The 72,089-nt window shown below is 43.3% G+C and overlaps 1 protein-coding gene and 1 long non-coding RNA gene across 7 annotated transcripts; both read right to left on the minus strand.

Moving 5' to 3' along the window:
• Positions 1–3,288: 3,288 nt before the first annotated feature.
• Positions 3,289–58,886, minus strand: SNX19 (sorting nexin 19). Of its 6 annotated transcripts, XM_008518445.2 has the most exons (11): positions 55,894–58,886; positions 54,043–54,181; positions 52,829–52,929; positions 52,593–52,712; positions 49,910–50,040; positions 48,569–48,665; positions 47,634–47,814; positions 45,049–45,178; positions 23,815–23,999; positions 22,858–22,945; positions 19,987–21,556 (listed from the first exon to the last, which is right to left on the minus strand). In XM_008518445.2, the coding sequence occupies exons 1-11, from the start codon at positions 57,583–57,585 to the stop codon at positions 21,424–21,426; spliced, it is 2,997 nt and encodes a 998-aa protein (XP_008516667.2). In that variant the 5' UTR covers positions 57,586–58,886; the 3' UTR covers positions 19,987–21,423. The 6 variants fall into 6 exon arrangements, with proteins under 6 accessions (XP_070479573.1, XP_008516667.2, XP_070479571.1 ...); XM_070623470.1 differs by lacking the exon at positions 23,815–23,999; XM_070623474.1 differs by lacking the exon at positions 55,894–58,886 and having other exon boundaries at positions 49,865–50,040.
• LOC139083898 (uncharacterized) lies at positions 11,628–15,550 on the minus strand. The gene is made up of 2 exons (XR_011540971.1): positions 15,356–15,550; positions 11,628–12,698 (listed from the first exon to the last, which is right to left on the minus strand). It is a non-coding gene; the product is annotated as an uncharacterized lncRNA (long non-coding RNA).
• Positions 58,887–72,089: the final 13,203 nt, after the last annotated feature.

Here is a 72,089-nt window from a genome sequence, read left to right on the forward strand (position 1 = left end):
AATCTTAGTGTTGGTGGAAATACATTTATACCCTCCCTCTTTTAAGAACTAAGTATGGAGTCAATGAAACAGAGGGTCTCTTTAGTCCCAACCCCCCATTTTCATATTTACAAAAACACGTCTCTCTATTGTATTTTCAGATGAACTTTTCCATCTTTTCACCTATCAAACCACATAAACAATAGAGTTTTGGGCAGATGAAGAATGCAGCCACTCAGAAGTTTCAAAAGTTGTGCCAAAGCATATAACGAGTCTATGGTGGAGCTCAGCTTTGGCCTCCAATAACTCTCACAGCAAACAGCTGACCCATTATCCTCGGCAGGAGTGACTATTTCCTATTGAGAAACAGAAGGGCGTGGGATCAGCTGGGCTGCCTGTAGGTCCTTGAGAGCAGAGGCTTGAGGGCTGGATTCATGGGGGCCTCGAGCACAGGCCTGGCACGAATGAGTCCTCACCAAGTAACTGTTGACGTACTGATGAGTCTGCAAGGAGAAAGAGTCAAACTAAAGACCAAGGTTTCTAACTCTTCAACAAGCAAACCATGAGCAGGGAGAATGCTGTCAACAGAGCTTCCCTTTTTAGACCAACAGTTTTTATAACAATTTTCCCAGGATCCCGGTGCCTTCTTGACTCCGCAACACTGTGGTGCCCTCACGAAGCTTCCGTTTTCCAGGAAACAGCAGGTATTCCCATTTTCCTATTCCTTATTTATTCAGTAAAGATTTGGGGAGAGAGTAGATAAAAGTTATGAGTTCTAGCATCAAATACACTTCGGTTCCACTCCTGGCTCTGTCACTTACTAGCTGTGTAATCTTGGGAAAATTGTTTAATAACTAACTCAGAGCCTCTTCTTTATCTGTAAAATAATGACAACACGGACTACCTCAAAAGAGTACTACACAGAAACTGGGGGCTTGGGGGGTCCTCTGTTCATCACAGCCACTCAGGAACCAGGCGGAGGGAGCAGCTACCACCTCCAAGGTTGCCAGTTGGCTGAGCCAAAAGGAAAAGAGAGCTCTGAAGGGTCTCTCATTAGCACTTTAAATGGGCAACAGGCCCACTTACATCTGACTGGCTAGAACTGGTCACATAGTGCCACCCACAACAAAGGGTCTGGGAAGTATAATTCCCATGGATGACAGGAAGGCAGGGAGCTGGAAATATCTGGCAATTAGTGCAATGGATAAAGCACCAAGCACTAGGTACCTAGCATGTCCTAAGTGCTTCATCCATGTTACTTGGATTTTGGATCTGTTATATATAAAATATTGTACATGTATTGTTTTAGTATATTCAGAAGTGTTAATGGCTGATAGTTAATGTATTATGTTTTCCTTTTTGGAAGTAACTACAGTTTAATAGAAGATTCTCGGAGACATGATGTTAAATCTCAAGGAAGGAATCTTGCCAGTAACTCATGGTAGAAAGATTCCGAAGGTTTCCCGGAGGAGGCAGGCTCTGGCCTGGCTCTGGACATTGGGGAGGAGCTCAGTAACATGCAGGCACGGTGATGGCTTTCGGCACATGGCAGAGAGCACTGCGCTCTTTCCTTCGGGCCTGGGAATTTATTTACCATTTGCTCATTTATTGATTTATTCATTTACTTATTCATCAAACGTTTACTGAATGCTTATATGTGCCAGGTAATGGCGAGGTGTCATTGAAGAAAGCAAAGACGCTGCCTTCGTGGACTTGGCATTTTAGTAGAGCAGACACTAAACCACCACAACCAGAATGAGCACATGTATAGCAAGGAGACGGTGGCAACTGTCATCTGTGCATGAAGCAGAGGGAGGGGCTGCCGAGCGGGGAGGGTGTTGCTACTTTATTTGGGTGTCAGAAAAGGAACTGAGGGAACAGGCTCTGTGGACATCTAGGAGAAAACATTCCAGACAGAGGGGCCAGCAAGGGCCCAGGCTCTGAGGGGAGAACCTTCCGGGCCTCCATGAGGAAAGAGCAAGATGGTGGGGGGAATGGGCGCTAGGAACTGGGTATCGGGGCTTCAGTTCTGGTTCTGGCACTGATTTGTGCTGACTCTTGGAGCTGGCAAGACAGCAACATGGTTGTGAGGATGGGTTGGAGCTAGACTGCCTGGGTTTGAGCCCTAGCTCTACCCCTTAGTAACTAGATGAGCTGGGCAAACTACTTGACCTCTCGAAGCTTCCATGCCCCCCTCTGAAAATCCCTCTTTGGGAGATTAAATGAGTTTGGAGCACCAAAGTGAGGCCCTGACACGCTGTGAGCCCAATTTGATGTTAGCTATTTCTATTAAAGCAAGTTGTTTCCCTCTGTGGGGTTCAGTACCATCATCCACAGATTGTGAACTTCGGAGAGATGGTCTCTAGGCTCTCAACTCAAAGATTCTTTGGAAATCTGATGCTAATTTACATGTTATTCTGCGGACCATTTGCATGTCCTTGGTTCCATTCTCAGGAACTGCTAATTTTTTTTAATAGCCTGCCTCCGTCACAGTCCTCTTGCTGCATTTAGCTTCTTTCCAGAGATGTCAAGTATGAGGTCCTTCATTTGTCTTTGCTAGACTTCCACTTCTCCCTGCTCCACTGGTGGCTTTATTCTTTCCGGGAACTTTGCGCAGCACTTCAGGACACTTAGTTGATTAAAAACATTCTCTCCATAAGCTTCAGTACTCTGGCGAGGGATCTCTGCAGCAGGAACTTTAAAAAATGAAACTTCAGGCTTTTTTCTGTTTGGAGACCAAGTCTCTGGGAAGGATGCCATTTTAACTAAGGGTACACCAAGTCACAGACACTCACAGATGGCCCTCCCTGCAACATCACCCCGGATGCCAACAAAGCATCGTATGGCCCACCGAATTACTGCCCTGGCCATGCTGCCCCGTACAGTAGGACATGTGAAAACCTCTGATTTCTCTAGAACTCATGGCGTACTGTATGCTCCATCAATGTCAATGCCAGTGACCAACTGGCACTCATATTGGAAGGTCAGGGGGTTTTAGAACAAAAATTGAAACCAGCAATTGGGTGTCTCTCTTTCTGTCAATGACCGCCTTGTGTGTGAGACATTCACCCCTATCTTTAGGCCTTCCAGGTCACCGAGTGGGTGAACGCACTGAGTACCAACGATGCTGGACTTGCCTTCCAAGCCCAGCGGCCAGGCCCGTAAGGACCCAGAGTGAAGCCGCCTGGTGAGGAGGAGAGATCAGAAAGCCCAGACGGGAGTGCCAGTGTCACTGCTTATGAACCGTGTGACCTGTCTCATGTTTCTCACCTATAAAATGTGATGTTTTGATGAATAAATGACAATACACACTTTTATAAATCCATTATTAGTTATCTTACATAAATAATGTGCATAAATATCTCGCTAAATATATGGTTGTTCTTCAATTTTAGATCTTAACAAGTCCATATCCTAATGAGTTTATTGTATTTCTTGCTTAGGGAGGAAACGAGAGAACAACAGTGCCTGGGGACCGCTCCTTGTCAAGGCGAAGCACAGCCTAGGGTGGATATCGTTCCAGCATCTCCCCAGTTCTTCTTCGCCCTCGCAGACTACTTTATTTAGCTCCAAGTGAGTGCAGATTTATGTACCTATAAATAAATACACACGTTAAGGACACCAGTGTTTTTGTAATGCTCCCTTTTTTAGAGCATGTTGACTACAAAGCCTGGAGAGGGACATCTGGACAAGGTCTGCAATCCCCACCCATTGGGCCCCTGTGTCTTCATCCAGGTCTGTTCTTACTACTGCACCCTCACAGGAGAGCCTCACTCACCCACCACGCTGTGTCTTACCTCGCTGCGCTTCTGCCTAGACTGCCCTTTCCCAAGCTTCTTTACCAACGTGACTCCTCCTCAGTTCTGAGACTCTGCCTAGACTCACCAAAAACCCCCATCAGACTGGGGGAAATCTCCTCGCGTGTGCATCTGAATGTGCCTGTCTCTACATATCCCTCTTCACTGTGACTTTCTGATCGTGCGTCTGCCCCTCCCTATCCTGCAGACAATGAGTTTGTCCAGGACTGAAGTTTTGTCTTTTTTATTCCTGAGTCCTAAGCCCACCTAGCACTACAAAATATGTTCTTAATTTATGTCGGTTGAGCACATGGAAGGTCAAAGAAGCTGTGGGGTAGAAAGAATAAGTGATTTCCTTGCAAAGTAGCAGTCCCAGAAAGAGAACTCAGGAATTCTGGTTCCTCACCTAGAGTTTTTCCATAGAAGAAGGCTAGCTGGAGCTTGATTTTGCTTCTCGGGGTGGGGATGCGATGTTTGGCTGGGACAGCGAAGCATCCTCTCCAGCGATCACCCTCTGCACGCAGCGGCGCTATCTGCCGCCCAGCGGGATGGTCACAGCCCACCCTAAGCCGGAGCCACTACCTTCTTGATAGTTAAGGCAACAGCGCCACCTCCTGGCCTCGATGCCACCTGTTGTGGCTTGACTTGGGAGGTCTTGGGCGCCCTCTTGTGGACTTTCAAAAGACCCAGCGCAAAAGCGACTTGGTTATAGCAATGTCACAGCTAACAATGATGCCCCCAGGGACATTTCCACCTTTGATGTTTGAGTCATATTGTGGACCTGTGCACTGGAACCAAATCTAGGCTTTATAACAACTTAGGATGCAGATGATCAGAGGCATATGATGTAATAAGTTGCCAGGCATAGGTGACATGGCATGCTCCCTGGTGACAAAAATGCCCAGAGAGCCCCTCTAAGTGGCACATACAGCAGTGAAAACGGTGGTAGGTGGTGAAGAAAGAATTGTGGAGAACGATGGAAAGGAATTGGGTAGCGAAAAGAAGTGGAAGGAAAGGAGGGGGATGCTCTTCTGACCCACACGCCCCTCCTCCAGAACTGAAGTCAACAACAAGGCCATTTAGGAACAGCAGGCAGGAGTGTAAAAAGCCCTTCCCCCAAAGGAGTCCTATGGCATTTCCAGTTACCCCTGTTTGAACTGTTCAGCGACATACCAGGCTCCTGAATCTTCCCTCGGCTCTGTCGTGTTATCGACAGTCATTGACAGCCCTCCAGGGCGCTCGCCCTCGGCTCCTGTGTCAGCCGTACAAGAATCTCAGTGTCTTGGGAATGCGAGAGCCCAACTTGAAATACACTTCCCTGAAAGGCTTATTTTGTTTGGGAAAAGTCTCATGCCAATCTGTCCTGCCAAGAAATTATTGCTGTTGAACTATTGGTTTTCATGGCTGTCAAACACAATCTTACAAAGAGAGCAAGGGGGCAGTCACTCTCAAGGGCCAACTCATAGAGAAGACTGTGACTGGGTGGGGTGGGACTTTCTTAGAACTCTCTGGAGAATTTTTTTAAAAAGAGGATCATCTAGAATGGCTGTTTGATGAACACTGACATCCACAGTGCAGCTGACCCATTCGCAGCAGCACTGAGTGGGGTCCACCCCATTTTCAATGACCCACAGTCAGTATTTCACAGGTACCCAGGGAGAAGGCCAAGTGAAGACCTGGAGCCCTGGCTACAGCTTAGTTTTGGGCATATGTTTGGATTTCCTCTTTATTCCAAATGCAGACAGTCCTGCTGGGTCCTGCCTAACACACAAAGGTTGGGAAGAATGAAGAAACAATGTCCCAATATTTGTACACATCTAGGCTACTGAAGGGATACTGGACAAAAGCAGAAAAGGCTTCCTCTTCAGTAATGATGCTCAAAACACGTGAGGCACAAAGAATTGAAATTTTATGCTACTGGCCTTTTCTCTTGTTTGTTTTGCTTTTGATTTTAATAAAAATTATTCTAATGCAAAACCAGTAGCAAATTGATAGCTCAGAGTCTGTTCAGATTAATTGTCACATCAGACCTTCTAGGAAGATTAGATCTTCTAGGAAGAAACTATTAGAAGTCGGAGATACTGATTTTCCAAGTGTTCATTCCATTCATTTTCTCTCTCTGGGACTCCGTTTCCTTCTCTGTACAGTTGGGGGTCAACCTACTTTCGAGGACCTTCATGGTTCTACTGCTCTTCAGTTCTTTGGAAGGAAGCCTAGTATCATCCCATAGTTGACTGCATGTCACATTACCGCCCATCATGGTCCTTACTTTACAGAGGAATGTTCATTTGCTCATTCATTTTCCCATGCCTTCATTCAACCAGTGGTGAGCACCCCCAATACTCCTGTCACTGCTGGAGACACCAGGACAAGCTGGGAATAAAGCAAGGTCTTGGTCCTCATGGAGCTTGCATTCTTATAGGGTTCACACAGAATAAAAAGTATAAATACATAGTGTAATGTGATCTAGTATAATATCAGTTAGTAATAACTGCTAGGATGAAAAATAAAGCAGGATATGGATTATAGGATAAGAAATGCTATTTTTTAGATAGGACAGTCACCTGAGAAGGTGGCATTTGGGCAGAGACAATGGAGTGAGAGAGTGAGCCACTGGATATTCAAGAAAGGACCATGCCAGGCAGAGGAAAGAGCAAGAGCAAAGGCCTGATGCACCATGCTCAGTGTGTTGGAAGGAGACTAGGAGACCGGGGACTTAGGGAATGAGTCTGTACCACTGGATTCCATCCTAAGTTTTGATGCTAAGTGTGATGGGAAGCCATTGCAGAGTCAGTATGTTGTTAACAGTCAGTGTTGTGAGCACGCTGCTAGGCACTGGGTGTACCCAGAGATAAAGTACAGCCTCTGCACTGAAGGACCCTTTAACCGAACGTGTGCTAATCCACATGTGTGATGGTGATGGTGGAAGGAGTCGTGTGACAAGGATCAAGTGCCCAGTGCAGACTTGTCCTGGAGGAGCTCCAGAGACTGGAGGCTGGGGCCTCAGACACCTCGCCCAGCAGGAGGATTCAAATCTGGACCTTGAAGAAAGGGCAAACTGAGCAGAGGAAGACTCCGCAGTCAAGGAAGGAGTGAGCAGAGGGGAAGATAGCAGTGGTCAGGACCTATTTGGAAAATGGCTTGGTTGTAACAAGTGTCTCATAGCAGAGCCCTAGGAAACACGTGGTAGAAACAGGCTAACCAAGGAGGCAAGGATGAGGCATGACCTCTCTTTCTAAGGCTGGATGAGAAAGTGCTTCTCTTCGTCCCCAAGATATTGCGTGAGCAAAATGTTTAGGACTCTGATGCTCTCTATTCCTCTAAGAAATGGTTAATGGTTTCTCCTTGGGACCTCATCCTCTCCAAGTGCCGAAAGGGATGGTTACCTCACAGGCCACCAGGCCCTCACCTGTGCTGTTGGTAAAGCCATCCTGCCCACAGGGGCCCAGCAAAGGAAGGATGGCAGCCTAGCACTACATTGAGCATGTCTTTTGTGGTGTGAATGGCTGCTCTGCATTCTGACCAAGCCCTCTAGATGCTCAAAGGCCTGTCCACCAGGGATCACCTGTCTGCAAACCAACATGACTTGTCCAAAAATGAGCCTATCTCCATCTCATCCTGTGTTTTCCTGTGTCTACTCCTGGGCAGGAAGATTTGCAAGACCTTAATTTACTAGGGCAGTGATTGGAGTCTGGGGCCTCAGACCGTCTGTCCACTGAGAAGTGTGGATGTGGAATACTCTCAGGGCCGGATTTTGAGCTGTGCCTGCCAGCAACACACTGGTGCCCGCCTGCTGCCACTGTCTATGAGATAATGTCTCTCCATTTTGGGATTGTGACATAGTTACAACAGACCTCAACGGCCAGTGCTCACATTCCAGGCCTGAGACCAGTGTGACAGCAGAGAAACCTGAGCCCGGAGGGGACATTCTCAGGCTCAAAAATCACAAACCCGACAGGGAAAGGCATTTGATCAGAAAACGACACCATTTGGGTTATTTTAATGTCCTGGATTTGAGCTGCCCTTTAAGTGGAGCCCCTTCTGTTGCAGGACTTTGGTGCCAAGTGACCCTGGCAGATGCCTTTCACTTGTTTTTTACTGTAGAACAAGGTCATGTCTGGTTTGAGGGCACTACAAAGGGTACAGACGGTGGGCAAGCGGGCAAGCCCCAGCTCAGGACTGTGTTTTCCATGCACACGATGTGAGGTCAGACAGTGGCACAGACCAGGTTCGGAGGCTTTGTGGCAGACGGCCTGGTGGGAGTGCAGGATGAACTTTCTCCCTCCCCAGTCCCTGTTCCTCCCCGCACAGATAGCTCCTGAAACTTCTACCCTTCTTCAGGCACTATGGTGTTGAATGCCATCCAGGCAAGTTCTTTGATCATCCTGAACTTGCACCTAAGAAGTAGGGACAATGTCAACCACTTGGAGAGCCCACTATATCAGCCCGTTAAACAATCAATCAATTCATGAATCAAGAACCATTTATGAACCTACCATTTACTGAGCATTTTGCTATGTGCAATGGAGAATACAAACCTACACACAACAAAGTCTGTCCTCTGAAGGAGTGCGTAATGAAGGTGCAAAAAACAAGGCTTATACTCAGGGACCCATAAACAAATGGCCAGATATTGAGTGGTTTGGCACTGATGATAATTGCAATAGGAAGGAAAAGAAGAGAGACTATTCCAGCAGACAAATAGCATGAGAAAAGGCCTCAAAGTAGTAAGAAGCATGCATCATCCTCAGCATTTTTCCCTCTGAAAACTGAAGGTAGAAGACCCTTTCCCCAGAAGAGTGGGAGAATCTGCCTTTAGGCTGTCTGTCATATTGGATGAGAGTGCTTGGTTTATAAATTTTAAAACTTAAGATGGATCAACTTAAGGTTGATACTCTGCTCAGAGCAATGGCAGCATGGTTTAATGGTGAAAGGACTACGCAGAGTTCCGGGACACCTTAGTTCTAGACCTAATGAACAGAAAGACTTTGGATGAGTTTTTCACTTAAACGTTGAAGATTAACACTGAAGACTCAGGTTCTAGTCTTGACTTGACTTTGTGAATGATAATGACCAACATTTATTATGCCTTTTGTGCTACAGCTTGTTCTAAGGATCCTAAAGATATTAACTCATTTAGCCCCTTCTCCCACACAATCTCTGTGAGGAGAGTACCATTATCATTCCCATTTAATGGATGAGGAAACTAAGGCACAGAGATTTGAAATCACTTACCCAAGGACAAGGAACTGACCAATGGCAGAGCTGGGATTCTAACCTGGTTGGCGCAGAGCCAATTTCTTTTTTCTTTTTTTTGAGGAAGATTAGCCCTGAGCTAACATCTGCTGCCAATTCTGCTCTTTTTGCTGAGGAAGACTGGCCCTGAGCTAACATCCATGCCCATGTTCCTCTACTTTATATGTGGGACGCCTACCACAGCATGACTTGACAAGCGGTGCCATGTCTGCACCCGGGATCCTAACCAGCAAACCCAGGGCCACCGACGCGGAACGTGTGAACTTAACCGCTGCACCACTGGGCCAGCCCCCAGAGCCAATTTCTTAATCCTGTGCTGTTGCCCCTTGAAAAAGTGGGCAAGTGATCTTGGGCAAGGTGCACACTCTCTGCATTTCAGTTTCCTCTTCAGTAAAATGAGGATACTAATAACGTCCCAAATTACCTTAAAAAGTGATTGTCAAGATCTAAATAAGATATTGGATATGAAATACTTTGTAACTTAGAAAGTCCTATGCTTTTGTAAAGTATTACATTCCTCGAGGGAATGATGGAAAGATAAAATGAGATGATTGATGGAAAATACTCTGGAAAATAAAAAATAAAAGTATATACTTTGATTATCAATACTACTATCATCCTGAGAAAGGCTAATTGGAGGTGAAAAGGTCTTTGAACTCCATGAAAATTTGGAGATGTGGCTTATTCTTCAAATCTGTATGGCACGCTTAATCAATTTGATTTTGGCAGGCTTAAAGAAGGAAAATGTAGGATAGGAACTTTTTATCCTAGGCACTCAGAGAAAGTCAAGACACTCTCTCAGCAAGAGTATCTCAAAGCTTCTTTCCTTCCTCACTTTCATAGGCTTCCTTCCTTCCTCAAATTCAGATCCAAATGAGGTAGAAGAAAATTTCTACTGAGATAAAAGTCAAGATGAAATATAATCATTTTCATGGCAAACATTCAGAGAGCATCATCACAGGTCCGGAAACTGGCCAAGAACTGGAAGGCACAGCTTTTGCTCTCTGATGTTATGGAGCTGACCAGGTCTCATCTGTTATCCAGTGCAGCCTCTCTGTACGGAAGGAAAGAAACCAAAGTTCAGGGAGGTGAGGAGATTTGTCCAAGATCACTGTGACCCATGACTGGAAGCTGGCTCTTCTGATGCCCAGGCGAATGTGTGCTCCTCCCCATTTCAGTGCTCCCCTTCTGGCTGAGTTTGGGGTGAGTGGAAAGTTGTTAAAGATCCATATCACGCCCCTGTGACAATTACAAAGAATGTCAGGTGATTTTTTTAAAGCTTATCTTTGAAATGGTCTTTCTCTGCCTTTATGTGCCTAAAGAGTTAAATAGGTACACTCTATATGGGTCTCATGGATACTATTAATCATCTGCTTTCCTGTGGCAAGGCCTACCTTCCTTTAATACTGAAATTAGCACCCATGTATGGTGCTGTGTGTCCCTGTGAGCTGAAACAATCAATTACAGCCACCAACTCCTAACAAGCCCCCACGAAGCTGACTTCCTGCTCCCCTCCCTCCCTGCCTTCCCGGTTCACATACTGGTGGCAGAGATCCTCCCCTCCTGACAGGAAGATAATCCAAATTCTTCAGTGTCCTTGCTCCCTTTCACTTTAGCTTATCATTATAAACAACACAAAATGTAATAAAAAGGGGAAAAAACACCTCTCACCAGGGTTTGGGTTGGGGATTGGAGAGTATGTCTGCTGAGGAGAAAAATCAGCACCATTTTTTGAACCCAGAATTCATCAGATTTCCCCTGTGGTGTTAAAGAGGCCCTTTCACCCCAGCAACCAAGAGGTTCCAGCTGGATATGTGCTTACGACATGGGTCATAGTTAAGAGCTGCCAGCTGGGGTGCGCTTCTGGGGACATTTCCACCTCAGATTAGACAGTCAGTCTCAAAAGGCATTAGAGTCAGGAGCTAGCTGGTTACTGTGGCAACAGGTCCATCAGAGCTTCACCATTTCAGATGAAGGCTGCTGTAGCGAGGAAACTCGCTCAAGATACAAATTGAGAAGTTGGTCTATTTTCACAGCACAGGTATGGTCTGGGGAAGATAAAAGCCTAAAGATTCACCTTTGCTCACATGGAACTTGGTGGTGTTGCTGTCAGCTGGTTTAGGCTAGGGGATTATGAGGGGTGTGGGCTCTGTTGTGCGTGTGTGAAGATGGAAAGAAAATTGCCAGATGGCAATGAGGATTCCAAGCTCACCAGGAGGAAAGAAAAACGTTACTCACTGACACAAGGCAGCTGCCAACTTCATTTATGGATCAAGCAACTGTGTACAGGCAAAGTCCGTCATGAGCCTATGTGGAGAGGACAGAGGAACCAGCCAAGGCTTCCAAGAATTTGAGACGATAGAATATATAAGGTGAAAATAGTGAGGTGCCATGGTGTGGTACTTAATGCTGGAGAAACTATCATAAACAAGACAATCTGCCTTCAAGAGGCTTACAGCCCAGCAGGGCAGACAGACAGGCATTCTGTGAGGGGCAAGTTAGGACAGACTCTTGACCACTGGAAGCGCTTCTCAGGGAAGACAGCTGGGTATGTTTCAAGCAACTTGTGCTAAGTCCAGCCAATTTAAGATAAACTTGTTTAATTATGTTTTATTTTTTAAAAAGGAACTTATTACATATTGTTTACCAGTGCAAACAGGCAAAAGGCATAGATCTGTGAATGGATGCAGTTAGCAACAGTTTTTTGCTTTTACACATCATCTTTCTCATTTGAGCATTCATTATTCAGCATTTTCTAGCCAGTTTTCAGTAAGTTTCTCTAGGAGGCGGAACTTGGAGAGGTGATTTGAGGGAGAGGAAAGCTTTAGCAATATCTCCAGAAGCTATCTTACATTTTTTAGTCTGAACTGCTTTTACAACAGTTTTTCCATGGAAAGCTTACCAAGTTACTAAACTCTCTGAGTCTCAGAACCTGGACTTAAAATCAGGGGAAGAGATTTACATGGGTAAACTCTCTAGTTGGATGCCTTAGCTTGAGCCGCCATAACAAAATACCATAGATCAGGAGGCTTAGATGACAGAAATTTATTTCTCACAGTTCTGGAGGCTGAGAAGTCCAATATCAAGGTGCTGGCAAGGCAGGCTTCATCCTAAGGCCTCTTCTCTGGGTTTGTAGGTGGCCGCCTTCTCACCATGTGCTCACGTGAGCTCTTCTTCATGCACGCGAGGAAAGCAGCTGCTCTGGTGCGCCTCCCTTTGCACACAAGGGCACTAATCCCCTCAGGAGGCTCCACCCCTGGGACCTCGTCTAAACCGAATTACCTCCCAAAGGCTCACCTCCTCCTGCCATCACATTTGCGGCTAGGGCTTCAACATACGAATTTTCGTGGGGGGGTGGCTACAAACATTTAGTCCATAACATTGTGTGAATAGTTTGGGACATGTAAAGAATTTATCAAAATGTTTAATCTTAGGGTTGGTGCTTATTCCGATTTCACACAAAGCAATACTAGGGCAATCTTCCTCATAGAATACTGAATGTGGAGTCAAGCACAAGAAATATTTAACCTTTCCATGTAATCTTAAGTTGATGTCCATATTAATTTATCAAAAAGACAGACGATTGCAGCAGTCAGGTCAACCCTCAAATATTGGTAAGCTGATATAGGAGAAAAATTTAGGGATAAAGAGAAAGCAATTTTGGAGCTGAAAAAGAAAAAGGAGAAATGACAGACATATGAAGTTTAAAAAAAAATGTTTTTTCTGTTCTTGTTTATTTAGTTTTGTTTTTAAGAAAAGGGTTTCAGAAATAAACACAGAGAGGGAATTGGGTGAGGCAAACTATTGGTCCAAGGCTGCCTGCTATGAAAGAGACTAGATGAGAAAGAGGCTAGATGAGGAAAATTTCTATCACTTGGGAAAAATCCACAGAAACTCTAATCTTATAAAGAACTCAGGTCACTCCACCCGAAGAGTGGGCATTCTTCCACACCCAAACCTCAGTGTGCAGAGCTTGCTGAAACATACATTTTTGCCTCAGTCTTCTCCAGATGGCTAAAAGGAGGTGCACAGCCCTGCTCTTTGAGCATTAAGGTCACAGATATTACCGCTGTCCACACATGCACACATCTCTCCCCTCTTATCTGTGCAGACAAGCTCTTGTCTTGTAAAGGCCATATGCCACTCACAAACCCACATCTGTACACGGTACACACCTGTACATGGGGAGGACTTCTGTTTCAAACATTAGAGCAACAGCTTTCTCTATCTCCTCGAAACGGATCACCGAAAAGGAAACTTTTTGGGTCCTCACCATAGGCAGGATGTACAAAGCTGTCTGGAACAGATCTGGTCTTAATTATTCAATGCTCTACACTGGAATAAGTGGTTAATCCCAAGGAGGTTTACACTGGAGACTGACCAACCTGCCCTAGGGTGGATACACAGCCACTCTTGGCTCTGGAGACTATTCCCCATCACGTGTTGTGCAAATGTGCACTGGCACAAGAAATGGGCTCCAGCCCACAGCAGCCGGGGTCCTTCTTATGCAGGCCTGCTCTAAGACAATATATGACTCAAGCACTAAACTGTCTAGAGTTTCCTTCTTTTCATGAAATGCAGCAATTGTTTCAATTCTCAGACTAAACTTCTTCCTCCTTTGCTCCTTTACCTGCTCTTGCCCTCTTTCAAATCACGGCCTGAAGGCTCGTTCTGGGACCCAGAAACAGCAGGTGATTTTATCCCCACAGGGCCAACACGCTGACCTGCAGCTAACCCAGATATCTTAGACTCATTAGTTTTCATTCTTATAGCAGCTGCCTAGTTTTGATCTGTTGTTTGGGCAAATAGTTGCAGCAGCAAATGTGGTGGAGAAGATCGCAAACACCTGTAAGAGCGAGGAGACATTTATGCTATCCTTTCTCTCCTTCAAGGTTATTACTTTGTCTTTGAAGTGTTTTCCTTGTAGTATCTTAGACATTGCTTAGATAAGCTGTTAGAGAAAGTGTGAAATGAAGAATTTTAAATCTGACACCAAAGGATTTCCAAGATAACTTTAAAGGAGTCAGGCAGCAAAATGGAAGAGAAAGTTGTCTTTCCCTTCACGGTAATTGCATTCCTTACAAATTTCTGTCTGGGGCAGGAAGTAGTTGAGAATATTTCCTGCAGGCAGATTATTTTTGTTTTCTGACTGCAGTGAGAGAAAGAGTAGGTGAAGGTGGGGACCAGGGAGCAGACAGGGTATGTTGGGTAATTTTGTGCCTGGATGATTTTAAAAACCATTTTCAAATCAGGACCAATTTTCTTTAAAAAGCATACAGTTTTAAAACCTTAGGCCCACATACTTAGACTGCAAACAGTACTGTTATAAAACCATGTGGATTTTGGCATAGGAAATACAAAAACAAACTTCTTCACTCGTTATTTGCTGCTGAATAAAGATATAGAGTCCTAAAAATGAAAATTTGCCTCCCCCTCATCCCTCTCGCCAGCTTTTGTCTCCAGCAAATTCTTCTTTCATTGAATTTATTCACATATTTTACCTCCTAAAAGTCAATAAGAATAATCTTCCTTAATTAAATGAGCTTCAGTATTTATTTTGTACCTACTATGCACTAGGTATATACATGGGAAGGTTGAGGAGGCGTAGGTATAGAAGGAGACTAAAACAGATAGAAGATATGCTCCTTGCCCTTGAAGAATTCTATTAGTGAAGTCCCCGTATATATGCACATTGATCTGACAGGCAGTGTAAATAATTCAGAGGAAGGAGAGAGAGTTTTGGCTGGCACAATCAGATAAAGCTTCATGGGGAAAGTGGAACTTGAATTGGCCCTGACAGATAGAGGGTGCCCACCTGTGTCCAGCTGGAGAAAAGAAGGTAATCTACGTGGCGGAAGAAGAGCATGGGCCAAAGGACAGAAGCAGGAGAGCAGGATGCAAGCCCCAAGATTTCTGTGAAAACTTCTCATCCAACCTCCTGCCTAAACCATCTCCATAATACATTCTTCCCTATGTAAGAGTCCTACTGCCAACCAAGCCCACGTGATTCTCCTACAGACATACGAAGCCTTAATGAAGGCTAATCTTGAAAGAGTTATTTGTAGTCATAGATAATAGAAGGTAAACTTCTGATACAACCACATGAAGCTGGAAAGGAACTGGCCTGCCATCACTGTTGAATTTGGACTCCATGTGAGTATTTGTAAACTCCAAAAGGGTTTTTGTTTTTTTTCTTAATAAGGCCCATCCTCCCTAATGGCAAGATATGAAAGGCAGACATCTTGCTAAATCATGGTTAACCTTTTAGCTAACTACGGGGACAGGACGATTCTTCAAGGGGCACGAGCAAAAGTGCTGCTTACCGGGGCTTACAGATCACTGAATCCAATTCAACCAGCACAGATAAGTCAAAGCTTCTGCAGACACGTTAGCGCCTTTATCTGCAACTGCAGACTTTCATGTTTATCTAGCCTGGCCTTTACCCTCATTGATTAATCCAAGCGTCTGGAAGTAATTACAGCCAACTCTCCGTTGCTTGTAATAACAGCGTGCAACAACTGCATGGAACATAAAGGGAAGGAAAAAAAGCCAGCGTGGATTATTTACACATAAGCCACAGACTTACCTGCTTAATCATTATAATACTGTAATATTAAAATTAGCTTGCATTTCCTAAACACACTGGTGACAAAAAAGTCTATTTTGGGTTAAAACAAATAGATAATGTCACTTCAAGATATGTTTTTTTAAGTTTGGTTCTTGATACTGTTTACTTTTTTCTTTCATCTTTCCCTCCCAACTTTCCACATCCCAGAAACAGTGCACTAGGGACTTAGACAGATGCACTGTAGGTAAGGTTTGAAGAATTAAGATATGTGGAGAAACCAGATTCTGTCATGTTGGTAAAGAGACATCAAAGCCAGGAGTAGTTCTCTGCATTCCCTCACATGCTTATTTTCAGTTCCAAGAAAGCAGAGTTCAAATGTCCTTTCAGACCAGAGACAAGTCAGAAGGGACAGGGAGGATGGCAAGGAGGCTCAGCAAGTCTGAGAATAGCACAGTGTATCTGCCAAGGTGACCTGGTGCCCAAATTTCCTCCACCACTTCAGAGCTGCCTCAGTTTCAAACTCTGTTGTTATCAGGTCACAGCAGGAAAAAGGTTCTGATGAGTTCACTTGTTTCTTGCTTGACACATTCTTCTGGGTTTGCCTTTTTTTAAAAAAAAAAAAAAAAGCCAGCCAGTGCTGTTTTCATGTAATAAGAAATATCAGACAAGTCTTAGGATGTGGAAGCAATGACTGGGTTAGTCTCCCGTCACTGGCTCTCTCCTGAGAAATACTCTTTTGTGTAGCAGCATCTCCCATCCTTTATACCACAAAAGAATGGTGGAGGTTTGCTAGCTGGAATTCACCCTTCTATGCTTTCATTCTCTTGCCCATAAAGGCAGTGCGAGCAACTACTGCCCTAGGATTTCTGGCACTCCCAGTGGAAAGGAAACAGAAGAGCCAAGTTATGGCAGACCTTGCCCAGTTGGGCCTTCAACCATAAGAGCATCATGGTTTCCCTTCCTCCCCAGTTACCACTCCCTCCCTGGTTCCCATTCCCATTTGTATCCAGCAGGGTTGGCTAACCTTCATGTCCTCAACCCAGAAAAACACATCTTTCTCCAGCACAAAGGAAGACTAGGATAAACAGCAGGTTCGGAAGGGGCCGTGGAACCTGAGGCTTGCCAGAGGACAGCTTGGCTGGATGGGTTCCTGAAGTAATGCATCTCCAATGGTCCCTCACACAGCAGAGGAATGGGGGAATAATGTCACCAACATTCTCATAGCACAGCACTCGTACTTCATAAACCTTCTTCTTTATGATCTTGTTCAGTTCTCAAAATGGTTGTAATGTATTTGTCCCTTTTTCTAAGAGAAATTTAAGTCTCAAGGACGCTAAGTCACCTGACCACATCCTCACAGCTGATTAAGTGGCAGAGCTAGGATTTCTTTATCGCCTTAAGGTCATTATACTCTATAGACCCCTGAAGCTATCTCGTATATACAAAATAGCGGGTACAGATTTGAAGAAATTAAAGAGGTCAGAAAGTGACTGAGACAGGAGTAGGACTAAGAAGCGCTGTTTACGTGCCTTATCAAACCCCTTTGTATGCCATGAGCAGGAACTGTCAACCTTGATGAAAAATACTCCTCAGAAAGATTCTTCAGTGAGTCCCCATCGTGGAGAAGGCAAACAATCTCCTTAGCACACCGAGCCAGGCAGGCCCTCGCCCTTCCGACTCCGCGCAGCTTTCAAGCCTCATCTCACCACTCCCTTCCTGCATGCTGTGCTCCTACTAAGCTGCGCCACTTGCAGCTCTCCATGTTTTATGTTTTCGTTTAATTTTTTGTTTGATTGTAGTAAAGTACACTTAAAATTTACCATCTTAACCACTTTTAAATGTATAGTTCAGATCTTCAAAACTTTTTCATTTTGCAAAATTGAAACTCTGTACCCATTACACAACTCCTCATCCTCTCAAGCGCCTATGACCACCAAACTACTCTGAACTTGACTCCTGTAGGTACCTCAGAGAAGTGGAACCACACAGTTATCTTTTTGTGACTACTCTGTCTTTACACACATTGTTCATTGTTCCCTCCATCTGGGCACCCTCCCCATGCTTTCACTGGCTAATTCTTATTAATCCTTCCAGAGTCAGTTCAGATACACCCCAGGCTTTCCATGGTCCCTCATTCTCAATTAAGTGGCCTTCCTATATATTTAGTAGTGTATTGATCACACCCAATTGGAGTTGTCCGTGTTCTAACCCCTTGATACTCAAAGTGTGCTTGAAGATGTGCATTCTCATTGGCATACACATCTGGCAGCTTGTTAAAATGCAGCATACTAGGCCTTTAACAAAATCCCAGGTTAATCACAATCACACTAAAGTTTGATAAGCACTGTTCTAACTCACTAGGTAGAAAAGGGGTCTGCAAAGTACTCTTGGGCCAAATCTGGCCAGCTGCCTTGTTTTGTAAATAAAGTTGATTGGAACGCAGCCACAGTCATTTGTATATGTATTGTCTATGGCTGCTTTCATGCTACAATGGAAGAGCTGAGTAGGTGCAACAGAGACCACCATATGGCCACAAGGCCTAAAACATTTATTCTATGACCCTTTACCAAAAAAGTCTGCTGACTCTTCTACTGGACTATAGGCTCCTTAAAAGTGAGAACTTGGTCTCATTTGGTTTTGTAAGAAGGAAGGCAGAGATAACATGCATGTAGGCTTGAGAGCAGACTGAGAAGATTTGTATCTAGGCTGTGCCATTTCCTCACAAGTGACTGTGGCAAGTCATGACCTCTCTGTGCCTCATGTTCCTTATCTATAAAATGGGGATATATAATAGAACCTACCTTACAGGGTTGATGTGCGGGTTAAAGAAGAATGCCATGTGAAGTGCTTTAAGTGGCGCCTTCAGCAAATGTTGCCTCTTAGCTAGTACCACAACCCATATAACAGACATTGCCTATCAACACCCATTCTCTGCTTCTTCCTTGCTAACATCTAATGATTTTTTCTTAGGTACTTAATCTTCCTGAAGGGTGACTCCTCACTGGGGGGTAAATACCATTGCAGGCCAATCCTACTAACGCTGTTCTCAAGGTCAGTGGATTGGCTTGGGGGAGACAGTTCTGACCAATGAGTCACGAGAAGAGGATTCTTGAAGGGCTTCTGGGAAACAGTTTCTTTAAAAGAAAACATGGAAGAGATGTCTGTTCTTTCCCAGATATTGTTATGTATGAATATGATGCCCCAAACTGCAGCAACCATGAAGGGAGGTAGTCTGAGAACAGAGCTAACATGTTTAGAATGGCAGAGCAGAAAGATGGGAAGAATCTGGGCCCTTTATGAGGTCAGAAGTGCTGAATCCATCAATGCCTGGAGCTTACCTACTCAGGTACTGATTTAATGGAAGAAAATAAATTTTCCTAGTGTTTAACTTCAGTCAAAAGCATCCTACTCATATAGTCAGGGACCATGTTTACACATACCTTTACTTCACCCAGGACCTAACGACTGCTGTTAGGTGTTATGAGCAAACAAAGAGTGGTAGTTTGGAAATCAATGGGCTGGGTAGAGCAAAAGAATCAAGAATGTTCTGGGTTAGTGCGAGTCTAATTCTTCACCGTCTGTAATCACTCTCTCAGCTGGGAGTATCTCTTCCTGAGACCTGTGGCTTTCTCCCAAATGCTTATCTTCCTTGTTGCCCGAACCTGCTACCCAAACTTGCCAGGTCATTTCAAAGCCAGATGGGTTTTGATTATTTCTTTAGCGATATCCATTATTTCCCTTCTGGGCAGAAGGAAAGTCTGAGGACAGCTTATCTTTGGGGGCAGAGGGAGTAGAGGTGGGGTCTCTTACAAAGCATACAAAGAAGTTTTCTTTGGGTTGGAAGCATCAAAAGATTCTTTAGAATTTATAAGCACAGGGATTTTATGGTGTGTCAGCTTACGTGCTGGTTTTATGTCACATCTGAGCCAGAACTAGCAGCAGAGATGCACAGTGATATAGGTGGCTAAGTACATATGAGAGTAAAGTACGGGGGGAGAAGGGCACAGCAAACAAGCTGGCCACCTCCACCTATCCTGAAGAGTATCTTGGCCCCAGCCGAAGGAGGTGAAAGATCAGCTCCAGTAAGTCAGGCTGGACTGATTGCCTGCAATTCCACACTCCTGCAAACACTCACCAAAGGCAGACACACTGAGCTGCTTCTGCCTGTGAGCGTCTAGGGTGGGAGATGCTTTGAGAACCTTGGAGCCATGAAGTCACTGAAACAATCAACTTTTAAGGCTAGAGGGTGACATGAGACATTATCTCATTTCACCTCCTTGCCTTTAGGCACTAATAGCATACCTAAAGCCTCCCGATTACAGCAGAGCACATTTTAGGGTTAAAAGCCTGTAGAGGGGGAGAAAAGAAGTAAAAAGATTTCACAACTTTCTTCCATCAACCACTTTAATTGTATCCATACCACCTACTTCAGGGTTGAAGAGAACTTTGACGCTTGTTCCAGACCCACTCTGTTCTTGTCAATCTAACTCCAAGGGCCTCCTCCGAACAGGAGGATCCATAACTCAGTGAAAGCAGGGCACTCACAGGCAAGTGTGGAGCTCAAGGTATGAGGGGTGAGCAAAGGTCTCCCAGTGATACTCCTTAAACCTCTGTTGTCAGCTAGTCACAAGTATTTAACGTGTAGCACTTTCCTCACGACTTCCTGTCTCCTTTCCTACCAACAATTTCTCCTGATGGCTCCATTTTTCTAACAGACTCTGCAGCCTGACAGAGCTCCTTTGCCTTCATCACTGGTGTTCTTAAAGACTAACTAGATCCTTAAGGAACAGGAAGCAAAGAGCTTTTTGTGGGTAATCAACTCCCTGTAAGTTTGCTCATCTTATTGGTGCAGATTAAGTTCCCTGCCAGACTTGTGAAGAGAGAACCCCTCAGTCCCTGGGGTTTCCTTCTCTTTGGGCTTTCTCACCCACGTAGCAAGCGTCTCTCTTCCCTTCAGAAGCACTAGGCTGAATATGCAACTTGCCATGCAATTTTGTTGAAGGAAGACAGAGAGAAGGTCACAAAGGAAAAAACTCAATTGTTCTTGAGGGTGTTAGGAGTAAAGCTAATAAATAAAATCTGTAGTGCAACTCTCTTTCAGGAAAGGGTGTGGAGGATGGGGTGGATCTACCAAAAGCTCTGGCAGTCTGCTTTGAAGTCTTCTGGACAGGAAAAGTGTAGCCACCCAGGGCAGCAGCCTTCAACGGCATCCTCCATAGGGCTGATGTGTAGGAAAACAGCCAACGAGCAAGGAGTCCCTTGAGAAACGTTTTCCCTCCCTCTTTTGGAATTGTTGAGAAACTAGGTAAGACCCAGGGGTCTGGCTTTCAAGAATGGTCCTGAAGGAATGCGGAGTTTCCTGGTGGGAACAGAGAGCTCAGAAGATTGTCTTCTCCTTCAAGGAAGAGTGGCCGTTGTTTTTTCTTGGTCTATCTAGAGCCTGTGTGTTGGTGGATTAGGCACACAGATGCACAGGACCAGGCTATCAGCAAACAATCTTAAGGAGGAGGGGAAAAGGAGGGGCAAAAGGGGCTCATTTCTCTACCTCACAGATTCCTTTTCCAAAGGAAACAGGATCTACCCACTAGCAACAATCCAAACACCACAAAAAAGGTATGGAAATTGATACGCATGCAGTTGGTACAGATATCCCCCTGCCACCTGCTACAAATGGAGAAGAACTGGGGGAAGAACTGTGCCGCTGAGACCCCATGCCTTCCGAGCAACAGCCAGTTCCAGAGGACACAGGCTTCCTGACTGGTCTCTCGGCGGCAGAGTAACGCCCCTTTCCCAACCTTCAAAGACTGGGTGAATAACCTATGGCTAAGGGGAGACACCCATTCTCTTGAGGTTGCCTGGGGTATTGGAGGCAGAGGCGGTTACAGTAGACTCCTCAAGGGAGGCACTGAGATCCAAGAATTCCAGGATGATGTCCCAAAGGCAGTAAATCAAATGCCTGAAATAAATGAACAAAACAACTTAGAGGAGGGTCTGGCTCAGTCAAAACACATCAGATCCTCTGTATAACATTTATTTTCCCTTCCCTCCTCATCCATTACTGATACCCTTAGTGGACTCTGAACTTCAATAGCTTGATGAAGATTCTGCCATGAAATAAAATTCCATTGAACTAATAAAGGCTGTGATCCCAATATTTTGAAGAACTATCAGAGAGGAAAAATCCCTGTGATATCAACTTATTAAGAATTTTCAGAGCTTCTGATTACTGTTGTTTCTCATAATTAATCATTATAGATTTACAGCTTACCTTATAGGTAATGAGGCAAAAGCCAGGTTCCTTGAGGACTGGGAGTTAATAGATGCAGTCTGCTTTGGGACAGGCTCTGAGAGAGGTGGAGAAGTGCTCCATACTTTTCAGAAGCATTCTATCCCAAGGTCCCAAGGTACCAGCCAGGGAAATACCTACATCTTCCAGATTGTTCTAGGAGTGTTCACTCAGCATTTCATTTCTGGTCCCTTTAAGGGAATCCAACCTCATTATCTTGTTTATCTTGTCTACCTTACATTAAGCAAAAACAATTCCTGATCCCAATACTAATCATAGCTTTGCTATGAGGTCATGAACCTATGGCTGGAAATCACTAGACATCCTGTAATGCACAGGCCAGGGGATGTTCTCACAGTGTTTACAGGGCCTGGTAGATATTAGCAAGAACCATTAAGCACACTGAGAAGCCTGGAGGCTGACAGGGCATTTTCTGTGGTCCATGCCGGGGCCTGCATCGAGTTTTTCTAAACGCAAACAGTGGGGGGCCCCAACACTAGCTTACAACCAGATGACAACCTGCTCAGAAGCTGGCAGGGTGGGTTTTACTTAGTGTGCACGGACCTGGACATCGCAGCCTGCAGTCAGAGCCCAGGGCAAGGAAAGACTGCAGTCCCACTCTTCTCACTGTGGGTGGTTCACTTAGAAACCTTGGACATGGGGCCGGCCCAGTGGCGCAGCGGTTAAGTACACACGTTCCGCTTCGGCGGCCCAGGGTTCGCCGGTTCGGATCTAGGGTGCAGACATGGCACTACTTGGCACGCCATGCTGTGGTAGGCGTCCCACAAATAAAGTAGAGGAAGATGGGCACGGATGTTAGCTCAGGGCCAGTCTTCCTCAGCAAAAAGAGGAGGATTGGTTGCAGTTAGCTCAGGGCTAATCTTCCTCAAAAAAAAAAAAAGAAACCTCGGACGCCTGAGATCAGAGACAGCTTCACCTGTGCTGATGTTGGGTACACATTTTCAGCCTACCTGTTCATGACGGGTTGCTGTACTGACTCCAAGACTAGACTCCAGCTCAGCCGGCATTTGTTCACCCCAAGGATTTCTACTACAATATCTGAAGAGAGAAAAACAGATGCCGTTTTAGCGTTACCACTGAAACATTAGATTCTAAGATGATCTCCTCATGGTATCTGCTACCTCTTTTCAAATTGGGTATTTCAGGCGTACCTCTGAACTACGTAGCCAAACTAAACTCCTCAGAAAACAGGGAAAAGCTATGAAATGTTTCTTAAGTTAGGTATCTAAATAAGAATGGGCCTCAAGAAATAATTTTTGTAATGTGCTACTAAAGTTTAGGTACTTCTGATGTAACAGTTTAGGTTGGCGAACAGAGGTTAGTAAGAGTAAATAACATTGTCCAGAGCTAAGACTTCACCGCTGTTCCCTGCTTCCCACAGCACGGCCACAGAAAACAAACTGCCTTTCCTGCCCTCTAAAAACTAGACGGAGCGAAGGGAAAAAACCCTCTTCAGACTATTTTTAGCTATTGCTAAAGACCATGTACCTTACTCAATAGCTCTAATTTATCAAGGCTGAGCTCCTGTGGGATCTATTTTCTTCCCTGGTCCAAAATGCCATGAGCTCTCAGAGAACCTGAAGTCCTCGCCTGGTGGGAATGGCTCTGAGACCTGCTCCTGTGGTGTACGAAGAGCTTCCCCGGGCTGGCCCCCAAGTTAGTACCCCAAATATCTGCAGGATTCTCACCCACTACTTACAGCGTGGTCATAGTGATCCCTTCCATTCTCTCAACATCACTTGGGTGAGGCGTAAAAGAATTAGACTGAGAAATGGGGGGTCAACAGGTTTCTGAGTCTAGCCACATTCAAGGTCCTTTTACAAATGGGGAAGAGTGTGGGGTAATGGTGGCAAAACAGGACGGAGAGGGAATGGTTCTCAGTATAATCAATCTCATTGTCCAATTACCTGGCAGGATTCCCATCAGGCTCTGCAAAGCCTGTTTCTCAGTAGCCACCTTCTGCTCCTGGGTTCTTACAGGCCGTGGATACTTAGGCAAAACTCCACCGGGCCAGATGGCTTCCTGAAGAAGCCGGAGGCACTGCACCCAGCGCTGTGGACATGTGAGATTAGCTACTTGCACCTCTAGCCACCTGTGGTGGGAGAGAGAAGAAAGGTCAGACAGACCCAAAGGAAAGTGCGTAGTAAGGTGTGAATCATGTGAGCAGTCAGACCAGGGCAAAGCAAAGTTAGCACCAGCTCTCACAGATGAAACCAAGCCAGTTCAACAACTTGGGGTCAAGAATTTGAAGATGAGTAATAACAACAATAATAATGTTATTTACTGAGTGTCCACTCTGAGCCACATATTGCAGCAGGAGTTTTATAGAACAGAACACCACAGGGCCTCTGTCTCTTGGGCGAGGATGCACCTTTCAACTCTTTTCCAGTGGGAAGCATTGTAACTTCCCAGTAACATGTGCACATAGCCTTTATGGTTAAGGGTTTGGTGATTTTACACAAATCCAGTTGGTCTTCAAGTCCCCATGACCTGTCTTGAGGATTTCCCACATGTGCCCTTTGCTCATAACAGTCCTCTCAGCGACAAGGCCCTCTCCTCTCCAGCAGCAGAAATCTACCCTTCTGGCAAGACCTGTTTAAAGCCCCTTTCCTCACGAAGCCTTCTTGACCATTCCAGCTAGAAGTGCTCTCTCTTCCCTTGGACTTCCTTTGGCACTTAGTTTTACAGCACAGCTTTGGAACTGGTATTTACTTTGAAATATGAATTATTTTCTCATGTGTTTATAGCTTTACTTTTCCAACTAAATTATAAGCGACACAAGAGTTCTATGTCTTATACTTTAAAAAAAATTCCCACAGTGCTTGGTGCTCAAGAAATGTTTGTTGATTGACTGACAATTGTTCTTATTACAACAAAAAATTTCCCATTTGTCTTACTTTCAAAAATGAGTCAATAACTCTGAGGGGGCAGATACAGTAAATCTGCAGTTCTTGCAAGGCATTTCAACCTTATTCTTTATTTGTCCCTGCATGTTTTCAGTGATATGGTTACCGGCTGAGGTTCAGGACTGCTGAGGCCTCCTTAGTATGTACCCCAGTTGACACTGGCATGGCTGTGACTATAAAGGACAGACGTCAACCACTTCTACACATGCATGGAAGACTCTTTGGTCCTACACCACATGGAAGCTCATGCCATTGCTCCTATAACGGAGTTACTTGTCGCCCATCCAAGAGCAGAGGGAGCTGCCAAGGCAAACTTTATTTAACCTCCACTCTGCCAGACAGTCTGCATTCCACTCAAGCTAAGCATTCCAGCCTTGGGGGCTGCAATCCCCCAAGCCCAGGGCTCACAAATGATTCTAAGAATAGGAAGTCTGAAAGGTAATGGCAGGGCAAGAATGGCAGACATCGATGGAGATCAAGAGCGGCACAAAGCTGCTCTTGCCCAAAATAGCCATCACGATCGTATTTGTTATTATTAGCGCTGCATCTCCTTTTTATAGGGCTTTTCATTCAGCGAGCCTAAGACGCCTGATGAAAGGGATCCAGTAGCAAGAATTCCTGTTCCTGTTTATAGAAGAGGGTCACCAAAGGAGGTGGATGCAATGACCTGATCAAGTTCTCTGCAGGGAATCAAGTGACCTCACTCTCTTAACCCAAGTTTTCTCTTCTACACCTCAAGTCACATATACTTGTGTGACTTCTGCTAAGGTGAATGATGCATGCCTGGGTCTCATCTAAGTGATCTGAGGGAGAGGGGCAAGGTCTTGAAAACCAAAATCTTTAAGTCCCCCAAGGAGCCAGGAGACTCCTAAACAAGAACGCCAGCTAGAATTAGTTCTAGCTCACTTTCTCATTTACATACGCATATAATAAGCCAGTATGCCCTTACTTTTGTCCTCTGGAGCCAATTAATGCCTGCGACTCAACTTTTCAAAGGTATTTCAGTGTCCTCTCAACCATTCCTAGTCTAAGCATAAGATAGAACAGCAAATCTGGGTACCCTGGTCATCTTCTGGGCATGTCTTACGATAAAAGAGTCTAAGTGTTTTGAATTAATGTTAATTCACTCCAAGAGAACAAGATCTAACACTGCATTATGGTAAGGACGTCTTCTTTGTTCTCTCCATGGTGACTTAGTGACACAAGCACACAAGCTGGGTCCAAAACAAATTTTAGCATGTGGCAAAATATGAATTTATAAATTTATACAAATCCACAGGATTACAACTTATCAAGCACTAAATGGGAAAGTTGGGAAGAAAAATCAAAGTTTAAAAATATAAAAATAAGCCCTTGACGATGATGATGTGAGAGTGAGTCCAATCAAGTTGTGGGAGCTAAGCAGAACTAATTGACAAAGAGGACTGAAATCTCCGAGTAAAATATCAGCTGCTGATAAAACAAAGACACTGTCAAGCACTGTAAACCTTGAGGCACAGAACTGATCACCAGAAGAACCTAGAAATAAGAAACAGGACTTGTGGAAACTGGCAGAAATAAAACAAATTTCACGTCTAAAGAGAAGAAATAGTTCAGAAAGGGGCTTCTGCTCGCTAGGTACTGCAGTTTCACTCTCTTTGGTCTGTTTCATACCCCAAGGTAAAAGATGCCACACACACTTGTTCCAGGCCGATTTAAACAGTCACTCTCTTCGGGATTCTCCTCCTGCCCAAAAAGCCTGTGCCTAAGAAAACACAGGCTTTCTCCTGGACATTTGGGATTAGCCTGCTTTCATTTCCCAGCCCCTGGCAGCCTGTGGAGAAGACTAAGGGCAGCAAATCTTTGTGGTTCACAGAACTTTTGGGGTATGGTATCTCGTCATGAGTGATGAACATCCTAATCTGGAAGGAAAAGATGATAGAGCCCAAACCAAGAAAACCACCACCACTACCTCTATGGCCCAAACTGCCCTGCCCTTCATATAACATAACAAAACTCTAAAGCATGCTTTATTATTACACACAAAGCCTTTTTTAAGCAGCAAATGGCCAGATTTGGGGATTTTGTATAATTTGCCTTGCCTATCACCTAGCATAGAACCAATGACTGGTAACAATGAAGAGAGTGGGGATGTCTTCATCCAATAATCTCTTCTCTCCTTTCCATCTCCATTTTCTCTTCCTTTTATTCTATCATCCTCTAGAGTGAAGCTTCATACACACTACCAGCACTTTATCTAACATTATTAACTCTCTTAGTACTGCTCGATTTATTCTGAAACTGAGCTAGAGCAGAGAAAGCAAAGAGATTAGGCACTGGACTGTTAAAAGAGAGACTGATGCTTTGACTTCTCCTTATTCGTTCCCTTCATCTCTCTATCCCACATGTTGTCTTTCTATTCTTAACCCAGGAGTGGGAAGGTTAAAAAGAAATCTGCATCCCTATAGCTCTCTTGAAGCAAAAGGAATGGAATTTATGTATCTCAAGTCCAATGTATCACAGGAAGTTTTCCAGCATCAGTTTCTGGAATCTGTTGGTACCACTACTTTTAAGCTAATAGAACTCTAAAGTTTCAAGGTGGATACACACACATATCCCTCTATTTATTATAAATTATTTATAAGAAATTATTTACTAAATACAAACGCTAATGTTTATGTAATACAAGACACATGAGGTAAATATGCTAAAATAAATGTGGTAGAGAACAGCCTCAAATAGCATTGGCTTTATTTTCTACTACTATTCTAGTTCTGATATTTGATTTAGAGATATCGCCGTCTACCATCCTACCTTTTTCCCAAAGAAAAGAAGAAGAAAAAAAGCCAAACCAGGTCTGTTCTGTCAGGCCGTCTCTGAATGACTCAGAGGACATGGGAGCTTTTCCAGGGGGCCCAGAAACAGCCAATAAAATGAGAAAAGAGCAACAGCAGATTGACACTGAGACATTCAAGAGCTTCTCTGATGCCAGACATGGAAGGAGGGAGGATACGGAGATTAGAGCTTTCCACTACAGAGGGAGTACATGTCTAGTCCATGTTCAAAGGAACCTGGTCTGAAATAGCTACAGATAGAGGAATGAAGCAGTGGCTAAAAAGGAGACAGTTTAATACTAGGGCTTAAGACAGCACTTCAAGGTTAGTAGAAGGTCATTTCCCATCCAAACAGCAGAATGAAATCTCATGAGTAAGGGGAGAAAGGTTTAGGGACCATGTCAAATCTAGTTAGCCCAATTCCCTTCATTGTCTTCTAAGAAAGCTGCTACGGCTGAGGAGGAAGAGTCCTGAATGGCTTAATGGGGAGGATCAGGGAGGAGGATAGTGAAATCATAATACAGAAAATATTCATAAGAGCAATAAAGAATATTATAAAAAAAAATGTCTGGTGCAGTCTAAATGGAAGAAAAGAACAGACTCATTCCTTATACCCTTCTTAACCACTGGGCTGTACCTCTGCAGACCACTCAAGGGTGATTATGCTCCAACCTCATCTTACCACACAAATACAGTTCAAAGGAAAAGAGAGAGAAAAGGAAGACCAGGTTCAAGCTTCTATCATTCTAAATAGATCTACAGTACACCGGAAGTGTCAACTCATTTTATTAACCTTAGAGCAGGGTTTTCCAATCTTGGCACTACTGACGTTTTGCACTAATTTTTTGTTGTGGAGGGCTGTCCTGTGCATTGTAAAATGTTTAGCAGCATTCCTTATCCCCCTAGATACCAGCTGTGACTATCAAAAATGTCTCCAGACATTGCCACACATCCTCTGAGGGACAAAATTGCTCCCAGTTGAGAATCACTACCTTAGACTTAGGGTCTTTTGGATACAATGTGTCAGGCCACTTTCACTATCATTTTAAAACTGGTAGACGTAGCACAGTATTTTTCAAATTGTGGGCTGAACAGCAACAGAGGCCATGTAATCAGCTTTGTGGCTTGCGACAATATTTAAAAACATCTAAACAGAAAACAGATTAGAATAGAAAATATAAAAATGCACCTTATGGTTTGGGACCCTTCTGTCTCATATGTGTATGTATATATGGATATATCAGAAGTGTATTTGGGCACGTGTGTATGTGTGTGTGTGTGTGTTCATAGTGGGTCATGATATAAAATGTATTTCTTACTGTGGATTAAAGTTTTTCAGAAGTTTGAAAAATGGTAATATAGTATAAGGAATTAGGAGTTCTAAGAGAAGCGGGGAAAAGCCAAAGCCACATTTTTAGCCGCCTGGAAACATCCCTACCTCCACCCACCCCCAAGCACCCAGTAAAATGACCCTTTCCTAGTTAAAACCTTTCTAGCAAGAAATTATTAAAAATTATTATATGCTTTCATGATTTTACAGCCCTGATCCTGTGCACATACCCCTGCTGAGGTACTCTGATAGCTTTGCCCTTAACAATGTCAACAAATTTTCCCAAGGAACAAGAAGGCCTCCAGGAATAAGGAACACCTGTAGGATGTTCCTCATCACTGACAGAAGAAAAGAACAATGAAGGACCCCGGAGTCCATCATGCTTGAAGGCTGACATTTCTAAACCCCCTCCTTACTGCCCATTTTCCCTATATAACTCTCTCGAGATTCTGTGATTCTTTAGGATGGTTTTTTGAGACATTAGTCTGCCATCTTCAGATTACACTGGCTAATTGAATAAAAGCTTCCTTTCTCGATCTCTAACTCTTTGTGGTTAACTGCCTCAGATTGTGGCAAGCATAGCAAGCCCACTGCTCGGTAACGTTGGGTTAACAATACTCAACTAGCCATGAATCACTTAAAAGTACTACAGTCTAGGCCATGTACATCCATTTTTGTCCATATGGATACTATGAAAATATGGCAAAAGCTTGTTGAAATCCACATACAATGTAATGACTGCTGCATTCCTTTTATTTAATGGTCTAATAATCCTGCTAAAGAAAGAAACCATACTAATCAGACAGTGCACGTTCCCACTGAACAGATAGTGGTTTCTAGGGCTCATTATTTCCCTGCCCAAGTGTTCGCAAAACATCTATTTAATAATGTGCTTCAGAAATTTCCAGAGATGAACGTAACGATCAATAATCTGTATCCTTTTATTTTTGGTGAGAAAAACTGGCCCTGAACTAAAATCTGTTGCCAATCTTCCTCTTTTTGCTTGAGGAAGATTGTTACTGAGCTAACATCTATGCCAATCTTCCTCTATTTTTTTGGGATGCTGCCACAGCGTGGTTGGACGAGCAACGCTAGGTCTGTGCCCAGGACGTGAACCTGTGAACCCTGGGTTACTGAAGTGGAGTGCACACACTTCACCACACCACAGGCCCGGCCCTGTATCCATTTTTTAAAAGGCAAGAATTTGTCCATTTCCAAGCCAACACATCTCCATATGGCAATTTTCTTAATGATCTTAGATTGTCAGCAAAAAATATAAATTATTTCAGTTCCATGGAATATAATTCATCTGGGTGGGGTACATGGGCTTTAAAAGAGGTTATATGTTCTCTTGTTACTATTTTCATTCCCATCCTAGTCTTCAATTCTAATTTAATCATGCTTGCTCAATTCTTCTTGTTAGACCATTTTCCTTGATGGAGAAAATAGAAATTAAATGGCCTAGCAAACACCAGACCAATTCTTGTTGAATAAATACTTTCTCAACATAACCAGTTATACTATAGCATCATGGTTCAGATTCGGCACTCGCACTGCTGCAGTACAGGTTAGTTTCCTGATCAGGGAATCACGTCACTATCTGTTGGCTGTCATACTGTGGTGGCTGCATGTTGCACAGATGCTGAAAGCTATGCCACCAGTATTCAAATACCAACAGGGTACCCATGGTGGACAGGTTTTAGCAGAGCTTCCAGACTAGACAGACTAGGAAAAAGGACCTGGCCACCCACTTCCGAAATAATTGGCCATGAAAGCCCTATGAATAGCACTGGAGCATTGTCTGATACAGCACTGGAAGGAGAGAGGATGGCGAGAAAAGACCAGACAGGGTTCCGCTCTGCTGGACACACAGGGTCACTAGGAGTCAGAATCTACTTGATGGTACTAACAACAAAAACAACGCTAGTTGATCCCACCACCTCAATATCTCATGAGTTCATCACTCTTTTGCCATCTCTACAGCAATGATCTTAGTGTAGCTCCTCATTACCTTTCATTTCTATCAGTTCAACTCTTTCCTAATTTGTCTCCCTGGTTCTAACTTTAGCGCTTTCAATTAATCCTCCACAGCACTACTTAAGTGATTTTTATAAATTACAAAGTTGATCATGTCACCATCTGTTTAAATTTTGTAAATGGTTTCCCATGAAACGGGGGACAAACTATGTTCTCTGAATGACTCACAAGGGGTCTGTATAAGTTGGCACCTGTTAAACTTGTCACTGTAATCTTTGGCCACTCTTGTTGCTCATCATGTATTCCTAATCATACCTGACTTCTTTGAGTACCACAAACATGCCATATTGTTTTACTGCTCTGCCTTCAACGCTCTGTTTTCCAGCGTCTGTTCTCAACTTCCCTTCATCCTTTAAATCCTCTCAGATGTCAACTCCTCTGTAAGCCTTCCCTGACCTCTGATTACTTAGCCCCTTCTCTGAATCACACATAGAGTTCTTTTAAAAGTCCTAACTGTATGTTCTAACTCCTTATTTATAAGACTGCACCTCCAACTGCAGATTAAACTTCCTAGGGTACGAATTTGGGGAGTTTTCTGTATTTTGATTACTTAACATAGTGTCTGACACAGAGTGGGTAACCAAAAAACATTAGTTACTGAACGAATTAATGCTGTTATGTGGGACAAACACTCGTCTTAAAAGCATGGCACACAGCTCAAAATAAGCTCTGCGGAAAGCAAACACCCCAATACTTAAAGCTGCAGAAGAGTAGAGAGAGCTTAAACATTCACACGTATAGAGGAGGACAATAAGAGATTAAAAAAAGAGTGGGCAATCTAGAAATCCTTTGTATTTGCATTTTATATGTATTTATATAAACATTTGGCAGATTTACTTTCCTAATAATCTTTTATTTAAGCTAATATTAAAATTAAACTGTGCCAATACACCAGCCGCAGGGTGGATGTTGTAAGACGTATACTGGGTAATAAGTCAGCTGAGCTGGAATTAAGAATTCATCATGAATAATCCAGGCAATTCACTCCTGGTTATGCGTTCCCCTGGAAGGGAAGAGGAGTGGAAGGCAAGGGAGGGGGTCAGCTATGCCTCATATCTGGCACACTCTATAAACCCTAGAGGAGAGAGACAGCTGCCAGCAGCCTACGTCTTCGTCAGTTTTCCTGGCAAATAGGCCCAGAGGATAGAAGGGACTGAAAGTCAAACAAAAGCAAAGGAGTTATGAGGACTGAGAGCCACGCTTGTATTCTGGGAAGTGCCCCTGATGGATGGAGCAGCTTCTGTTCCAACCCATTACAAGAAACTAGTAAGAAGAAAAGAAGGTAGCAGAATGTTTGGGCAAAAAAATGACCAAAAGCAAAGGCCAGGTTACCATTCTAACAAATACAGAATGAGGAGGAGACACCTGAGGGTTCTATGTTCATGGGATCAATGAGACTGATTGCAAAGGGAGATCTCCAGAAATTTGTTCTAGATTTGAGTATTGTGACACCTGTAGGATTCCAATTTGAAAGCTTATTACATAAATCTAGTGTACCTCTGAAGACCTTCAGATCGACTTTTCTCAGCCCCATAGTATGCTGCTATCAAGGCACTGCAATACAGCTCTGAAAAGTCAAGGCTGACAGGCTTTCAAGCTAGGCAAAATCAAAGTCATGCTTTTTGGGTGACTGCCTGCTGTTCGTCTGACCCATGTAAAAGCAGCAGCAGGACATCTTTCTCACAACCAGCAACTCCTTCAGAGTCTCCGGAACAGGAAATGTCTCTGCTCCAAGCCAGAGAGATTCCACTGTCAGGAAGAAGCCATCACAATTTCACCCCAATGTTGGGCATAAAACTAGTTCACATCCTGGGGAAAAGATAAACCCAGTAGTCAGAAGAGTCACAAAGGCCTCACACAGTATGATGTAATGAGTGAAAATAACACTGAAAAGCCACAAACAGGTTTCAGCCTGGCCTGACCACTTAAAAGTTGAATAAACACTGAGTTCTGGCTTCCTTCTTAATAAAATGGACTAATTTTTGCCTTTCTTTCTTCACAAAGTTATCAAGATCAAATGAGAAAAATGAAAGCATTTTTGAAAGTGCTTGTGCGTTTGTCCATGTGTCAGAGAGACACTCCTCTGGAGCCTCTTAAAAAAGTCTACCAGGTCCAAGGAACTAAATGATGGCAAAATCCTTTGTATTTCATGCATCGGTTTTCCTTTTTCTAAAACTTTCTTTCCTCCTAGAAGGCTCAGGGATATAAATATTAGAGCAGTGAACCATTTTTGTACTGTGTTTAAAAAGACTGGGGAGAGACCCCATGAGGTTATGGGTAATTTGATGACTATAGTTCAAAATCCTTCTTAAAACTAGACCTCCATATATTAAATAATGAAACTTTCATTGCAGAGACTGCAGAAGCCAGAATGCCTCTCTTTCCTTCTTTCCTTGGTCCAGAGTGAACAGCAAGCCTGGCTCATTCTCAGTCACCAGGTAGTTACCCTGACCCTCTCCCTTCTCAGTGCCTAGGGCAGGGAGGCGAGTGAAGAAGAGGAAGGCTGATTAAAATGGCTACCCACTCAGAAGAATGTTGGTAGGGGGCAGAGCACGGAGAGAAACACTTAGAGCTGGAGCAGTGGGAAGAAAAGCAAGACACAAAGGAGGGCAGAAGGCAGGAATTTAGTGGTTGTCTTGATAACCAGACCCCCTGTTTCTCCCAGTGCCTTTATCCCACAGGGAGATCTCCAGGCTCTGCTCTGGGCAAAAATCACCACTAGAGGAGAGGAGGAAGGAGGGAGGACTAGAGAAGGGAGAAGTGATAAGTACGTGCTCTACGTGATGGGGCTGACTCCCAACTTCTACAAATACTAGAGACCACAGAATCAGAGTAGGCTCAGCTGTGATTTGGAAGAATTAGGGATTGTAGCTAAGTAAGCAGACATGGCAGGGTTCAAAATTATGCTGTGAAAATGGCTAGAGTAAGTTGGATAAAACTAGCCTTGAAGAGAACAAAGGATAAACATGAGAAGCAGACGTCGAAGTTAAGAAAGCAAGAAAAACACTGGGAGGAATATGGGAAGAAGGAGAAGTGACTATAACAAACAGAATCACCTTGGGGTAGAAGAGCTGTCCAAAGGTATTTGTTTGCAGTTTCCTGTCTACAGGTGGAATTTTAAATCCTTTCCAAATAGAAGGCTGTCTATTATGATACTAAGGATATAGGACAAAGCAGTGGCAACTCCAGAATCTTCACATTAGCAGTGACTTTAGGGGTACCACTCGTGGTTAGAAAACAAGAGGGAGAGAAGAGTGGGTGGCTGAGGAACTAATTTTGAAGCTGTATTTACACAGCTAGCATACCATGTTTACATAGATTATATGTTTATGGAGGGGGGGCTAAGGTCCCCTCAAGACCACCTTTGGTGCCATAATTACATCGGCACTAGATTAAGGTATATTTCCTGCCAATTCACCCCTACTCCCTCCCTGCTCCAGTACCAAACAGGCCTGCTCCTCCAGAGGGCACTCGGTGAAGTCTATGTCTAATGTCCACGTCTAAAGACAGAAATCAAAACTGAAGCATTAACATGTGGCTATGTCTCCAAAACCAAGTTCATAAGGAAAGAGCCAAATGATCTCCATCCATGGCTGAAAGCAAGAGAAAATGCCCTTGATTACTTAACAGGTTGATAAGATTCCCAATATCAGTGCAATCTGGCGGTGACAATCTCTACTGCAGTGAGGTGTGTATCTAATACTCTGGTATCCAAAAAGGCTTTGAATATAGGACCAATTAGCTTATAGAAAGAACTGACAAAATTTTTCAACTTCAGATGTTTAGCTGGTTTCACCAACGTAGACTTTCTGGTTCCCTTTGGGTTCCTGGGTCAAAAGTGTTCGCAATGAATCAGCTCCAGCCCTGAGTCCTTGAGGAGTGGAATGCACTCAAAGGGGCAACTTCTGGCGGCATATACTGGTCAGAGAAGCAAGTGTATGCTGAAGACCAATCAGAACAGAGGAAAGAAGGGTGAAAGATGAAAGAAACTGGGCTCGTCTAAAAGTCAGTGGCACGAAGGAAAGGGTAGATAAGCAGCCTCTGAATCATGGAGCAAGACAGTGAACGGTTTCGATTACTATCACCATCACGGCAAAGACCTATACATAACTGCAAAATAAACACGGCCCCTTCAAAGAAGGTGAAGGGGTATTGTTTAACCTGCAGCGCCACCTGGTGCCCAGAGGGAGAATCCCTGTCCTAACTCCCCCAAGCAGCAAAAGCCTGGTGGCTTTCCATAATGTATTCAAATAAAACAAAAGGATCTCTCTCTCTGTCTTGTGGGCGCGCACACACACTCATTAAGGGGCTGGTTGAAAATATTCAAAGTATGTTTAAAGTTTATGTTTTATTTAAAAGTAGAAATAATGCACCTTTCCCTCTTTAAGAATGTTTCAGTGCCTGAAATATTCTTTCCCCTAAACCAGTCTAAAGGATACCTATCTTACAAGGTCTAGCTTTAAACACTTATTTTCTTCTATAAAGCCTACCTAACACTTACTCCCAAGAATCCTTCTGATTTTTTTTACTGTATTTATGATCTATACCTCATATTGTTCAATATTTCTAACTGATTCATATGAGTTTTGTCTTAGGCTGAAAGGGCGTTAAATTAGAAACAATGCCACACTAGGTCGGAAGAATTAATAAGTACACACAGGCATCAAATCTTACACAGACTTTTCAAAAATTATGTGTAAAGAGGTCACCATAACAAGAACTAAATAAAATTAGTTTCCTAGAAAGCAAAGGAAGAGGGTTGGGAATACTGGGTTAAGGGGTAGTTCCCTGGTTCTACAGAAACCGCAAGTTTCTGCTCTGGATATGACTGGGGGAGATTTTAAGTAAGTACGTGAGTAAGATAGGATGGAGTGCAGAGATAGATAACATAATATGAAGGAAGAGACCTTGATGTGAAGGATGCAGAAACGACTTTCTGTTTCTTAGAGTCTTTTCTTTTAACAGATCACAAAGCAAGCTCACTATAAGACCTCTACAAAAAACCATTAAAATGTAAATATATTATCTACTCTACATCAGATGTGTTACCACCCTAGCAAATAAGAGTTCCCAAGGAAAAGGAATATGGAGCTTGTAAAGACGGATGAGAATTCACATTTATTGAGTGCTACCACGAGCCAGGCATGCAACAAGAGACTTTCGTTTATTATCTCTTATCCTCCAACCAACTTCATGAGCTAGGCAACGTTATTACCTAACTGAGGCAAAGGGAAGTTAAGTGACTTATTTTAAGTCACACAAATAGTAAGCTTCAAAGCAGAATCTGAATTCGGATCTGTTTGAATTCAAAGCCCAAATTCTTACTTCACCATGTGGAAGGAAAGAGGTTGAGAAGGCACATCTGTGATGAGACGCTTCCAGAGAGGGCAAGCTTAGACCGGGACTCACAGTGTGTGGCCCACGACGGCAGGTGGCACTGTGTTCTTTTGGAAACGAGAGTGCCACCAGAATGGGAGGTAGCCTAAAGGGCTCAAGGGAAAAATCTCTTTGCTCAGGCCCAACCACAGCTCTGGAAATTGGAGTTGTCCTTTAAAGAGCTTGGGGAGGGATGTGAGAGAGACAGCTTACATCTGTCTTTCTTGTCCCCCAGCACTGCTGAGGAACTCCTCAGGTTCTCACTAGTGATAAGCAGAGGGACAGATTAAATTGGAATGGCATGTGAGGTCCATTCATTTGACACAAATTTAAGTGCCTTCCATGCATAGAGCTAGGTGCTTACAATAGAATGGTGAATAAGATAAGATGCTTACAGTCTGAAACAGTCCTCAAAAACTGTCTTGGATTCCTATTTGCAGTTACAGATGGGCAAGAGATGCCAATAATTTGATCTGAAAAAAAGGTTCTAAGGTTTAAATACCTCACAATATTCTGTTTGTTTCTTAACTGTTACAATGATCAATTCTGTATCTCTGTTAGAGTGTATGAGAATTTAAGAACGTGCATCACACACAGAAGTGCAAGAACACCTGTGCGCAGGCACATAACCAGTAAGCTACCACCTACCTTTTATAACCATAAGATGTATTCAAGCAGAAACTAACAGTACATGACAGGGAAGGCATGATGTCTTTATCCTAAGATGGGTGTAGAATAAGTGACACCTAAGAAATATGACAGGGAGGCCACTCATATATTAGGAGAGACTGTTGGGGCCCATTCGGGCCCAGTCTATAGAAGTCAAGAGCTTCCTTTTGTCAAGGTCTTGTGGAAGAAGCGTGGGACAAGCAGCTTTCCTTTTCCCCAAGGAAGCACAACACAACCTGAACAAAGCACGTCACTGCAAAAAATTAATTTCAGCATCTCTAAAAACAGCCTGAGTTGATAATCAGAGGGCCAGTAAATAATCTGACAGGAAAATACGAAAACTTAGTTTGAGATGATTTTCTGAGAAGTTTAGGGGCAAAGGAAGAAACTGTAAATTGTGTTTCCTGAGAAACTCTAAATCTTAACTCTGATAATCTTTTTCTGACTGGTAATAGGATGTAGAATAGAGATACCTAAAGGAGATTATACAGTCTTTGATCTAAGAGTGCTTTAAGAATAAAATCAGAATATGCAGATTGAAATGAATTTATATGCTACCATTATATACATGTGTCCCTGAGGCCAATTGGACAGAAAGCAAGAGAGATTAGATGGGACTAAGGCACAGGGACTTTCAAGTGAGGCCAATTCTAGTGACCAGTGCTTTGCGAGAAAGCTTGCACAGTGGGGAGGCAGCATGGAGTAGCAGAAAGTGCCTGGGCTTTGAGGCCAGGATGACTTAAGTGAAATCTTGAGTGTGGTACTTACTAGCTCTATGATTCTGAGAAGGTTATTCAATCTGAATATCTGTCTATCTCAGAACTGCACTGCACATTAGTGCACAGAGTACACAGCTGCTTAGCTGGTATAGTTAGTATTTAATGTCAGTTCCTTTCCTGCTGCAATTGCGTGTGCCCTTTTGGTGGCAGGCCTGGAGTTTCCCTTAAGATGTAACCAATGTCAGAAAGACCCTTTAGCCATCTGCTACTTAGATATGCCCACGGAGAAAGAGGTCCTTGAATGGACTCTACCCAGAGAACACCTAACATTCTGGAGTGACCTAAGAGAATAGAGGCGGCAAAAAAGTTTGTAGTCATCCATTCACAATTGTCTTTAAGGAAGATGAATGGTTCCACCTCATAGTGCAGCACTCTCCAACGGCACCACACTCTGTCCACAAACCTTCCTCCAACCTTTCCTGGGAGACAGTTTGTAGAGAAACCTCTTTTCTAAGAAAATAATTCCCTGGCCTGGCATAAGGTCCAGAGCTTGCCATTTAATTTTCTCCTGGGTCCACTCCTTGTTGGACTCCTTAAACTTGACACATTCTTTCTTTTCCTCTTCCTCTCTATATACTATATCCTGACTTCACATACTTTTCTACTCTCCTTTGCCCACAGATCACAGAACCTTCTTCTTTTTTCCCTACTCTTCTTGCCATGCTATTCCATTCCCACATGCCCTAAACACACACACATACACACTCACTCTTTAAGAAATCCTGACGCAGATGCCAGGAATGTGTCTGCTGCCCTTTTGACACAGAGTCTGATGCCATCTTCGGGGCCACGGGGAGGGCAGAGCCACGGGACGTGGCATTTGTGTACTCTACTGCTAGCCTGGCTCATATTTTTATTGTGGCATTGCTCTGGGCATCCAGGCATGGAACTGATCCAGCTTCTTCTCATTCCTTCACTCTACATCAGGACTCCATAATCATCTCACCCCTTACCTTGGCTGGGTCTTCCTGCCCAAAAGCTTCTACCATCAATGGAGCACAGTACATCTCTCTTCTTTCCCTCCAACCCCATCTACACCTGCGTACTTGTCCAGTTTCCTAAACCTGATTCTGATGCATGCAGGGATACTGTCAAGTTTCTTCTGTTTTCGGACATGAACAGTTTAGAGAGGCTGGATTCACTCCTTGGCTTAGACTGCTATAACCCCACGCCTCTTCCCCTCCCTTTGTCTCTAATTCCAAATAAGGAGTACTCCTTTTTACATAATTGGATGTTCCCAGCACAGAAGCTGACATACAGGTCAGGCGCGCATGCGTGCAAGACTTCCCTTTGACTTAACAATGCCTTTTTTGGGCATCTAACTTCTCTTCATCTCCCCTCCCCCACTCCCTCCACACCATCAACAATCAAGGGAGATTTATGAAGCCTGGCTCTTCCAACCTTGGCTTAGAAGGAGGGGTCATGAGGTTGAATTTACTCTCTCTTTTTTTTGTTGCAGGCTAGAGAGAGAGAAAGAGAGCACGCAAGAGCAAGAGAGTGCACGCTTGTGATTTGGCAGAAGTCCCAGGCGTCCAAGACAGTTTGTATATAAGTCTTTTAAGGTAGCAAGTAGAGTAAACAAAGCTGAAAGCAGACAAAATTAAATGATCTTCTTGGAGATGATAATGCTGGAGTTTGGAAAATGACATTTAAGAAGGAGATGCATCTAAATCTAGGTGGCTGTATCATTCCTGATGCCCAAATTGCAGTGTGTTCAAGATAACTACAGCAGCAGCAGTAGCTACCTGTAGCTACCTGTGGCATCAGTATCAACTATTCTTCTCTTTAAAGTGCAGAACTTAAAGAAACAGAGCCCAAGTACTCTGCAAAAGGATACAGCTTAGATACTTGTGGTTTCAGAGAGAGAACAAGCATGCTGCCTCCTGGGCAGCAGTGGAGACAGTCTCAGAGAGGTCAACACTGAACTGGGCTGGGACAATGCCACACCTCTTTAGGGGGGTAGCAGAGGAAGGTGGAGTGAGGAGGTGCTGCAGCTTTGGGGAGATATCAAATTCCAGCGTATTTGTTTACCAAAGCAAATAAAGCCAAAGAATGTAGCACGGCATGACTTCTTTTTAAAAATAAAAAATTCAAGCTGTCCAGGGGACAAGTAACATGGCTGACTTCAGGATGTTGCAGTGCCCTTTGTGTTACACGTGAGTTTGCGTACATGGAAGTGAGGCTTGGATTTTACAAACTAAACGATCATCTCCTCTTGGGGAATGTATACTTTTTGGAGTCAAAGATTTTGGGGATGGCTTTTATCCCTCCAAATCACAGGGCAAAAGTCTTATCCTGAGGGTTAGAGTTATTATAGCTGAAAATCAGACAAACCTGGGTTCAGATTCTGCCTGTGGTACTTATTAGCACCGTGATCTTGATTAAATAATCAGTTCTCTGTAAGCCTTAGCTTCCTCCTCTTTGAAACTGCGTTCATAACACCTCTTTTACAGGGCTTTTGAGGGGACTAATGATACAATATGCTTAGAGTTAGTGTTCAGCACAGTGTCTGCACAAAGTCAACTATCAATGTTTGCTGCACGGTAAATATCCTGAAGCTGATAAGATAATCAATGCCTACACTCTAAAACCTAAAATAAGCCCCATCTTTCCCATGTGTACCGTTCACACGGGAACTTACTGGTAAGAGACCTTGGGCCACAGGCATAAGATCCTTTGAGGCTCTGGAGGGCGAATTGGGATTTTTCTCCAGATACCCATGACTTATTGATTCCTATCTTAAAAAAAACTTTAAGAACACTGTGAACCCAGCACAAGATATTTGAGAAGAGGGCCAAGATTATTATTAAAAAGATGGAAATAATGACTTACAGGGAAAGATGAAAGGCCTTGAACAGGGAAAGATAAGACTCCATTTAATTCTACTCTGTGGAGGGTTAGGGTGAGGAGGTGTCAACCACCTGTGTTCCTATTTCCATAGCAGCTAATACAAAACAAAATGGACTTAAGGATAAAGTTTCATTAGATATAAGTAAGAACTTTTTGACAGGAAGGGATATGAGACAACTGAACAAGTACAAAATATCATCACCTGGAAATATCTAGGATGAACAAAGGTAAAAGACCACAGTTACAGAGTGTTCCAAAAGCAACTAGCCACAAAATTCTGTTCTTACACGACATTCATATTGGTTTCATTCAAATGCATTAAATATATTAAAAATTACCCCGCTTTAACAAATAGAGATGCCACCCCATTAAAAAAAAGTGAAAAGAGAAGAAAGTCAAGGGAAATTCAGCTGTAAGCTTTCTCCCTGATTTTGTTTATGGCATGATCTACATGTGGGTTTTGCTCGTTTCCATTCACCAGACAGCGATCTACCCAGCCAACCAGAGGTGTGGTTCTAGTGGAAATGTCAGGGAAGGGGGATGGAAATGTGAGGAACTTAGCCTGACCCAAAGCTCTTCTCATGAGGAAAGGCACTACTTCATTCCAGTAGCTCTCCCCCCTCATGTAACCAGGAGCACCATTAAACCTGGAAAATACGACTGAACTCTGTACTTAACCTATGCTTGTCTGTGCTGGAAAGAGACCCAGGTGGTCTGCTTCCTGATGTAAGACATGTGGATGCTCTGGTTGTTGCTTTAACAAATGAGCCCTATGGTACACAGTCACCTTGAAAGGACTCACAAAGCCTTTACTGTTTAGAAACTCTATTCTGTGTAACTCAGAGAGACAGGCACAATAGGATTGTGGTAGCTGCAGGAGACTGGTATAGGGTAGGGCATCCTCAAGGCATAAAAAATGGAGAGAATTTGGGGCCACCAGCTGGAGGAACTAGAAACAGAACATACTTTTTATCCTACTCTTTTTCTGAAGAGAAAATATTAAGACTTAACATTTACTGGACACTTTCTACACACCTAGATACCTAGAGATAGATGTCATTGTTATTCCTATTTTGCAGATCAGGAAACCAAAGCCCAGAGAGATTAAATACAGCATAGTAGTAGTATATTGTAGCAGATGAGAACTTGGGCTGTGGAACACCTGGGTTTGACTTCTGGCTCCACCAAACATTAGCTTTGTGATCACAGATAAGGCCCTCAGTTCTCAACCCCACTAAATTATAAAAGATGTCAGCGTAGAGACTGTGTCTGTTTTGTTCACTACGTATCAGCCCTTAAAATTTTTTCAATGAGTACAGGAATAACACCAAAACAATTCCCCAGTTGGATAGAGAGAAGACTTTTTTAAGTTGATGTGGCATGACTGCTACAAAATAGCCTGGACACATTTCTACCAGTCAAGCTAAGAAACAGCTTAAACTAGAGTGCATAATATATTTACTTCTTTACACCCCATTCACTCCATTTTATTCTTATCTATTCTCTATTACTAGAGAATTTATCTCATCAAACAGGTTGGAATTCTCACAGCCTGCAATTCCTTTGTATTTAATTTTCCTGTTTTAGATCTCCAAGAACCCTAGCTATGTAAAATACTACTTCAATGATCTTCCTGTAATTCCAAAAATATACTTCTCTCTCCTTTATCTGGTACTAGCCCAAGCCCTTTAATATTCTGAGTTAGTCAAACTTTAGGAAAACAACTTCTGACCTCTTTTATATATGAATCTCAATCTTTTTTGAATTTCTCCTGACTCATCTATACTTCTCCATTCCTACTGAATAATTTCCTATTTTCTGAAGCAAATTCATCAAGTAAATAACTTAGAGGAGAAAGAAGTAATCAATTATTACACAGTAGTTAGTTTTAGAATCTTCCCATTTTTTTGAAAACACTTAGAAGATCAGCAAAAAGAAGCCTAACAGAGGGTGAAGAGAAATGAAGGTTCAATTAGCAACATTCACAAGTGACTGAATAAAACATAAGAGTATACTTTCAAGTATGAAGGCATTGAGAAGGGAAATGTTTATTCTTTCATCCAATATTTAATGAGCATCTTCTATGGCCCTGTCTAAGTTGCTGGGTTTATAAAGCTGGCTCTGGCCCTTAAAGAACTGATACTGCAGGGCAAGGTTTCTCACCCTCTGCACTACTGACATTTTGGGCAGGATAATTCATTGTTGTTTGGGATGAGGAGGGTGCTGTCCTATGTAGTATAGGATGTTTAGCAGCATCCCTGGCCTCTACCCACTAGATGAAATAGCTTCCTGCCTACCTTCCCAGTTGTGACAACCAAGAATGTCTCCAGATATTGCCAAATACACCTAGGAGAAAACTGCCCCTCAGTTGAGAACCACTAGTTTAGGGAAAGTAGATCATCTCTCTAATTTACTGCGATAAGAATTATCAAAACTTTGAGAGTAGAGGGCTCCTCAGTTCTGGGGTAAAGTGGGAAAGGATGCCATAGAAAGTTTCACAAAATAAATGACATGTAATGCTAACTTTTTGAAAACATTTAGCAATAGGCCAAGCAGACAAGAGGGAAGTCCGAGACACACAGAGCAGGAGATCAATGAGTAGAGCAAGACACTTCAGGCAGAGACAAGGGAAAGAGCAAAGGCCTGAAGGAAGAGAGTCCGCAGAATGTTTAGGCCACAACGGTTGGTTTGCATGGGGAAGAACTGGAAATAAGGCTGGGACCAGATCATGCCACATAAGAAAGGAGTTGGAATTTTAATATAGTAAATAAGCATATATTTTAAACACAGTGGAGCCCTTTTTCAAACAAAACCTTACCTAGATCCCCAGTCTATTAAACTGATCAAAGTGGAACTGGTTTGATTGGATCATGGACCACTTAGTTTTCCCCTTAGCTTCTAAGCTGGCTTCTGAAGCACCTCTGTGGAATCCTAGAACTCTGGGTAACATACTGGAAAAATCACTTCTGTAGGCAAGAGGATATCATTGAAAGATATTAAGTACAGAATACATGTTCATATTTGCTTTTCAGAAAAAAGCACTCTAGTAGCAGAGGTGAGTATGGAGGAGGGACAAGGGGGAAAGCCTAAGGCACACAGAACGGTCAGCATTTTCTGTGTGGGTTTCTCTTGGAGACCAGTCTTCAGGCTATAAAATGTAGGAAAAAGCACATTGGCTTTGGAACCGTATACATTCAGCTTAAATTCCAGGTGTATCATTAATGTGACCTTGGGCATGTTAGTTGACCTTGCCAAGCTCTATTTTCTTACTGCGTAAAATGGGTCACCAACCTCACCTGGTGGCTGTAATAAAATATACATAAACAGGCTAGGTGCTGGCATATGATAAGCACTCAACAAATATAAAGATACATCCTCTTCTTGCACTTAGTCTCTTTCTGATTAAAGCTTATTAAGCTTCCCTGACGCTATGTAACTCTGAGTGTGGGAAGGGAGATTTAATTGCTTGTTGTTAATGGACTTTCTACTTGTAGAATAGATACATAATTCTTTTTTAAAAGAAGTTTTTATTTTTGAAGTGACCTATTAGCACGAACCACATGCTAACAGAAGAGGTCAGCGTTTGGCTGCTTCTTACTTTGGGATCTGCCAGGATGTCTTATGAGAGATCAAAACAAGAGTGGCCAAAGCTCAAGTACTATGTGTGTCTGTCTGGTTCAGAGAGAGTATCTCTGGCCTTCCTCAGTTTAGCAAAGCTTGTATCAGTTTCACGGTTAGGAAGTCAGCAGCTAAAAACTCCATCTATGTACAACTCTTTCAGGAGATGCAAGTAGCGTTGGGATCACAAAGCCGAATTATAAAATCCAAGTTTCAAATCCAAGTATCCTTCCATTTCTTACCACCCTGTGTCAGTCAGTACTTCTTCAGTTGTGAATATCTACACCCCTTTCAGAGAAAACAATCTATATTTTGGGAGCATTGATCTGGTTTTCTCCTTGTCTTTCTCAATGTTTATCATCAGAGTGACCATATAGTGTTAGTTACGAAAACATGTCTGCTGTAATAAGGTGAAAGGTACACGGCTTAGAGGTATAACTGGTAGAGAACTGATTCCAGAGTAGGAAGAGTTTAGGTGAAGCATTTTAGGATCACAGCAGTGTCTGTAACTCAGTGGATTCTGCCAGAAGTCTTACAGAAGCAGACCCATTCAAACTTTACACAACAAGGCAATTAATAAAAGCTTTCTGATACTTTCCAGGCAGTCTTCATCCCTGTACCCCTATAACGACACTCCATCTTTCCTTAAGGCCACAGGTTGCCTGGATTCTACACTGTCCCTTTCTAGCGGAGAATGCACCATCACATCCAAGCCCTGTCCAATTTGAGAGTCTAACGTGAAGGAGAACTTAGTGGTCTTTACCTCTGAATCAGGGTCCCAAAGATAAGACGGAGAACTTTCTGCATGTTTTCCGTACACAGCCATTTCCACTGTTCCATTAGTAGCAAGAGGAGCAGATCCAGGGCTGTGTCAGCTAATTCTGTCTCTGTTCCTGTGGAATGAAAAGGCATCAAAAGTAACTCAGAAAAGATACATACTTGAGGAATATATTACAGTGCACTGGGTCTTTTCTACCTTTTCATCAATCATCTTGTATTTTTGTACTCAAATCAACAGATGTTTACATCATATCTAAAAAGTTCAGTGATAGGCTCTGTATTTCTTTATAATTTTTTTATGTTCCTTAGTCACTTAGTAAATATTTTTTATCTTCTAAAAGATTTTGCATACCTAGCTTTTGTTTCTTTTGTAATTTCCCCAAGGAGTTGAACATATTTTGTTCCAAGTACGTGCTCACAACTGGTGACTAACTGGAACTGGCAAGGCCCAGTCTCTTCCATCCTTACATTCCACTTGCCTCCACAAGGCATCATGGAAATGTTGTGGGCAGCAGATCTGGAGGAAGATTTGGGATTCATTTTCCCAAAAGAGTTGCTTTGAAAGCATCTCCATTACACAGAGATGTTGGTTTGTGATCCAGGAGGCTTCAGTCTGATTTTGAGATAACGTGGTTCTAGAAGAGCACTACGCCTCTGGTAAAATGTCATGACAATTACTGATTTCTTTCCTATTTTGAAGACTGGAAAGGCCACAAATGAGCTTATACCCATGCTAAACTGAAGTCTTCTGAACAGATGTATTTTATGGGTGGAAGCATCTGTTCTCTAACCCTGCTCAGGGGGTCCCAGGTCACCTCTGATTTGCTTCTTAGGAGACTTCCCAAGGAATACACAATGTTCCAGATGGAATCTCAGCTATCTGGTGCTACTACTGTGATTAAAATTATAAGTAATCATCAACAATAATTTTATTAGTCTAGGACCACTGGGTATTCTCTGGGCCAGCTTGCCCAAGCAGTCTTCCCTTAAGGGTTCCTCTGGAAAATGAATGACTTCAGATTTGGATGAATCTGCTAGAAATGAATCCTACTTTCATCTTAATCTCATCTAATATATATTTTCTTTTTCCTGCACTGTATTTCAAGGTGACATGGGAGCTGATATGTTTGCTTTCTAGTCATTTGCTCAAAGATGGGATATTCAGTTCCTTGGGAAACAGCATCATCCTGAGCTTTAGTCACCCTCCTCAATTCAATAACTCAGGTTCAGCATTTACCTAGAGCTGCCACCATGTGGTGACAATTAGTCATAGCAGTAAAAAATAAGACGGCAAACAAGGCACCAAGTTCTTTTGAAGAAAATGGTAAATTTCCTATCATATGATGAACATTTTGAGTCTCTCAGGGTTAGAAGAAGGGCTTTAGAGATATGATGTTCAAAATTTACAGGCTTGATTTTTGGCTAGAAGTATACTGCTTTACCCATCCCATCTTATTTATAATTTCTTATAGTTCTCTGACGTTTTGCTGTCATAATACTTCACTTAGCCAGTGAGAGAAGTGTGAAGAGATGGGGTTGTAAACTCCCTTTTTCACACAGTTAAGGTGAGGTCTATAGAGCAGAGGTCAGGCGACTGTTCATGGGCACCTGAGAGAGAATGGTGAAATCAGCCCTTTTTTTCTTTCTGAACCCAAGATTTTGTGATCTTTTATTTTCAGCGGGAACCTTTGTCTTGATGGAATTGAAAAGCTTTTTTCTGATAAGTCCTAGCTCAGCAAACATACCAATATCCAGGGTTCCTAATTTTTCCTCTGTTTAAAACACCTGCACTTCTGGGAAGCAAACCCACCCTGCCTCAAATGCTTACAAGGAGAAAGCAGTGTCCTCTCTTCTTCTCCCTCCTTGCTCTACCTTGGGTAACTAGGTGGTGTCATTTGCCATGGCAGTAAATAAAACAGAGGGAACATATCCATGGAAAAAGATGAATTCCATTTTGCACATGTTGTACTTCAGCTGCCCTGTGGTATATCTAAGTGGAGATTTCCGAAAGGCAATTGGAAATACAACATCCAATTTAGGCATCATCAGCACATGTGTTAGAGTTGAAGCCAATAGTACGGATGAGATCACACAGGGCGAGTGTGCAAAGAACAGACAGCCAAAAATAGAGCTCCGGAAGGCCAATAAGGGAGCCAACAAAGGGAAGTGAGAAGAGACCACAAGAGAGGCAGAAAGAAAACCAAGAAAGTGGTACCACAGACACTAAGGGAAGAAAGTTTCTAGATAAAGGGAGTAATCCAAAGATATGCCAAATCATGCCAAAAAATATCTTAAATAAGCAAATGGTATTATAAGCATGGATCTTATCTTGCTGGATTGGAACTCCCTGTTTTCACGCCCTGCTCCTCTGCATGACTCAGTTCTGGGGACTATGTGTATCTTTGGTATCCCAGCACTCAGCACAGGACTTCAGACACTGGTGTTTAACACATGGCTTGATTAGCTGAACAAAAGAGAAATTAAAGCTATGAATCCCAACTATGATAAGTCTCAAATGGATGCTACCCTGGCTCCCTTCTCTGTGGGAGCAAGGATGTTGTCACTTACCTGGATCTCCGTGGCTGAGGTCTTGGGCTGGCACAGCTGCATCTGACAAGTAACCATCCACACATCCTTGGGGTATTTGTTCAGGATCCTTCTCTGGGGTTTCCGCTGGCTGCATTTCTAGTAGCTTTGTCTGTTTTTCAATAAAAGATTCCATCCCAGCCATGGATAGGGTCTCTGACTCCTGAAGAAAGAGCCAGTGGCACATAACATAAAGATGCAGAAAGCAGGAGAGCAATCGCAGCACTTTACGTCTTCCCCATTCCTTCCCTGTGAAAGTATCGTGAGGAACTCAACTGACCCTGTGACCACCTTTGGAAAGTTTTTACCTTTTACCCAGGTTGCAAATAAAACAGTGCCTTTGTAGTCTAACCCGCCACAAACAGTTTTGGGTCATGTGTTCTCTTCCAGGAAGTGGCTTTCTTTCTCATTCTGTCATCCATTATCCCAAACCCACGACCCCTTAGAAGCCAATTTGCCAACCCAGAACTAGTAGAAATTCCAAACCACTCAAAGAAAATACTTTCAGAATAAAAATTGGAGGATCCAGAGGCTGGCCTGGTGGCACAGTGGTTAAGTTCGTGCACTCCACTTCAGCAGCCCAGGGTCCGCCAGTTCAGATCCCGGGCACAGACCTAGCACTGCTTATCAAGCCACGCTGTGGCAAGCATCACACATATAAAATAGAGGAAGATGGCATGGACCTTAGCTCAGGGCCAATCTTCCTTAGCAAAAAGAGGAAGATTGGCGGTGGATGTTAGCTCAGGGCTAATCTTCCTCAAAAAAAAACAAAACAAAACAGGTACCACTCCAGACGTTGGCTAAGTCCTTTACTAAGTCCTAACTCCCTTCTGAATTTGGAGAAAGTTTCAACTGCCTATAATTGCAGGATCAATACCCCAGCTATTAATTTTAGCAGTTCTCTAGGAACTTCTTACCACATTGCCTTCCTGGAGACAATAGAGAATCTTCTCATGAGCTTCAGTCGTATTCAGTGCTGGAGCAATTTTACTGGATGAGAACCTCAGTCTGGACCTGGTACAGAAACAAAGAGCACAAACAGAATGTGATTCATGGTCTTGATAACCATACAAAGGGCTGACAAGTATAAACACCTCAAAACAAGAACACCCATACTTATCCTTGGGAGCTTTCTGTGGTTCGAGCTACCAGGAGAGACCTGGCCCTGAAATCCCCCAAACAATCTATGTCCTGGCAATCCTTAATATGTAGTGCAATTCTTACACTAAGCTACGTCTACAATGCATTTGTGAAAGGGCTGTTGCTAATGTAAAATAGGGACCACTGTGCCACAGCTGTAATCCCCATAGGCTAGAAGAGGGGCTAGCATATACTCTACGTGGCAAAGACCAAGGTTTTTGCTATTGTTGTTGGTACCCTTTCTGCACATCCATTTATTCCCCTTGTGTTCCAAATAAAACCAGAGAAGGTTTGCAAGTGCTAACCTCAATGTTTCAAGGAATAGAGTTCTCATAAGCAGAGGCATCATGGTCATCCTTCAGAATATGGGCCTGGTAAAAAAAGGCTAAGAACTGGGAGTCTGCTGTTGCTGGCCCATGAAACATGAACCCAGAGACAAAGATAGACAGTCAGACAGACACACGTACGTATATACACTCTCCACCTCCACCCTCACCACCCCCAACACACACATTCTCTCGTAACAATGGCCCAGATACAGCTAAGAAGTTTTCAGCCAGGGTAAACATGGTGCCCTTCCCTTGCACGTTTCTTGGCTTTGAGTGCTGCCAGGGAACTTCTGGGACCTCAGTGCAGGAGAGAGTAGCAGCAGTAACCAGTTACTAAAATAGGCCCTGCAGGTGTCCATGATAGCCGTTTCCTGTTTATTGCTAGCACATACAACTTCTGAGCCAAGATTTCCAGAAATGATGGCAAACAGAGATTAGTTATAAGCCTTAATCCTTAATAGGAAGAAACATTTCAATTTTCCAGGAAAACAGAAAAGGAGATTATCCACATTCTAGAGTTTTCCTTCTAGTTGAAAATCCCTGGCGAGTTTGGGCTCTGGGTTCCTTTAACAAGACAAACATTCAGCAGGGCTGCCCATGCAGGATCTTAGGTTCCCCTGGGTAGAGCACTGAGGAGTCTGGGGCGTGGCTTCGCATAAAGACTGGTATGTATGACGTATGACACACCTCCTCTCTTCTAGGGCTTGAGTGGGGATGGGCTTTGGCTAAGGATTGGGGATCAACCTGAGAAGTGGGAAAGGGTTCCTGGATGACTGAAGGGCTTCTCACTTGCTGGCCTTCTTGCCTTCTGTCTGGGGCTTGCTTTCTGTCTCGGCCTCACTCAGCTCCTCCGTGGGGCTCTGGGGTTCAGAGCGAGGAAACGCTGTCTTCAAGGTGTCCACAATAGCACTCACCACCATCTGCAAGGGTCAGAGGTGCAGGGTCAGATAGAAACCACCAAAAGAGCAGTTGTCTCTCAGTGCTTTCTGCAATCAGGGCGACTAGATAGCCAGGCTATCTAGCAGAGCCTTATCCAACAACACAGTCAGGTACTAGCTAATGGCTTAGGGTCAACTATCCTTCCTTTTTTCTACAGCCATAAAAATCTTCTTCCTCACACAGTGAAGACAAACAATGCCATGGGCAAAGAAGCCAAAACAAACAATGGGATAAATAAAAGCCTGGGAACTTAGCAGGCTGGTGAAATACTTTTCATTCAAAGTTTCTTACTTTGTATATAAAAGAATGATTTTTAGTTTCCAAGTTGACAATACTTTCACCAAGATGTAAATAAGTGGAAGTTATATGGGTAGGAATATACAGAGAAAAGAAAGAGTGAAGATTATCAAAATAAGAAACAGTCCAGAGGGCGGGCCTGGTGGCGCAGAGGTTAAGCTTGTGCTCCACTTCAGCGGCCCACGGTTCACCGGTTCAGATCCAGGGCATGGACCTACACACCGCTCATCAAGCCACACTGTGGCGGCATCCCACATGCAAAATAGAGGAAGACTGGCAGAGATGTTAGCACAGGGCCAATCTTCCTCACCAAAAAACCCCCAAACAAACCAGAAATACAGTCTAGAGGCATATATAACATACACATGCTCAGCATAATTCACACAGAGTAAACAACTGTTTCTCCAGTTAATTCAAACAATTTTTCTTCTTTAAGACAGAAAGAATAACAAAAATCACTCAGGTCAAAACTAAGGAATCTGGAGTTGATATAAACTTCTCTACTCACAACGACTAAATAAAACAACCCTCACTGAAAAGTAAGAACGATCTCTTTCTCAGAATGGGAAAAGGATGTATTTGCTGAAAAGGACAATGCACAATCAAATGAAACCCTAAAATATCAAAAAAAAGAAAGAAACATTTACTTTCCCTTTGGTGCCTCTTGCTAATTAACACTGCTAGCTGAGAGCAGAACCACGCCTTCTTTAACTCAATCTTGTGTTGACCCTCCACAAGGAGCAGAACAACTAGCACAGGGAAGACAAGGCTGAAATGGTTGAGATGGACTGCAACAAAGACTGCGGGATAACAAAGCATGGAAAGAACACAGAGAATAGCATAAATGTAGATAACGTAGCTTGGGAAATATAACTTGCTCTCTAGGCTTACAAAATTGTAGTGTGAGGGGAGGGTCCTTATCGGTCTTGTTCACTGTTCTATCATGAGCAACCAGTACTGTACACGGCTTTAAACAGGTGAGCAGTAAGTAGATGCTGAGAGAATGACTGAATGAACACAACTGCATGGAGGAACACATCTGCAGGGAATTCTGGGGATTTTACCTCATTCATCCCTTTCTAGTTTGCAGTTTTTTTCCTCACAGAAGGGAATGTCTCCTAACTCCTACCACATGAAATTCTACTTCATCATTTTATCCCCTGAAGTCTAGATGAGAAGGAGGTCCCTCTTCTACCAATGACTCAGTTTTCTAACCTTTTAAAACACATGCCATCTTTTGATAAACATAAACCTCATACTTCTGCCCTGGAGACTCGAAAATCAGTTGGTAATAACTGCTTACAGGCTCTAATGTGTTACACAAATGTCCTTCTCCTATCATCTCCAAGAGTTCTGAGATATCATCTTGAAGAAGGTACAATTTTCTCCACACTCTGTTCTCTAGCAGAGAATCACTCTGCTGTTAGTGACATCGAGTCGATTTCAACTCCTAGAGACCCTGTGGATAGCAGAGTGGAACCCTGCCCAATCTTTTTGCACCATCCTCTCACCTTCTGGCACTCTATCAAACAATGCTCTGCTGCTATTCATAGGGTTTTTACGGCCAATTCTTCCAAAAGTGGAGACCCAGGTCCTTCTTCCTAGTCTGTGTTAGTCTGGAAGCTCCGCTGAAACCTGTCCACCATAGGTGACCCTGCTAGTATTTGAAATACTGGTGGCATAGTTTTCAGCATCACAGCTGCATGCAGCTGCCACAGTGTGACAAGCAACAGACAGACAGGCGGTGTGGTTCTCTGACCAGGAAAGTAACCTAGGCCATGGTGGTGAGAGTTCCAAATCTTAATCCCTAGACCACCAGAGCAAGCTGTAGAGAATCCCCCAATGAACTTAAACCCAGCTTAGTGTCCTGTCTTAGGGCTCTCTTTCCTGACACTGGGAATGACCTTCACCTCCAGAAGAGACCTTCCTGCCCCTACTTATCTATGGAGATACAGATCTATCCTAACATCTCTCTACTAGAATAACAATGTCTTGATATCCCCAGGAGATATGTGTACACTTACAGTGTCAGGAGTATTGTATCCTCACAGTTGCTCACTGTAATTCAGCAAGTTGATGATCCAACCAATATGTGGCAACAGGTCTTGAAAATTCTAGTCCATATTCTATCGACTCCCCTGTGCTGCCTTTCCCCACCTCCCACCTCCCTTATTTTTCAAGCATTGCCTCCACTCTGACGAGAAACTAAGACTGAGCACGGTGGCCCTGCTAGTACCTTGTCTATTCTGGAGACCATGAATGGTTTCTTGACAAAGGCAATACGAGCATCTGTGTTCAGAGCAAGGAACTCCTGCATCTCCTCACTGTTAGCGATCTCAGGAATGGCACAGAGTTGCTGCAAAAGACACAAGAAGGACTTCAAAGAGAAATTCTGGTTCCCACATCTCTCCACCATGGCTTGAGTGTCTTGTGGTTAGAATGAGAACACAGCCATAACAGAAGGATGCTGACCTTTAGGAATGATTCCAGGAGGCTCTTACGGGCTTCTACCCTGTCACTATCCATGTTTCCAAATGGAAGATCTGGAAAGAGTTTTTTAGGGCCCTTCACATCTTAAAAAAGAAAAAAAAAGGGTTCATTCACTTAACATTCACTGAGAGCTATTTCCACATAAAACACATCATATATGTAAAGAAAACAGAACTGTTGAATATATTTCCCTGAGATTTTATTTCAGGAGTTCCAAATATAAAAATAATAACAATAAATTAAATAAATACAAACAATAACTCCAAATAGAAAAATAAGGACATAATATATACAACCTTCTCTCATTATTAATGTAAATATTAAGATATAAGAAGCCACACATTACAGTGGTTACAAAGAGGGCTTTGAAGTCCAACTGCCCAAGTTTAAATTTTGGCTCCAATGTGTACTATAATGACCTTACACAAGTTGCTTAATCTTTGTTTCTATTCCGTAAAATGGGGATAATCGTTCTATCTCATAAGTTATTATGAGAATTACATGAACTAGTATGTGTAAAGTGCTTAGAAGAGAATCTGGCATCTATTTTCAAGTATGGCTCAGTATTAGCTAATGTTATTAAGCTACGTTACTAAGCTTTGTTATTAAGCTAATGTTATTAAGAAAGAAAATGCATAATTGAAATCCATAATTTATGCCTAAACTTATTAAAATGTTTGAGTGGTCACCAGCATTTTTTAAAAAAAAAAAGTAGCTGCTTACTAGCTTATTTTTTAGAGTTAAATTTTATTACATTTTCTTATTGTCCCTGTGCCTTATGGGTGTCAAACAGCACACAAAAAAATGCCTGGTTGTTAAAGAAAAGGTGGCAAGGATTTCTGGATAATATTTTAATATTTAAGAGTAATCTATGAATGTGGAAAAGTTAATTTGACTCCTCATGCTACCTCATAGCCACAGATGGCAATGTGAAAGTTTCTTTCTCAAGTTTAAACTAGATGGGGCCCTAGAACAAAGCATTCAGTAGCAAAGGAGTAACTCAGAAACAATGTGATCAGTGCTGTCCAGCACTAAACCCTGAAACATCTGAAAGCAACCTGGGGAGCACGGCAGGACCTTTGATGCTGCATTCTCCTCCACCCCACCCCACAAACCAACAGGCCTCCAGCCTCTCAGATCAGGGTGGCTGGATGTGAAAAGCAAGCAGGCAGGCCAGGGCTGGGGAAACTCCTGACTTTTGATGAACTTTCGTAGATCCGATTTCTCCTCCAGACGGGTCTGCAAATTCAGGAATTCACGGTAGCGGCGATTCACAGTGTGGTAGGCCAACTGCTGCAGGCCGCTGCTGTTCTCATTGTCAAGAGCTGTCTCATACTGTGGAATGAACAAACCAGTTTACTGCATCAGCTCCATGGCCACAAAGTAAGAGTAGAGTAGGGGTCAAGGGAGGCAGACGTTCCTATTCTGCTCCTGAACCAACGAGATCTGTTGCTGCTCTAGGTGGTAATGAATAACTCGAGTTCCAAGGATGAAATAATGAATGAGACGCATTTCCCAACATACATGGTCCCAAGTGAGAAATGAATTTTACTGCTCTTCACTCCTTCCATCTCAAACCTCCTTCTCACAACACTTTCCTTACTTATAAAAATGGCTACATAACTGTTTTTCAAATCCCAAAGACAGCATATAAAACAGAAGGTACAACACCAATAAAAATGACACCCCCTCCTTCACCCCTAAATTGTGGCGCTGGAGATTATAAGGGGATAATCATTTTGCCATTATACTCAACCAGTGTTTATCTATGTTAGTTGGGGGAAGAACAAATAATCCAAAACAGCTGATGAACAAAAATCATTTGTTTGCATGAAATGCATTAAAGGGACATGCATTTTGTTTTGCTTTGGGCAGATTATTATTCTTGCAGCTAAACTGAATTTTTTTTCCCTAAGTACATCATCTGCATGAATAGAAGTCATGTGAAGACTGGAGATGTTGTAAGGAGTCAAAGGTGGTCTCCATAGGCTTGGAAGGCCGGAACGTGGGAAAAGACAACTTGAGATGTATGTTCCCCCATATATATGAGTTTGTGCTCATTAGGAGTAGGTTATCGTTATTGTTTGGTTGAAGTATACTATACTGTGGGCAAGTGATGGAAGAAACGATCTCCTTTTTGGTGGGACTCGAGGCTGGTGTTTAGAACTTTTTAGAGTCAGAGAGAGAGAGCTGACATGAGCAAAGTAGTCCCTTGGACCAGTACTGAGAAGAAAAGGCCTAGGTAAGAGACACAGGCGGAGTTCAGGGTGGGGCTTTTACAATGGGGGCACTTGGAGCTGTGATGTTTTCTGTGGAATATTCTGCTCCTTCAGGGGCACTATTCAACACTGATGCATTCCAAAACCTGCCTGCCCCTCAAAATCACCTGGGCTGCTTTTTAAATATACAGATTTTGATGGGCTCTCATGGATTCTGAATGAGAATTCCCAAGAATAGGTTCCAGGATTCCATACTTTTTAAAAATACAACTCTCCAGGTGACTTGGAGGCAGCCTACCTTAAAGACAGTTTTAGGGAACTGCTGTTCTAATCGAACCAGCCATCTGATACATGAACCCCCTTCATATCATCTCTGCCAAGCAGTTCCTACTTCTGTGCTTAAACATCGCTAGGAATAAGGAACTTACGGCCTTTTAAGGTGTCTAGAGGGGAAACAACCTTCCTTCCCAAAACAGAGTACAAAAGGCACTAGTCTTAAAAAAAAAAAAAAGGAAAGAATTTAGCAGGGAAGAAGTTTGGGAAGAGAATTTCTGGACAAGACTCTATACATTGGGAACCCCTGAAAAACATGACCCTCAGTATCCTAACAATGCTGAGATTCTAGGATTGTTTGTGTAGGTATTGCATAGAAGCCTACTCTGCTTTGCAAATGAGCTTCAGACTGTTCACATATAGATAGTTGTTGAATCAGACCCAGCAAACTAGGTTAGGGGTGGCCTCTCTCCCTGAGAAAACTAGCTTCACTGACTCTGCTTTCCAACCCCAATCCCAGCCCAGAGTGGACGACCACACTTCTAATCCTGTTACCTTCACTGTGTAGAGTGTGTATGGGTGGGATCCGGTGCCACTGTGCTCTCGAGCAGTAATGGTGCCAGTGATACGAAGGTTCTGGATGACAACTGGGCCATCTGGACTGCTCAGGGGCTCAAAGCTGAAGGTGGCTGAGCTGAGAGGACCGGTTGGAGAGGAGGAAAGCAGAACTTGTGGCAGACTAGGATCTGGGGAGCTCACATCATTGGTGAGATCCTTCTCTAAGCAAGAGGGTCGCGGGGGGCAGGTCCTTTCTGGACTTGCCAGCAAAGCTGTAAGGGAGGTGACATCTCCTTGATCTACCTCTTTGTCTGCTGTGTCAATCTGGATCTCTGGGCAGGAATTCAGCATGGAGACCAGGAGGCCTGTGTCTGGACCCTCCTCGGTCTCTGCTCCTTCTATTCCTTCAGCTCCTTCACCGTCCTTAGGCTCTAGAGACTGGGAACCGCCTAAGGCACAGAGGGCATCCTGGATCCTCTCAGAGAGGAAGTTGCCTGGGGTCATGAGCATGATGGTTTCTTTGCCCAGTTCAGACAACGGAGACTCCAGCTCAGCGTCTTCACATAAGAAGAGGGGGCCTCGAATATCTGGCTGTAGGAAATGAGATGAGTTGTTTCCTACTTTTCTCTCTTCTGGCACTCCACCCAAATCTGCCTCTACAGCTTCATGGCCTTCTTCAACCTCGGGGGAGGGGCGTGAAGGCCCCTCTGGCTCCCTACAGTTCAGGAGCACCGGGGCTCCTGCTGGAGAAGGGGCTGTCACTTCTGGTAGATTCTGTACCTCTACAGTCAGCGGCAGAGATGTGGGCACTGAGGGCTGTTCCAGGGCACTGGCTGTGCAGGGTGGTTTCACCACTCCTGCTGCATTATTTCTGGTCTTGGAAAAGATGCCCACGAGCAGAAGGTGGATCCAGTCAGGGTCTGACAGCTTGCTGACCAGTGGTAAGAACACATTGCAGGTAATGAGCTCCACCACCACGTGGCGCCCGGTCCGGGTCTCTAAGTGGGGCTTTGGCACTAGTCCTTGCAGCAACGAATTCACAAGGCCGCGAGCGTGGGCGACCTCGGCACCAGGGCTCTGCACAGCAGGGTGCGGGGCAGTGGCCCGGCAGTAGGCCTCCCAGAGCTGGGAGGGCTCCACTGTGCCGCTCTGCTTCCCTGCGGTGGCCTCCTTCGCCTGAATGTAGCTCTGCAGATGACAGCCGCAGAGCGTGAGCACGCTCCGGGCGAGCGCTCGGCCGTCCACTGTGCCCATCCTCCTCCGCAGCTCCCGGACCAGCCCTCTCATGGCCGCCTCCATTTCCTCCTCGAAGGCTGGCTCCTGGCTCACTGAGCGATACCAGGAGGACACAAAGTCCCGTAGAATCATCCGGATGGTGCGGTTGATCTCCTGCTCCAACTGCTTCTCCGCCTCGGGGCTGGGAGCGCAGCTGGCCACCGGGATGAGGCGTTCCAGGCGCAGTCGCCCTGAGGCCCCCGCCACGGCGTCCGAGCCCAGCCAGGCCCCCAGCACCGCCAGCAGTGCCGACAGGAGGCACAGGAGCCACAAGCGGACCAGAAGGTGGACGGCCAGGAGCCAGCAGAGCACGACCCCCGCGGCCAGCAGCTTCCGGCTGCTCAGCAGGTGACTGAGGCCACTGCCGGACGTGGCTGCGGTCGCCTGGAGCGGGGCCCCAGCCTCCGCCTGCATGGCTGAGGGGACCAGGCGCTGCTCGACGACCGCCCTCTGGGTTTCAGACCGGAGCCGGGAGCGGGGCGTCCACCGGGCCGCTCCCCGGGAAAACTCGGCAGACTTCAGGATGCCCCGCCCGCCACAGAGCCGCTAGGCCCTCAGCAAACACGTACGGACGCCGCGGGCAGCGGCCGCACACCGCGGGGCGCGCCCAAACCCAGCCCGGACGTGCACCGGGCGCAACGGTGACCTCCCCGCCGGTCTTGGTGAGGCCTCCGCCGGCCGGACGGGCAAGCCCCGCGCCCCGCAGCCCGGCGCCGCTCAGGGCTGCCAGCCGGCGGCCGCCGGCGACAGCTTCCGGGTCGACGTCGCGGAGCGAGGCATTCTGGGAGAGCGTCCGCGCGCCCCGAGGCGCGGCGCTGCCGGGCGCCTCCTGGTGGTGAGGAGCTGCCGTGACAGCACCAGCGCCGCCTGGTCCCTGAACCGAGTGCAGGCAGGGCTCGTGCGCGCCTAAGGTGGGCGGAAATTCCCCCAGAAATTTGTTCCGACCGAGGATGGCCTTGCGGGAAGTTGATGTGGATTAAGGCTGCCCCAGCTAGAGAAGCCCAAGGTGACCTGGCCTACGTGCCAAACTATATGACCCAGTGGACTTGATGAGGATTTTTAGGCTGCTTAATTTTAAAATGGCTTATGATGAGGATTTTTAGGCTGGTTAGTTTTAAAACTACAGATGAGATTCAGGCTCCAAGGAGTGGAATTTGTTTTGCCCCTTTGTTGGGAAACATTTACATTTCTAAGGGAAACCTCTATCTGTGAAGATGCCTCCCTCTCTGTGCCAGGAAGAAGGGGGAATGGTCTTATCTCTAGAAGCTCTTAATGGGGAAGGCAAGAACTTAAGTTGGTTGCTGTCTGGCAATCTCATGTAACTGGTTTAGGGTGGTGGCGTCTAACCTTTCTAACCTTTACTTAATCCGATTTGATTCTTGTCTAAAAGTCATGGGATCACCCAATGACCAGACCCCACCCTCACTGATACCATTTTAACTTTTTTTCATGTTCTTTCCTTTGTCTTGTAAAGAGATGAATCATATACCTATGCCTTATAAAATTAGCCCTAACCCTCAACTCGGGGCAGCAGCAGGAGCTCTGACTGCCTGTGGGTCCTGTCCCCATGCCAGCGGGGGCAGCAGCAGCGGCTCTGCCTGCCCATGGGCTCTGTCCCCATGCCAGTGGGGGCAGCAGAAGCGGCGGCAGCAGAAACTCTGACTGCCCATGGGTCCTGTCCCCATGCTATTCTACTCTCTAAATAAAAGAGCACTACTGCCAGATCTTGAGAGTCTAAGAAATCTTTCTTTCGACTCCTAGGCTCACCGACCCCGCATCAGACTTTTTTTATGGTATGAATTAGGACTGCCCCAGGGAGAGAAGCCCGGGGCATCCTCACCTGCATGCCGATCTATATGGCCAGATTCATATCTAAAGTTATATGACCGCACAATAACCAGACCCCATCTGCACTGAAATCATTTAATGACTTTTTACATCATCTTTTCTTTTTTCCAGTAAAAATAAGTCACGTACCCATGACTTATAAAATTAGCCCTAACCCTCAACTCAGAGCAGCAGGAGCTCTGACTGCCCATGGGTCCTGTCCCCATGCTATTCCACACTATTCTCTAAATAAAAGAGCACTACTGCCAGATCTTAAGAGTCTATGAAATCTTTCTTTCGACTCCTCGGCTCACCGACCCCGCATCAGAAGTGACCCTGAAAGACTCAGACTTTCAGCTCTAATTACTAAGTGAAGTCTGCAAACACCTTTTACCTCTTAGGCAGACTGTCAATGATCCGGTTTATTTTAATCCCATGTGGGCATTATTTCATTGGCCTGATACAGTTTAACATTCACTCTGCTTCCCCCAGCGCCCTCCTCTAATTCCCCAAACACAGCCCGCCGAACTTATTTTCAGGAATTGCAGAATACAAGGTGTAAAACATTAACACAGAGATAGATTGATTCCTTAAATTTCATATACTGTATAACAAAATCATATCTGCGATTTAGGATTATTTCCTGATGGCATTATCCAGGCAATCAAATATTTTGAGCCTCTTCTATGTTCAGTCACTGTGTTGGTAGTGTGGAGCAGTAGAAGCAGTCCTTGTCCTCAAGGACCTTGCAGCGAATTGGGGAGAGAGTTCTTGGATCATGAATGGATATCTAATAATGCAAGTCGGTATGGGAGAGAGCAAGATGAAAAATGTTATAGGTGTTCAGGGGAAGGAAAGATCACTGTGGGTTGCAGTGGTTAAGGGGGACCTCATGGACAAGGTAGGCTTTGTGCTGAATCTTCAAGAGTGTGAGTTTCTTTCTATCCCTTTCCATCTCTTCTTCCCCTTTCCTCCCCAAATATATAGGAAAAGAAGGCAGAAGCTGAGATGTACTTTCAGACAATCTTCAAATATATTTGCTTTGGAATGTGCCCTATGTTTGTTTTTGGTTTTAGTAAATTTGCCTTCAGTTGTCTACAAAGACAGAACCTATAGAAAGATTAAATATCTGACAGTAACGCTGACACATGTGTGAGAGTGTTTTTTGCCAGTTTCATGTAAAGCCAGCTTCTTTCCCCGTCTTAGTCCCTAGGAACTCTGCTGCAATGTGGCTCTCCTTTTTATTTTGGCACAAGATGTGCATCCTTTGTATAGAGCTGCTCATGAGTGCTCATCTTCAGCATTCTCTATGCTATTAGCAGCCTTTCATCACTATAGCGTTAGTCCCCAGATGTTTAGAGGAATTTTCAGGCAAACTCTCACCAAAAATGTGCCAAAAAGAAGCAATATTACATTTTCGTCTCTCATCTGCATGACTACTGTTGGGGGAAAGATTTCTTTTGAATGCACAAGGGACCATCATTTAGATGCGGGGCCTAGTTCATGACTATTGCTTCTAAAGCTAAAAGTTTGGTTTAGGCTCAAAGCATCCACGAAGCAGAGTGTGGTCATCCCTGAGATCCCAAATGCTGGTCAGTATTTCCAGCATTTCTGAGCTCTCAGAATTCTGGCCACTTCACTGCTGCTTTCCTTTACTACTTCTCTCTGTAGAAAAAGAACATAAGAAGTGGGTGCTGCCCGTCTTTGTCCTCCCAGACCATCCCATTGTCCTCAGGGGCAGTTAGAAGATCACGATGATGCTCAGGAGAAATGTTCCTGCCGCCTAACTGAGAACTAAAATGGATAAGTGGGTGAGGGAGAGACTAATGATGATTCTGAAACTTTCCTGTGACAGCTCAGAGAAGAAGTTTACTCTGCAGCATAATCTGGAATGTTCAGGGCAGTAAGAAACTGACCTTGTAAGTGGGACCTGTGCCACCTGACCAGATGGTCTGGGGCACCGAGGTATCCAAGACTGGCTTCCTGATTCTGAAGTGGATTTGATGAAGCAGGACTTTCAGATGAATATGCCAGTGCACTTGTTATTTTTGACTGGTGTGAGCTTCTGCCTAGGGGTCTGGGGCAAGCCTCAGTCTCCAAACAGATTAATCACCGGGAGGAGGTGAGAGGCAGGACTGATGTTTGGTGGTGGTGGTGATGGTGTCTGTATGTGGTGGGGGGAGGCTGGCTGTTTGCCACATCACTCACCATCTTGCTAGGTCTGTCTTTCTTAACCATTTCTCAAAATATTATAGGCATAGTGCTGGAGTGCTGGGGATAACAAGACAGGTAAGATACTGTAATTCACCTCACTTTCACTTTCAGCACACTTAAAGGAGAGAGATACATAAATAAATAAATGTAGTTAAACATTTTTATTTGTGGTATGATAGTTGCAATAGAAGTATATTCATAAAATGGGAACATAAAGGAGGAGTGGTCCATAGACCTTTAGACATTTGGCCCATAAGACATTTAATCCATGCCAAAAGGTCCTTGACATTTGGTCCTGTTCAAAATGTCCATGAGCATATTTGGTTCATGCCAAATGGTTTTGAACAGGACCAAATATCAAGGACCTTTTGGCATGGACCAAATGTCTTATAGACATTTTGAACAGGATCAAATGTCTGCTAATTGGAGAGAGAGCAAGGGGAGGATGGAGGGAAGGCGTTTTAGGCAGAAGCAGCAGTGAGAAACAAGCAGGGACAATGAGAGCAGGGGGTCTGCAGCAAGAAGACATGCTGGAGGCAGACCATACCACACCTCAATTTGCTGTCAAAAATAGAAGTCAAGGGGCTGGCCTGGTTGTGTAGTGGTTAAGTTCGTGTGCTCTGCTTCAGCACCCCGGGGTTCACACGTTTGGATCCCAGGCATGGACCTAGCACTGCTAATAAAGCCACGCTGAGGTGGCATCCCACATAAAACAGAGGAAGACGGGCACAGATGTTAGCTCAGAGGCAATATTCCTCAAGCAAAAAGAGGAAGATTGGCAACAGATGTTAGCTCAGGGCCAATCTTCCTCACACATGAAAAAATAGAAGTCAAGGTAACTTACTAAAGAGAGGGGTAATGATGAGGCAGGTGACTTGAGAAGAGATGATGGTTTGGAATTGTTGTTATGAGAAATAGAAGGAACTCTTGACAGTCGTGTAAAAGAATAAACAGGGACTGAGGACCTTGTTGAGGCTAAATATCACGAGTTTGTAGTGGCACCAATACATGTGATTGAGTTATTTCCTCCTGAGGTATTTAGTACCCTCAGTACAGGAGAGAAGAAAGCAGGAAGTCGGTTTGTTGCAACATTTGAGCTATCAGAGTAGGTGAAGTGTAAGGATAAGTGTTTATTTAGTACCTTGACATCCTGAGAACAGAGGTGTTAAACTTTAAAATCATGGCATGTAGGTATCTAGGAAAGGAAATGAGGCCAGGAGAGAGAATTAATTGTGACAATACGGTTAGGTATACTGGAAGAGAGTGAGTGAGCCACAAGAACAAAAGTTTACGGTTATAGATTGGTCTGTTGGAGCCTGTGTTGGTTTCCCATTGCTGCTCTACCATATCACCACCAACTGAGTGGCTTACAGCAACATAAATTTCTTCTCTTACAGTTCTGGAGGTCAGAAGTCTAAAATGGGTCGGCAGGGCTGTGTTCCTTGTGGAGTCTGTTTTCTTGCCCTTTCCAGCTGCCTGCATTTCCTTTACTCATGGCTCCGTATTACTTCTGCTTCTGTTGTCACTTCTTTTACTCAGACTCTCCTGCCTTTTTCCTATAAGGACCCTTGTGATTACAATGAGTCCTCCCAGATAACCCACAATAATACTCCCATCTCAAGGTTCTTAACTTAATTGCATCTACAAAGTCTCTTTTGCCACATAAGGTAACACAGTCACAGGCTCTGGGGATCAGGATGTGAACATATTTGGGGGCCATTATTTGGCTTACTACAGAGCCGAAGGATTTAGAGACGAGAATATTTTTGTGATTATGAAGTCTAGGTGTGGCCAAGTAACGAGTTCCTGAAGTAGGGTATGGAAAACATGTTAGGGCTGAGGAAGGAGTTTCGAATCTGTTTTTGAGGAGGATGATCTACGCGGGATTGGAAGTCACCAATGCCAAGGTAGAGAGCACTGTGATCTTGGTACAAAAGTTCTCAGTAAATGAGAATGATGACAGGGAGGTTGATAGATAATGTAATGAGAAGAGTAGAGTATGGTAATGCCAAAATAGGAGGAGGAAATTTTGCTTAAATGGGAAAGCTAGTTATCTGAAAGAGGTCCTGAAGAGCTGGTATGTTACCAGGAGCATCGCCACACTTTTCCTTATATGTGGCGTTGGACAAGAAGTAGCCACCAGAGGGCAGCAGAGAGTATGGTATCTTAAGGAGAAATTGCATCTCATTTATTTATTCATTTATCCATTCATATATCTATCCATCCATTCATCCAACAAGCATTAAGCTAGGTATTAGGAATTCAAAGATGGATTTTTTTATGGTTGCTCTTCTTAAAGGATTCACAAATTAGTACAAGAAACAGGCACTGATACAATGTAAAAGTTCTATAAAAGAAATATGTCAAAATATGGGAATGCAGAGAATTAGGGAAAGTTCCACAGAAGAGGTGACATTTGAGCTGGCTTTGAAGGATGGGTTAAATTTCCCATGAAGACAATAGGAACAGGTGATTCTAGGAATGGAAAACTTGAGGAATACTGAGTAAGCTCCTGTATTAGTGTGCTAGGACGGTTATAATAAAATACCACAGACAGGGGGGCTTAAACAGCAGAAATTAATTTCCTCACAGTTCTGGAGGTTGGAAGATTAAGGTGTTGGCAGGGTTAGTTTCTCCTAAGGCCTCTCTCATTGTCTTGCAGATGGCCATCTTCTTGCTGTGTTCTTACAGGGCTTTCCCTTTGTGCGTGTGCATCCCTGGGGCATCTCCCTCTTCTTTTAAGGGCACTAGTCCTGTAGGAGTAGGGCCCACCCATATAACCTCATTTAACTTCAACCACCCTTTTAAAGGCCTATATTAATCAGGGTTTTCCAGAGAAACAGAACCAGTGGGACACACACACACACACACACACACACACACGTAGATGTGGCTTTATTATGCAGAATTGGCTCGTGCCAGTAAGGCTGAGCAGTCCATGATCTGCCATGGGTAAGCTGGACACCCAGGAAAGCTGGTGGTATAATTTAGTCTGAGTCTGAAGGCGTGAGAACCAAGGGAGTCAATGTGTAAATCGCAGTCCAAAAGCCAGAAGAGATGAGCTGAGATGTCCCCGCTCAATCAGTGAGGCAGAAAAGAAGGGGTGAATTCTTCTTTCCCGCCTCTGCCTCTTGTTCTATTCAGGCTCTCAATGGATCACATGATGCCCCCCCACATTTGAAAGGGCAGTCCACTTTACTGAGTCCACTGATTCGCATGTTAATCTCTTTCAAAAACAGCCTCACAGACACACCCAGAATATATATGTTTAATCTGGACACCTTGTGGTCAGTCAAGTCGATAAAGTAATCAACATTAAATTAACTGTCATAAGGCCCTATTTCTAAAGACAGTCACATTCTGGGGTGTATTGGAGGTTCAGACTTCAACATATGAATTTTGAGGGGGAGCAATTCAGTTTGTAATAGGTCCTTTCTATGAGTTATCTGAACGGTCACATTTTGATGATGAGGATACTAAAAAGAGGATGATGATTTTGTTGACACAAAATAATTAATACTTTTTCCATAGATAAGAGAGATAGGTGAGTTTTACTTGAGCCAAAGTGAGGATTCTGACCTGGGAAGGCCTTTTCCAGGAGGGAAGAAAGCATTTCCTGAGAAGCATGGGTTTCAGTACAGTCTTATAACTTTTTAGAATGAAGAATATACATTAAACATGCCCAGGATACATATTCATCAAAGTTTCAAAGAGGTATTCAGTTGCAATTTAGCAGGTCAACATGACCCTGATTTAGTAAACGGAACTTATTTTAGGAGTACTAATATGGGCTTTCCTGATAGGACATTATAGAGGCGTTCCTGGCTTTCTGGCAGGGGAAGTATGCCTTCTTATTTTAATGTTAAAGCAGATGTACAATGTATGTTTGGTAGGCCATAAAACAGGCTCTTTTTGGTTCAAGCTGAATCAGTTTTGAATCAGAATAGTTACCCCATTTACTCCAATATGTGAAAATCTCTTGTCAATTTTTTTTATTTCCCAAGATTTGTCTTCATGGCTATAAAAAAGGAAATAACACTGAACTACAAGTTAAACAGATCTAGACTTAAATTCCACGTCTGGCTATACAGAATACTGCGTGCTCTGATGGACCCTCCCACTGCAGAACAACTAGATGCTGAATAGAAAACTCTTTTTGATGAATTAATGGGCTCATAAGAAGACAAGAAGTAGGTGATGAATTTAAGGTACACTATCCTGTCCCATTCCGAAAACAAAACAGAACAGAAAACAAATTGAGCTGAGGTGAAAGTGAGAATAGTGGGCAGTGGGCGCATGAAAGGGGCAGGGTGGCCCTAAGTCCTCAGCAGGCTGCAGTCCAGGTCCTGAGCCTTGTTTGAGCAGAAGGAGGTGGAACTGAGCTTCTAACTCCCCCCTTAGCCCAAAATCCTTCAGGGGGTTTGAAGAGGGTCCAGGTTGGCGAATTTCCCTAGCTCCAGAAAGACATAGATGCAACTCCTTTCTAGAAGAAACTATTGTTATTTTAAGCCCCGCAAATTGCCACAAATTTAATGGAGAGCAAATGTGAACTCTAAACCCAAAGCCATCAGTATATGTCAGCTATATACCATATATTTCCGCCTCTCATCTCGCCGTAATTTGCCTCCTCACCCAGAAGCCCAAAGCCCCATCCTTTCCTTAGCTCAGGATTGTATATAAGTCTCAATCATCTGGCTGCCTCCTTGAGTCTCATGGTTTTGTGGAACTCTTGTGTGTACATATGTAATTAAAATGTTTTTTTCTCCTGTTAATCCCTTTTATGTCAATTTAATTCTTAAACTAGCCACAGGACCTGTGAAGGTAGAAGAAAAGTTATTCCTCCCTTACACTACTGAAATAAAAATCTTAATAGATGCCTTTAGCAGTTGATTATATATAGCTGGGGAGAAAATTAATGACCTGGAAAATATGTTTAAAGAAATTACTTAGACTGCAGCACAGAGAGCAAGGGGATAGAATATATGAAATGGAAATTTCACATGTTGAAATTATGAATAGGGAAATATAAGAAAGGCAATTTAAGAGATGGAGGATAGAATAAAAATTTTAGTATTTATATAATCAGAGTCTCAGGGAAGATAATAGAATGAAGAAGACGAAACATTTAGAGTTATTGGCATAGAATTTTCTAAAATTGGAATGAAAATGTAAATCCACAGATTCAGGAAGAATTAATAATATAAAAGTAGATCAAAAATGCCAAAAGTTGATTGTTTAAAAAGACTAATAAGAAAAAAATAAAGTGAAATTGATTGAGAATAAAAAAGAGAGAAACATAAAATTAACTCAGAGAAAGGAGACGTGATTACAGATATAGGAGAGATTAAAGAAAAATTTTATGACAGAGATTCTAAACTCTAAGACAAAATGGGAAAAATTTTAGAAAAAATACATTACAAAATAATCTCAAGAAGAAATAGAATGTCTGAATAGAGCTACATCTATTAAGAAAGTGAAGAATATTTTTAAAGTTTACCATAAAGAAAACACTGGATAGTTTTACCAACCAATTCTCCCAAACATATTCCACATAGAATATGGTCATTACAAATTTATCTAATCTTATGTAAACTCCTTAAGAGGATGAGAAAGTGCATACTTTGCAACTCATGAGTATGGTATAGATTTGAAATCAAAATTGGACAAGACAGAAGAAAGAAAGAAAATTTATAGGCTAGCGTCTCCCATTGACTTAGATGCAAAAATATCTTAAAGTATTAGCTAACTAACTCCAGCAGTACATAGATACAAAAAAGATAATGTGAGGGTGGTTAATATTAAAAATTACATAGTTTTCATCTTCTACATTAACAGTTAATGGAGAAAATCCACATTATCTCAGCAAATGCAGAAAAAGCATTTGATAATATTCAATAACCATTCATGATCTCAAAATAAAAACAAAACAAACAAACCTCATAATGAACTATTAAAGGAGAGCATTTTCTTAAGTTACAGTATCATTCTGAATGGAAACATAGAAGCATTTTCCCCATGCAATTATTTTCTTATATTTAATTTTTTTTTTCTGCTTTATCTCCCCAAATCCCCCCAGTACATAGTTGTATATCTTAGTTGCAGGTCCTTCTAGTTGTGGCATGTGGGACACCGCCTCAACCTGGCCTGATGAGCAGTGCCACGTCTGCATCCAGGATTCGAACTGGCGAAACCCTGGGCCGCCGCAGCGGAGCACGCAAACTTAACCACTTGGCCACGGGGCCAGCCCCTATATTTAAATACTTTTAACAGCTCTGTTGAGGTATAACTGACATAAAATAAATTGCACATACTTAAAGTGCACAAGCTGATAAGTTTTGACATCTGTAACCCATGAAACTACCACCACAATAATGATAACTAGCATACCATCATCTTCAAAAGTTTCCTCCTGCCCTCTCGGTGATGTTGTGCCCCCGCTCCTCCCAGCAACCACTGATTTGCTTTCTTTCACTTTAGATTCGTTTGCATTTTCCAGAATTTTATATAAATGAAACCATACACAGTGTCCTTTTTTTGTGGCCAGCTTCTCTTACTCAGCATAATTATCGTGAGTTTCCTCCATATTGTTGCATGGATCAATAGTTTATTCCTTTTTATAGCAGACTAGCATTCCATTGTGTGGATATATGATAATGCATCTATTCATTCACCTGTTGATGGGCATTGGATTGTCTTATTTCTATGACTATTACAAATAAAGCTGGTGTGAACTTTGGTGCGCAAGTCTTTGTATGGAGATATCCTTTCATTTCTCTTGGAAAATACCTACAGGGTCCAGCCAAAGGCTCCAAACAGCATTTCTATCTGCCACTGATACTTCAGGCACCAAGTATCACTGTTCCGATGGATCAAATAGCCTAAGTGGCAGAGCAGCTTGCATGTCAGCCTGGACCTGTTGTAGAACCTTCTCGTGTTCTGAGCCCCACTCAAAACTAGCAGCTTTTCAGGTCACCTGGTAAATGGGCCAGAGTAACACACCAAAATAAGGAATACGTTGCCTCGAAAATCCAAAGAAAGCCACTAGGCATTGTGCCTACGATATATAGGAATATCTCGACATGTGCCACACCACTGGACTTCTAGAAATTTCACTGAGGTAGAAGGCATCTGAATTTTTGTTGTATTTATTTGCCACCCTCTGACATGCAATTATCTTACCAACAAGTCTAGAAGAATTGCCAACTCTAGCTCAGTAGATCACCCATGTCATCAAGGTATTGGAACAGTAATGTCTTGTGGAAGGAAAAGGCAATAAAGTTCCTGAACACTAAATTATGACATAAGGCCGGAGCATTCATATACTCCTAAATTAGGACAGTGAAGGTGTATTGCCAGCTGAAAGTAAAATGCTTCTGGTGGTCTTTATTAACTGGTATCAAGAAAAAAGCATTTTCCAGATCAATAGCTGCATACTAGGTGTTAGGCATGTGTTAATTTTTTCAAACAAAGAAATCGCATCTGAAACAGCAGATGTAATTGGAGTGACCACCTGATTAAGTCTACAGTAGTCCACTGTCAGTCTCCAAGATCCATCAGTCTTCTGCACAGGCCACATAGGGGAACTGAATGGGGATGTGGTGGGAATCACCACCCCTGCATCCTTCATGTCCTTAATGGTGGCACCAATCTCTGAGATCCATCAAGGAATGTGGTATTGCTTTTGGTTTACTATTTTCCTAGGTAGAGGCAGTTTTAGTGGCTTCCATTTGGCCTTTCCTACCACAAAAGCCCTCACTCTACAGGTTAGGGAAGTAGTGTGGAATTCTTCCAGGTGCGCAGTATGTCTATTCCAATTATGTGTTCTGGAACTGTGGAAACAGCCACAGGATGGGTTTGATGACCCCTGTGTCCACTGTGAGATGAATTTGAACTAAAACTCGATTGATCATATGACCTTCATAAGCCCCTATTCTGACTGATGGGCCACAGTGACATTTTGGGTCTCGTGGAATTAGTGACAGTTCAGAGCCAATGTTTCATAATCCGCTAAGATCTAATTATTTTCCTTTTCCCTAATGTACAGTCATCTTGGTAAAACTTGCTCAAGTCTGAGAATTGATTGAAGGGGCATGACTTTCTGTTTTGGCGATTCAAGTTAGACTTCTGTTTACTTGACCTAAAACTCTTTCACTTACTTTAGTAGATTGCCCATCTATTTCTCTTCCAGGGACAATGATCAACTAGCCAATGCCATAGGTCTCTGTGAGTCAGATTATTCTGATCACTGCTTTGACTCTGCTGTCCATTATGATAATCACACCTACCCTGTCTTTGATGATTAAGTGTTACCACTTCACCCCCTGCTATATTGGAATCCAATTATCTCCATTGTATTTAAGTGTCCTGGGTTAGAGGCAGCAGATCCAACTGTAATTTCTGGCCTACAGAGAAAAGTGGCTACAGACAAGGATGCTGCGTCTCCCCTCACAATTTATTTCCCATAGTTGTAGTAAGAAGCATGTCACCTGGGCCCTCCCACCGAGGTTAAGCATGCCTTATGTGATAAATTCATTGTAACATTCTAATTTCCTTTGGATACTTTTCTCTATGGTATACCAAAGCCGTCTGGCATTTCAATTCCATTTAGTGTTGGCCAAAGTTTGGTCATGTTCCAGCCAACCAACCAAACAAACTGTTAGAACCCTTTCTAACCCCTGGAGCCATAACACTGAATCTAGAATCTCTGCTCAGTGGGCCCATATCAATAAATTTGACCTGATCCAATTTTATGTTCCTTCTACCATTGTCCCACACTCTTAATATCTATTTCCACATGTATTCCCCAGATTTCTATCTGTATAAATTAGGAAAGTCATATAGTTCTTTTAGAGTGTAATCACTCCTTCTAATGGGCCACACTTTGTATCTCACCCTTGAGGGCCTACTGGGACTTGAATCTTGCTATAGATCTGGAAGCAAAGAGGGGTCACATAGGGTAAGCCTTGAGGAGAATCAGCAGTGCCCTGCAAGGCAACTACCTCAGGAAAGGCCGTTACAATTTCCTCAGGCAATGCAAGGTTAACTTCTTCAGACAGGGGTGGAAGGGCTGCTTCTACTGGCAAAGAAGACTCAGAAGAATTTAAGGGTTCAGTATCTGCAGCTTCATTAGGATCTGCCCGTATGTCACTATTCCAATTTTTAGGATCCTGTTCCTTTCCAGACAAAGCCCTTAGTTTAACAGAATATACCCAAGGAGGCTGAGAATTCAATTTGCTTTGTAATTCAGCTACTTGTAGAATGAGACTCTGAGTTTGAGTTTCAGAAATCTCAGCTCTGCAGCTATAGGAGTTATGGTTTTCTTTCAGAGATGACACAGACACTTTCTGTTAATTTATGCTGAGCTTGAGCTGGGAACTTGAAGCCGAGTATATTCTTTTCTTTTCCTACTTTCTCCAGTGCACTTAGGAACAACCAGCCAATCTCATTACACTTATTAGTTTAGCTAAACTAGTTATCAAAAACATGGTCACCCAAAACCTTGCCTTTTATAAGTATTTGATTTAGGAGTATCCAATAAGGATATTTTGTATATCTCTATTGCCACATCATGCCACAGACTATCAGTGCCTTCTCTACCACTGGAAATAGAGTCATTAATGCCTTGAAATATGGTCAGATTAAGGAATCAACTTCAGAAACTCCCAAACGATTTCAGAAAACTTATCCTTAAGATTCTATTCCTCTCTCTCTATATATATTCTACATATATATAGAATTTAAATAATAAGTACATTATAAATAATATATATTTATGAATATGTTAACCAAACAGTAAATATATATTTCTATGTATAAATTATCTATCTATCTATGTATCAAGAGAAGTACTTTAAGGAATTGCCTCATTCAGTTGTGGGGGCTGGCATGTCTGAAATCTGTAGAGCAAGTCTCAGGGAGGAGTTAATGCTTCAGTCCTGAGGCAGAATTTCTTATCTGGAAAATTTTAGTTTTTGCTCTGAAGGACTTCAGCTGACTGGATGAGGCCCACACACATTATCAAGGGCAATCTCCTTTACTTAAAGTCGTTTGACTGTAGATGTTAGCCACACCTGCAAAATATCTTCACAGCAACACCTAGATTAGTGTCTGATTAAATAACTAGGTGCTATCACCTAGCCAAGTTGATGCATAAAACTAACATTCACATCATGAAATACTTTTTCTGTATCTAGTGAGATAATCGTACTGTCTGTTAACAAGTTTCATTGACTAACATTGTAATGCTAACCCAACCTTGAATTCTTGGGCCGAGCCCCATTGGGTCATAATGTGTTATTCTTTTTTTATATTATTAGATTGATTGGCTAAAATTTTGTTAACTATTTTTGCGTCTATATTTATGACGGATATATATAGTTGTAGTTCTCTTTTCTTGTAATGTCTTAGGTTTGGATATCAGAGGAATGGTGGCCTTATAGAATGACTTGGGAAGAAGTCCCTCATTTTCCATTTTGTGCCACTATTCTTTTTATGTTCTGCCAAAAAATTGGCTAAAGAGATCCCTTTCAAGCTGTGTTTCGACTTTCTTTTGATTAGTGCTAGAATGGTATGTAGTTTTCATGTGTTTACTTCTAACGGATTTGTGTTGTATTTAAAGTGGGTTTCTTGTAGGTAGCTTATAGTCAGTTCTTGCTATTTTATCCATGTGGATGTTTGGACCATCTATAGTTAATGTGACTATATGGTTGAGTTTCAATCTACCGTCTTGCTGTTTGTTTTTCATTTGTCCCATCTGTTCTTTGTTTCCTTTCTCCTGTTTTTATCCCTTCTTTTGGATCAATTGAACTTTTTAATGATACATATTTTCTTCTTTTTCGCCTCATTAGCTGTAATTTTTTGAACTGTTTAATTTAAGG

The sequence above is a fragment of the Equus przewalskii genome, chromosome 6, assembly GCF_037783145.1.
Source record: "Equus przewalskii isolate Varuska chromosome 6, EquPr2, whole genome shotgun sequence".
NCBI classification, from domain to species: Eukaryota; Metazoa; Chordata; class Mammalia; order Perissodactyla; family Equidae; genus Equus; species Equus przewalskii.

Coding starts and splice junctions, on each gene's coding strand:
- SNX19 (XM_008518445.2), bottom strand. CDS start 57,585: ATGCAGGCGGAGGCTGGGGCCCCGCTCCAGGCGACCGCAGCCACGTCC. Junction 47,815..48,568: donor GTCTCCAGGAAGGCAATGTG/GTAAGAAGTTCC, acceptor CTCTTTCTTCAG/GAGTCAGAGACCCTATCCAT. Junction 24,000..45,048: donor TTTGGGACCCTGATTCAGAG/GTAAAGACCACT, acceptor CTCCCACCACAG/GTGGCTAGAGGTGCAAGTAG.